This window comes from Spermophilus citellus (assembly GCF_964194105.1).
Source record: "Spermophilus citellus genome assembly, chromosome: 1".
Taxonomy (NCBI): Eukaryota; Metazoa; Chordata; class Mammalia; order Rodentia; family Sciuridae; genus Spermophilus; species Spermophilus citellus.
Genome location: NC_138182.1, coordinates 180,922,699 through 180,992,855, shown reverse-complemented (window position 1 = coordinate 180,992,855; position 70,157 = coordinate 180,922,699). Strand labels below are relative to the sequence as shown.

Sequence of the window (70,157 nt, the reverse complement as noted above, 5' to 3'; positions counted from 1 at the left end):
GGCGGGTTCTCATCCAGACTGCCCAGCAAAAGCAGCTACTTCATTGGTTGGCCCTGTGCAAAAGGAAAATGTGGGGTTCCTTTTCATGTATTATTGAGAATTTTAAGCCAGGTATGGTGGTGCACACCTATAATCCCAGCTACTCAGGAGGCCAAGACAGGAGGATCCCAAGTCTGAGTTTAGCCTGGGCAATTTAGCAAGGCCCTGTCTCAAAATAAAAGATAAAAAGACCTGGGAATGTAGTAGCTCAGTGGTAGAGCACTTGCCTAGCATGTGTGAGGCCCTGGGTTCAATCCCCCGTCACACACACACACACACACACACAAATTTTTTAAACCAAGCAAGGGACCCTTTACAACTGCTTAGGTCATACACACATGACACCAGTTCTGCTGCTGGACCTGAAAGTCCATCTGTTTCCTTTATATGTCACTGCTTTCCATTAGATGGTAGAGTTCAGCTGAATGAAGAGAGCAAACCCCAAAATTATCTATTCAGTAAAACCTACAATATACCCATTTAGTCTGGCATAATATACAATATAGCAAATTATTCATCAATGGCTCAGTTGGGTTGGGGGATGAGATCATAGGTGAATTATTCTCTACTTCTCTGTATGACGAATTTTTAATATGAGCATGAATTTCTTTAAAATAGAAAAGGGGGCTGGGGCTAGGGCTCAGTGGTAGAGCACTTGCCTTGCATGTGTGAGGCCCTGGGTTCGAACTCCAGTGCCACATAAAAATAAATAAATTAAATAAAGGTATCATGTCCATCTACAACTCAAAAAATTATTAAAATAAGATAGAAAAGAAGTGGGCGTTTGTTGTGTTTCAGTGGTTTTACCTGTAGGATGGGGAAGAACTACCGGGTTTCCTGGCCATGCTCCTGGCTTCCCTTCCCAAGACCACTTGGTTCCTCTTTACCTATCATCTCTTCTGGCTCTGGATCCCGGCTACCCCGACTTCATGCCCTAGCCTAGCTCTGGCTTGTGACTAGTTGTTGGGACCAGAGTGTATTGTGATCACACAGAGTATGTGGACCAGTGGAAGACAGAAGCTTGAGAGAGAAGCTGGGCCTGGTCCCTGCTTTGCCATCAGTGCACAGGGTCCCCTTGGGCCAGTGCCTTTCCCTCCTGGACCCGATGTTACAATAGGGTCCTATCATGCCACAGCTCCAGAACTGCGAGAATCAGGAAGATCACTCTAGCCACTAAGATCCTTTCTTGTATTTCCTCCTTTTCCACAAAGAACACAGAGGGAGTGAAGCTGGATGACTGGGAGAAGCAATGTGGTCCAGTGGGAAGAGGGATTCCAAGTCAGAGCTGTTCTAGGGAGCCCGATCTGACCCCCTCAGAATCTCTGAACTCTGCTCCAAACTCTCTGTGGCTTCCCACTATCTCCAGAATGATCCCCAAACTCTTTTCCATGAACCTACATAATCCACCCTGCTGGCCTCATCTGCTTGCTGCATCTTACACTTGACCTGCCACCCTGGCCTCCCTGCTTGCCCTCCAAGCTTATCCCCCTCAGGACATTAGCACTGGCTGCTCCCTTTAAATTTGGAGCCCCAGCTGAAATGTCACTGTCAGAGCCGTCTTCTTATCACCCAGCTTCTATCCACAAGCCCCTGTCAGCATCTTCCCAGTGCCACCTTGCCATCTGAATACTTCTTTTCTCATTTCTACCTTCACTCTGGGTGCACTTCCCAGTTCAGCCCCAGGACAGTCAGCACTCTACCACAGGAACCTCCTGTCTGGCTCCCCACGGTGACCTCGGTGCTGAGACATTCAAGAAATATTTGATGAATGAGTGGTTGAATAAATGAATGGGCCTCCATTTGTGTATCAACACAAGGAGGGAGTAAGTACAACTTAGTAATGCTGATCACAAATACCTTTTTAAAATATAGTGCAATTTAGAATCCAGGTGTGGTTGGTGGCACATGCCTGTATTCCCAGCAACCCCGGAGGCTGCGACAGGAGGATTACAAGTCAGAGGCCCCCCTTCAGCAACTTAGCAAGAACCTCTCTCAAAATAATTTTTCTTTTTTTAGTGTAATTTAGGGAACCTCTGCCCCAGAAGGCACACACTCACACACACTTTGGGTCCAGTTTGGGCCCTGTGAAGCTCACAGCAGAATCCTTCATCTTGCTCTGAGGTTGTCAGCCTTGGGAAGAAAAACACTTCAGATCAAATGGTTGTTTATATGATTGTAAAGGGGACCCAAGATTTGCTGCTTCCCCTTCATGGAGTGTGTATTTCCTCACTTGGGGCCAAAAGTGTTCCTTGGTGTCCCCCCCACCCCCCCCCACCCCGACCTCACTCCCATCCCCAACTCAGCAGATCCCTGGTGGGGGCCAGTCAGGCCACATTCCTCCTACTCCTTGCTGGGCCTCCAAGTCTTCCTTCAGGCCTTCTCTTCTCTTCCTGCTGCTGGGATCTTAAGACAGAGGACTGGGGCCCTGGAGAAATGGGCTCCCTATACCAACCAGCGCAGTCCCCGTCCATAAAACCTTTCAACTTCAGAAACTCGTAACTGCAGAAATCTGTCCAAACATTCCGGGGCGGTTGTAACTATTGGTGTTGGCTTGCAGGCCTGTGCGAGCAGCCAAGGCTTTAATGAGGAAATACTTAACAGTCCCAGCCCAGGGCAACGCCAGGGAGGGCCGGCGGGGAGCCTGAGGACGGTGCCAAGGAGTGAGAGCGGGGCACAGGGCACAAGACAGGCTGTGGACGGTTTTCTCAGAAGAGTGACATGGACCCAGTCCTGTTACCTTTTGGGGTTGTGGGTGGAAGAGAACCCAGTGGGCCAGAGTCGGTGGGACGGCTGTCAAGGTCAGCCAGGGCTGAGCTTTTGTGTCAAGACCCATGCAGACAGACAGATGAAAAGGCAGCTTTCTCCCTCCCCGGCTGGGGCGCGCTGTCTTTTCCATGATTAATGTGGAGAGAATGGCTTAGCCGCTTTTTAGGCCCGGCAAGGAGAAGTGGTCCTTTCTTTCCTCATCCCCAGGCGCCTGTCTGGAGGATGGTGGGCAGAGAAGAGTCAGCCATGTTGGTGGGGCTGCTGTGGGGCCACCTGGAATGCACACAGGAATCTACATCCCTGACACCCAGGGCCCCTGGCTCCCGGGAGGTGGGCTGCGGGTGGTGACCTCAGGAAGAAGGGCCTGTAGCAGGCCCAGCCAGGCAACTACAGAGAAGCAGCTACCCATGGTACTTCCCTTCCCAGCAGCCACATGAAACAGTTCTTGGGGGAGAGGGAGGGCAAAGCACACTTTAAAAGTGAGAGTGAAAATTTGGTCCTGGCAGACGGGATGCCATCCATGAGAAACGGGCAACCCGAGGGCCTTGGGCATCCTGGAGTCTTCAACTAAAGGAGCAACCTTCAGTCTGGCATTAGGAGAAAGGGCCCATCGGCTATGGGGTTAGAAGAAGTGCTGGCCCACCCTGTCCCCACCTCCCTATCATGTGACAGAGGGCTGGGCCCTAGATAGAGCCACATGTTGTGCCTGCAGTGAGGCAGGCAATTCTAAAAGCTGAATACCAGAAGCCCTAAGTCAGAACAGCGATTCTGACCTCATCACACGGTCCAGCCTGGTGGCCACAACTTGAACCCCAAATATCCAAGGGAGGTACCCCTGGCCAAGGAGAGCTGATAAATTCCAGGTACATGGAGAAACACATTCGCTTTTTTTTTTTTTTTTTTTTGTGGGGCGGGAGGGTTGGGGGGGGGGACTCAACTACTGAGCCATATCCCCAGCTCTTTTTTATATTTTTTTATTTAGAGACAGGTTCTTGTTGAGTTGCTTAGGGCCTCTTTAAATTGCTGAGGCTGGCTTTGAACTCTCAAACCTCCTGCCTCAGCCTCCCAAACCCCTGGGATTACAGGCGTGCCCCACCACACCAGGCACAAATTCACTCTTGTAGAAGTAAGGACACGGGGACCTTTCCTAAAAAAGGCCATTCCCTATATCAGCAGCTCTCAAGGCCCTGCCTTGATTAATGTTGGTCCCCACTGAGACTCTCCAAACCCAAGTGGAATGGAGCTCTACTCTCTTTATAAATAAGACCCTGGAATCAGCCTGCAGCCCTGAGAGGTGCTTAGGTGCCTGACTAATGGACAGAGGAGAATCTGAGACCCCAGAGAAAAGCTGAGTTCAAATCACAGAACAGAAATGTAGCAACTCATTAGTTTTGCAAGTGGAAATGCTACAGCTCAGTAAGAGGAAAAGATGAAAAGTGCCCCCCAGCACCCTCCATGTAGCTCTGAACATGGCCTCCATCCTGGATCTCTGGCCATAGCCTCCCATTGACCCTCCCTAGACTTACCTCAGCCCCAGAAGAGGCCAGCCTGGGCCACAAGAGCCTCAAGAGCTGTGGAGACCTGAGAGAGTCACAGATGCTAGGACAGGGACCAAGAAAGCTGCTTTCAGTCCTGTCCTGTGTCTTTGTGGAGGCCTTTTGATTTGGGGAGTCCCTTTGCAAATACCCCTCGTATTTGAAGGCTCTATGTTTGACAAGGCTTTTTCACATGTAATATTTCATCCTAGCCTTAGTTTCTTGGATCCTCAGTTTCTCAAGATCAAAATGAGGAGACTGAACTGACAGATGGTTTTAAGTCTTTCTCTCCCCCAGATGCTAATATTTTGTGAGAGACCAAGTTTTATAGTGTCTCATGTTTTACATGGTTCATTTTAGGATCGATGGTGTTAAGATTCTGTGTTCTCTGGGCTTCTAAACTTCAATGGTCTTTGATTCTCAGAATATATGACTTTTTTTTTCCATGATTGCGTGTGTCAGTGTTGCCCAATTTCACTTGTTCCCATACCCCCCTCACCCCATAGGCTCTGTCTGGACAGCACCTGTATTATTATTCATTTCTTTAAATAGACTCTTTTTAACTTAAATAAATGTCTTTAAAATGGAAACTTTATATCATTATTGCAAATGGAAAACTAGTCTCACCTGCCATAAATAGGAGCTAAAAGTAAAAATAAATACAATAAAAACAATGCTATTAAATTCTAACTAGATACTGTTGCTTGCCAAAGGCTCCAAGCCCAAGGCTTGCTCTTTAAAAAAAAATTTTTAAATACATACACATTAGGAAAACTTAGAAAGGTTTGGGATTTTCATGGTTTTTGATTGACTGAAACTTTTTTTCTTTTCTTCTCTTTATTTTTTACCCCCTTCCCCATCCTCCACCCCAGTAAAGGAATTGAACCCAGGACCTCACCTGCTCTAGGCAAGTGCTCTGCACTAAGCTACATCCTCAGCCCTTTCATTGTTGTTGTTCTAATTATGCATGGCAGTAGAATGCATTTTAATGCATTGTATGCAAATGGAGCATAACTTCTCATTCCCCTGGCTGTATGCGGTGCTGAGTCCCACCAACGGTGTGTGTATCTTCAGCCCTTTCTTATTTTTTATTTTGAGTCAGGATCTCATTAAGTTGCCCAGACTGGCCTTGAACTTTCGATCCTCCTGCCTCAGCCTCCCGAGTAGCTGGGGATACAGGCCTGTGACACCAGGACCAGCTTAAAAATATATTTAAAAGACATGTTAGCATAAAATTAAAATAGTATGGGGAAGGAAAATATCACTTAACTTCTGATTTCTTTCTCATCAGTGACTGGAAGTTGTTCAGAGCTGCACTGGCCATCGCCCACCTCCATTGCAGGGGTGTATCCCTTCCTTAGGTGAAATGCCTCTGCAGTGTAGGCGAAGCCACCTGATTCATGTCTGCCAGGCCACACACACATTGTTCAGAGAGTCCAGTCTGTTTCCTCTCTTCTGGGTTTTGAAGAGCTTTGCATTATTACAAACCCTCAAGGCCTAATACCTGAAGATGGTTGGAGACATCTGTGGACCTGGGGCCACCTACAGGATTTAGTCAGGGAGAAGTACACTCACATTAGCACAGGTCAGGTGACTACTGGGCGATGCCTTTGCCTGTGGTGCAGAGAGAGCAGGCACAGCCCCAGGGGTGCTGGTCCCCCAGAGTCAGGGAGGGCAGAGGCACTGTGGAAAGAAACTGATGGGTCTCAGCACACCCCTAGAAATTAAAAGCCACGCTCACTCTCTTTGGGGCTGGCTGCAGAGCCAGGAAGGATCAGTACAGGCCTTGATCTGATGGCAGGAGGACCCTAGTTCTAATCCTGTGACTGTGGGCAAGGCGATTCTCCATAGCCCAGCCTCGTCACCTATAATCAAGATGTACACACTGCTCCGTCTCCAGGAGGAGCAAATATATCTGACAGCTTGCCAGCCAGCAACTTCTCTCTTACTTGCAGTTTTCCACTCAGATAAACTGCTGCTGCTATTATTGTTGTAACAATAACATATTGCTTATATATTGTATAAGTGTATATTATTATTTGGTCTTCAGCTTTCTTTGAGGACAATTTTCTCATGGACAGGGAAAATAGATATCAACATACAATATACACAAGTACTCCATAAATTTAACAATAAATCTCTTTTTTCTTTTCTGACAGGACACCCCCCCCCCCCCCCCGCCAAGGGTAGCATCCATCTCTGATCTGGGCTCAGTTTCTCGAGCTGGCCTTGTGACAATTTCTGTGTGATAATAAACTCAGTCTCACATCCAGGGTGGCCTTTCTCTGACTCCTCAGCCCTATATGGAAAACCAGGACTGCCTTCCTCCCTGCCGTCCCCACCCAGGCACGGTCCCCCTGTAGGCTTTGATTTTCACTCTTGCCTTCCCCAACAATGCTCTCCTCTCTCCCCTTTGTCTGATCCAGCTCTCAGGACTAATCTGTGACACCTAGCATTGGTCCTGGCTGGATCCCTGATTCTCTGATTATTTGGAGTAAGTCCCCTGGCTACTCTTGGCCTCCATTTCCCCATACAAAATAAAGGAATTAAAAAACATGACCTCACTGGGTGTGGTGGCACATTCCTGTAATCCCAGTGGCTCCAGAGGCTGGATCAAGAGTTCAAAGCCAGCCTCAGCAACTTAGTGAGGCTCTAAGCCACTTATGGAGACCCTGTCTCTAAAAACAAATGACCTCTAAGTTCCTTTCAACCCTGGCATTGGGAATGGCAGATGCAATCTTGTCTATCACAAAAAGAAAGTGATGCCCACTGCTTAGATTCCTTTGGCTCAGTGAAGACCTGGCCAGGCTTGCAATCAGAAGAATGAGGACAATGGTTTGACCCATGGCCTGTGAGGAAGTCTTCATGTCACATTTAATCACTGAACAAATGAACCATCAATAGTGATTGCACCATTTGAATGTCCTGATCCAACATCAAAGTCCTAAACCACTCTAGACAGCCAGAGGACAGGGACCACACCTGAATGTACTGACCCTCATTTCTCAGCCCAGCATAGTACTCATCACATTAAAATTGCTCAATAAATAATTACCAAATGAATGCATGTATGCTGAAAGGCTGGGATGATAAGTATTATTAGAAAACTCAGATTGAAGCCAAATGCAGTCGAGTTAATGCTCTCAAACTTAAGCTCTAAGGAGAGAAGCCCCCATCTGTCTTTTTAGGCTCCAACTGTAGGATCCACCTAGTCTAAGGATAGGTAGGTATGTGTGTGTGTGCGTGTGTGTGTGTATGAGAGAGACAGAGAGTGTTACACTTTATTAACTTACTTTAGCTAACTAAAGAAAACTGTGGGCATCTTTGGGCTTTATATCAGCTGCTTACCCTGCTCAGTATTCACTCAGTGGTTTTGCAAACACTTCAAATGTCTGCAAATAGCTGGGGCTACAGAAAGGATGGAGGACAGGCATGAAATTTGGGGAATCAGAACATTTGGTTTTTAGCCCCAGCTCCTATAGGACCTTTTTGTGCAACCTTGAGCAAGTTGTTTCTCTTCTCTAGTCTCTAGAATCTTCATCTGTAAAATGGGGTGTTGGACTTGATGCCTAAAGCTGTTTCCTTTCTTATTATCTGGTCTTATGACCTTATTATCTATGATACTGTGAGCTACAGATTCCTAGAGCAGGGAAGACTGGGGCATTTGAAGGGGTCTGGGAAATAGTCCATGCATCAAACATTATCTGCAAAAAGTATATGACATTCCAATGCCTCTCAGTGTGTTGAAATGAGGAGGCTAATGCACTTTGCAAAAGGATCTCACCAGGGGTAGGGATATAGCTCAGTCGGTAGAGTGGTTGCCTCACATGCACAAGGCCCTAGGTTTAATCCCCAGCACCACCAAAAAAAAAAAAAGTGTAGAACTCTGACGTAAAGGGCATTGGTTATCATCCTCACTTTTTTTTTTTTTAAAGAGAGAGTGAGAGAGGAGAGAGAGAGAATTTTTAATATTTATTTATTTATTTTTTTAGTTCTCGGCGGACACAACATCTTTGTTGGTATGTGGTGCTGAGGATCGAACCCGGGCCGCACGCATGCCAGGCGAGCGCGCTACCGCTTGAGCCACATCCCCAGCCCTCATCCTCACTTTCACAGAGCTCACAATCTAGCCAAGAAGATAAAACCCAAGCAACCCAAATACAGTGAGTGAGAGAAACAGACAGGGACCCTGAAAGCTCAGAGGCAGAGAGATCAGTGATCTTTGGGGGTCACAGACCTCACTTAGAATCTGAAAAAATTAATGACCCTCCCTCCCCCATACAAAATGTGCCACAATCTTCATGCAATTTCTGGATGATCCGGGTTAACAACTATAGATTTAGATAAACCCATAAGTAAAAGTCGGGTAGATCTGAAGCAAATCCTTAACCTGAATTCTTGAACAATGTTAATTGTTAATTAATGTTCTAATAACCACTCAAGTTATTAGGACAGGCTAGAGACACAAAGGCCACAATGACACAATAGAGTCAATGGCCTAAGGGGCCTTGATGGGACAGGAGGAAGCTTGGGTAAAATAAACTATGAGCCATGTTCCCTGTTCCTTTTGTTAGACAAGCAATTTTTTAAGCTGTTTTGACCAAACCCATAATCTTCAAAACATAAGCAAGCAGAACCTCTTAAAACCATTGGGGAATTGTTTATAAATATAATTGTTGGATTAAGTCATCTGCTTATAAAGACATCCAGGCTGAGAAGCCACAGTCCCCATGATTGAATGTTGAAGAGGGAAAAATGAAGAAGGGCCCCTGTGGGGGTAAGACCCCATCTGAGATGGTCCTATTCAGAGACAACACCACTATCGACAGAACCCTGCTGCATTCGCATGTTCCTAGGGACAGCAGAAACCTCATGGACATGCTTGATTAAAAAGTGAAAATATGCTTTTGATCCTTGAGTGGTAATAATGTTAGAGGTCGTACCCAAAGTGCCTGCCCTGCAATTACACTCAGCAGTCTCATGGCAAAGGACAAAGGACCCAATGGCCAAGTGCAGTTTGATTAAGGCTGCTTGGCAGCCAGAGATGTAGACCCCTGAGTGACTGTGGGGGTGGCGTGGCTGGGGAGCCAACGCTTGAATGTGTATCTGAATCACCAGGGCATCTCGTTACCATGTGGATTCTGATTCAGTGGATCTGGGATGCAGCTGAGATTCTGCTTTTCCAACAAGCTCCAACAAGCTGCCAATGATGATGGTTCACAGGCCACACAGATAGCGAGGTCCAAGATAATGGCAGTGACAGCAGAATAGTTAAGCCCACAAACTTCAGAGTTAGGCCTGAGTCTAAATCCTGGTCTCCCCTTCCCACTGGCTGAATAACCTCTGTTACTTAGCCTGTTTGAAACTCGGTTCCTTATCTATAAAACAGGGAAAATAGGCAGGATTATTTGTTTATGCAATAAATACATATCAAGCATCTACTATGTGTCAGGTTTGCATTAGGCCCTGGGGATGCACTGGTGAGACAAAACAGACCCAGTTCCTGCTCTTGTGGATCTGACAGTCTTGGAGATGATGGATGTGAAGTATTTAGTAAAGTGCCTGATACAGGGTAAGAGCTCAACAATTGTTATTTATTTTTGTTAGTAGTAGTATAGTATTATCAATTTCAGGCACCCAGGGGACAGAACCCTGCTGTTCAGTGTCGACGGCTGAAAGGATCTGGGATTCACTCAACAATACAGGGGATAAAGATGTGAGAAGCACACGGTCATCCCCCATAAGGAGCTCCCTGGTTAGAAAGGAGATGTATATTTAGCCTCTAGGCCCTCCCTGAGAGCAGTTTGCTGCAGAGGTCACTCTGTTCCCAGAAGCCATAATGTGCTGGCTCAGCTCCCTTCTGAGCTGGCTGGATGGACTTCTCTCTAAATTACTCGGTCCCCAATGTTAGTTTTCTTACTCCACCTCCCATTTCTATCCTTCCCTCAACAATTTGACTTGAAAAGTGCTATGACCTAACTCCGGCTGGCCAGAAGGCCTGCGGGCCACACACTGGAAGCTGTGCTCTGCCCCAGGCCTCCCTACCTTCCTGCCCACCAGAGCCTGTGAATCCATCATTCTAACCACCCAGGAGATGCTCCACATCCTGGGAAGCTGGAAAAAAAAATCACAGACTTAGAAAGCAAATCTGCACCATGGTAAAGTTGCCCAAGTTGGGATAGGCTCCGCATCAAGAACTGGTGGTGTTTTGATGAAGAAATGACAAGGTGCTTCAGGGGGATGTGGCTTAGGTGCCTGGGCTGGTCCTCCCTCTGCCCTGTGCCTGGCACAGACTTCAGGACAGCAGTTTTCATCGTTGCTGTTGTTTTGGTTCTAGGGATAAAACTCAAGGGCATGTTACCTCTGAGTGAGCTACCTCACTGCAGCAGGGTTCATCAGGGTTCAGGGGGTTTTTGTTTTTGTTTTTGAGACAGGGTCTCTCTCTATGATGCCCAGGCTGGACTTGAACTTTCGATCCTCCTGTCTCAGCTTCCCAAGTTGCTACCAACTCTCTGGGCTCACAGCAGGGTTCTGAGTCAAGGCTTGTGGGAAGGTGAGAAGCCACAGGGAGTAATTTCAAGGAAAGGTCAGAGGCGGCTCAGGCAGTCTTAACCCGGAAGTCACCACAGAGCTTAGAAAGAAACTGTGCTGAGCAGCTAATGGATCCCAGGGCCTGGAGATACAGCAAGCAGCAGCACAGTCCCTGCCCTCTTGGGATTTAGTCTAGCACAGAAAGACAACAGGTTGGCAGAGAATTACAGTGCATGTGGTGGGCAACAGACCAGAACTGGCATGGTACATCAGCAGGGACTCCCAGGAAGGGACACTTCAGTGATACCCGAAAGGGAAGGAAGAAGAAGCAGGAAAAGACCGCCGGAAGGAGCATTCCAAGATGAATAAACAGTTCACGTGAAGTCGGTCAAGGTTGCTGGTCCAGCCAGGCCCAGTGGTGCACACTGATGATCCCAGCGACAACTGAAACAGGCTGATACAGGAGGATCACAAATTTGAGAGCAGTCTGGGCAATTTAGCAAGCCCCTGTCTTGAAATAAAAACAAAAAGGACTGGGAATGTAGCTTAATGGTGAACACCCCTGGGTCCAATCCCCAGTACCAAAAACCAAAAAACAACAACAAAATTACCCAGAAAAAAAAAAAAAAAGCGCTGGTCCACGTGGTCCCAGAGACAAGTGTGAGATAGGGGAATGGTGGGCAGGCCACAGGAGTCTAAGTCCCAAGGAACTTGGAGACCTTCCTGGGATCAATGGGGAATCGTGGAAGGATTCTACAGTGTAATTCCACCCAGTTCCTAAGCTGTTATTTCAGGTGGGGAAACAGAGGCACCGAGGCGTGGTTAGGTAACTGGTCTAAGGTCTCACCACCAGAAAGTGCTGGGGCCAGCAGCACTCCTGCCAGCCTGAACCAGAACCTGCCCTCTCCAGCGCTCAGCTACGTACAAACACACATACATTAAAAAACACTGCAGCCAGGGCGCAGGGCTCAGCCAGAGGCCTTGCAGGCAAACTCTATGTAAACCCATTTAACAAGGAGTCTCTTAATGATCTCATTAGCCTGGACAGGGCCCTTAGGAAACTTGAGGCGAGGCACTGCTTTAAATGGGGTTTCTTTGAAGTGGCCACCACCTGAAGCCACCACCTGAGAGGGTGGGGAACAACACCAGCCTGTGAGTCCCACGCCCACTTGGGCAGGAGCCACAGGCCCTCCAGCACGCAGGACAGGACGAGGCTCCAGTGTGGCCTGGGGTGCCCTCAGGTTTCCATTAGTTTGCTCCCAGCCGCCCTCTCCACGGGTTCCCTCAGGTAGGCCTCTGTCTGGCCACAGTGAGGTCACACATCATGATGGCGGCAACTGTGGCCTTCCCTAGGCCTCCCACTCAGGTATGGACTCCCAGGCTCCCCTCAGCCCTGGACTGGCTCATGACCAGTGAGGTTCATGGCTCTCCCTGCTCCCTACCCCCAGTTACTTTTATCAGTCCTCCTGTTGCTAGAATGACACCCCTTCCTTTCCCAGTCACCCAATTCTGATCTCCTTCAAGGGTGCATGACCTTTCTGTAGCTGTGATGAAGACCCTGCCCGGACATTCTCCACATCTGTCAGGGACGCTACTTCTCAGGACAGCTTTGGGTCCTCTGGACTCTGTCTCTCTGGCTAGAGAGGCATTGGGACTTAGACCCCTGTGGCCTGCCCACCATTCCTTTATCTCACGCTTGTCTTTGTGGCCACATGAACCAGCACTTTTTTTGGTTTCTGTGGGTAATATTTTGCTATTGTTTTTTGGTGGAGATTGAACCCAGGGGTGTTCACCACTGAGCTACATGCTGGCTATGTCCAGCATGAAGAGGAAGAGCCAGCACCCCAGCAGGCCCAGGTTACACCTCCCAAGGTGCCCCAGCAAAACGCTTAGAGGTGATCGACCTTCTGAGAAATAAGCAACCAGCCAATTGTCCCACCACAGGGTGCAAAGCTCAGACAGGCAGAAGGAAGCGATTCACCTTTGCAAAGCTGCAAGCGAGGCCCTCCCAGCAGGCTGTGGCGGAGGCCCCTGCCTATTAATAGTCAAGCAGCTGTTTGCTTCCCTGAATGAGACTCTTTATTGCAAGCTGCGTTGACAAAACAGATCCCGCTCCTTCCTGCCCAGAATATTTGAGGGTGGAGGGGCTGCAGCAAGATGTTCCTTCCTTCCAGGGAAGCTGAGCAGGTCAGCACTAGGAGAAGCCTTAGCAGTGACCTCAAAATCAAGGAGACCAAAAACAAGTTCATTGCTACCATCTCCGCAGCCCCTTGCCTGCTCCTACTCCCACATACCCAGCTTTAGCCCGCAGCCTCACGGTTCCCTGGGTGCTTTCTTGACAGTCTCGTCCCTTGTTTGTCCCTCCCCATCTAGGAGCCTCAAAGTCAAGACCTGAAGTGCTTGCTCCTAGTGACACCAGCCTCATCTCCCAAGCCTCACCTCCTCCATCAACTGTGGTGGTGGCTTTGAATGCTTTTTGTCACCTACTGGCCTTTGCACATGCTATTTTCCCTGCCTGGTGTTCCCTGTTCCCACTCTTCATGTGGCCAATGGTCCCTTAAGCCTTGGTTTGAAAGAGACAAAGAAGTGAGGCGCGTTGGCACATGCCTATAATCTCAGCAGCTCAGGAAGCTGAGACAGGAGGAATATAAGTTCAAATCCAGTCTCAGCAACTTAGTGAGGCCCTATGTAACTCAGTGAGACTCTATCTATCTCTAAATAAAAAACAAAAAAGGGCTGGGGTTGTGGCTCAGTGGTTAAGTGTCCCTGGGTTCAATCCCTGGTACCAGAAAAAAAAAAAGAAAAAGAAAGAAAAAGAAGAAAGCAACTAAGGAGCCTGGTCTCCCCTAAACACCCCTCAGTGTGCCTCACTCTCTGCTGAACTTACCTTCCATCTCCTTGTTTCTGGAAGGGGAGGAATAAGGCCTTTTGGGGCATTCTTCTCTTCTACTGGCCTCCAGGACACAGTCTGACAGCTGAGTTGAGGGTAGGATGTGAATGCTTTCTTCTCTTCCCCCAGATCCCACAATTGCATCAGTCACCAAGGCCTGTCCATTCATCTGGTGAAGATCACAAGCTCTGGTAACAGCCTACATGGGTTTGAATATGAATCTGTCACCAGTTGAGGGGTCCTTAACCTTACAAAACTTTAGTTTCCTTGCCTGTCAAATGGAGCCAATCATAGCATCTGTCCCTCAGGGCTATTGTAAAAAATCAATGGATGGGCTGGGATGTAGCGCATGATAGGGTACTTGTCTAGCAAGCAATACGTGGTACAAAAAGAACAGGGAAAGAATCTCAGGGCTATCATTTCTGTCATTCTCTAGTGGTTACAAGATGGTGGCAGCAGTTTCTGTGATTCCCAAGTCAATGGATAATGCTTGTAAAATGCCTAGCCCAGTGCCTGACGTATGCAGCAAAAATTAGTGGCATAAAATTTAATTAAATGCTTTGATGTGACCATAGAACCTCCCCTCCATTTCCCCATTTAACCACCACCCACAGTGGTTAGCGTCCCTCAGCCATACTTTTGAGGGCTGCCTGTGTAGGCTACCCTCTGCAGGAACAGGGGCAGGATGTGAGGCCAGAGGAACAAAGGAAACAGCTGAGAACTTAAGTGTCAGGCACTATGGTTTGGTGGCATTCCCGCATCTTGGCCTGAGCAGCCAGGCCCATAGCTGCTGGCTGGCCCGGTAGCCTGCAGTGGCAGCTTCCCAGGGAGATCCAGCACCAGGATGCCCACCATCTTTGTCTTAGAGCTGCCTGGGCTCAGGTTTTTGTCCCCAGTAACCCTCAGAATGGACTAAGGAATACTTAAGCCAGGAATAAATGGGGCTTGGTCCTCCTCTGCCGTTAGGGCTGCCTGGAGACAGGGGCAGGTGAGGAAGGACGTTCATTCAAGCCTAAGAACTGATGCTCTCTGCTTCTAGGAGTTAGGCCAGCTGCTCTTGCTTGCAGGGGTTCTGAGGACTTTCTAAATTGTCTTTAAAGAGGGAACACTAATCCTTCTCCCCACCACCACACTCACACTGGACTTTTCAGTCCCGGAAGCACTTGGCTTGCATGATTTCATTCACCTGCTTTTGAGGGCTGCCTGTGTAGGCTTCCCTATGAGCAGACTAGGCTGTCCCCAACTTGTTAGGGCTGTCCCCAACCTCAGCTTAAATTGAGGTTCAGAAAAGGCAAACACCTCACCTAAGGCCCCAAAGTAAAGTTGTGAACACTTCGAGGCTGAAACCAGATCCCATAGTTCTTGGTCTGTGCTCTAATTCACTGGCCAAGGCATGTGATCGAATATTCCCTGTGGTGTGAGGGACTCACTTTTATTTAATATTCAATTCAATATTACTGAGTATCTACTAAATGTTAGCAACTTTATTAGGGATAAAATTATAGATTGTATCTTTGTGTGTGTTTGTATATGTGTGTGTTTAACAGCTTAACAGAGATAAAATTTATAAGCAAGAAACTGCACGTATTTAATGTACATAGGGCTTACATCTTTTAAACAAACAGCTCTAGACCCATAAGTATATGAAAAGATATTCAGCCATACTAGGATTCAGGGAAATGAAGATTAGACCATTATGAGACTTCACTTTACACCCACTTGATTGGCAAGAAATTATGCATCCTGATAATACCAAGTGTTGGCAAGGGTGTGGATCAACCACAGGCTTATAAGCTGCTGGAGGGAATGTCTATGGGAATCTGTGACAATTCAGTATTATCCTGTAAAGTTGATTATTCACTTTCCCTGCACCCTAGTAACTCCACCCATAGGTAATGTATAGTCCCAGGCATGTACACACCAGTACTTACCTTTTAACCACATCAGTGATTAGAATTTTGAAGTATTTCCATGCTATTTGGTAAAGAACCACTCTTCCAGTCAGGCACACCTCTAATCCCAGTGACTCAGAAGGTTGAGGCAGAAGGATCACAAAGTTCAAGGCCAGCTAAGCAACTTAGGAAGACCTTGTCTCCAAAATAAAAATAAAGGGTCCTGGGGATGCAGCTCGGTGGTAGAGCACTTGTCTAGCATGGCAAGGCCCCGGGTTTGATCCCCACCACCAAAACAAAATAAAAACTACTACTCCCAACTCTTCCCCCTCCCCTTTGCCGTGTGACCCACTGTGCTCTGCCTGCCTCAACCCCTTTCCCAGGCAAACTCCCCAGTTTCCAGCAACTAAAAGGTGAACACCAGGCCTCACAGAATAGCTCCAGGACCAGGTTCCAGCTCCATAGCATTCATCTGACTGCCCAGTGGCCTTTCTTTTCAGTTTGTTGTTGTTCTGTACACTCTGCAGGAACCCTTGCTCAAACACGCCAAGAGAAACACACAGGATTATTCATAGCATCACTATTCTTAATAGAAACAACAACCGTAACAACCACAAAAAACAAACAGCTATGAATAACCAGATGTTGGGGGACTGGAGGTGCCCATCACAGCTGCTTTCTTGGGTCAGCGCAGACAAGCTCCTCTGAGGTTCAGGATAGATGGAAGAGATGGGGTCCAGGCCCAGTTAGACTGTCATGCTGGAGAACAGGTAGTGGGCATTCTCTCTGGACCAGGGGCTATGGGTCTTATTTACCAGCCCAGGTAACAGCTACTGTTCCTCATTTCATTTTATAGGTCAGGAAATGCAAACGGAGAAGGGACACACCCACAGTCACACATTGTGAATCTGGGCTTGAGTTCATGTCTGTGTGATTCCAAAGCCCAAACGTATCGTCACTACTGTGGGCACATTATCACTATCTGGGACTTCTTGGGGTACAGGATTTTGTTTGGCTTGGGATCCCCAGCAGATAGCACAGAGCCCCGCATATAGAAGATGCTCAGTCAACAGAGATCTGACGCCACTGATCAGTCAATCACTCTGTTGAAAATGACCTCAGCCTCTGGACTAGGCTTCACCACCTGCCTGTCTCCCAGTTCCCTGAAGTCCAGACCAGAAGACCACTTCAGCCCTGAGTTCCCTTGTTCCCTGACCTCCTGACTTTGAACCTGGACTCAGTAGACATATCTTCTCTGAGACCCCTTCAAATGTTTAAACACAAAAAGGTGATTCCAGTCATTCATTCCTTCAGTCTTTAAATACTGACTGTGCCCCCTTATTTTCTTGATATTGGAGAAATTAAAACAGCAAAGACAGAAGAGGTAAACTCAACGAAAAGAGGTAGAGGCAGAGCAAAATCCAGGCTACCTGTCCTGGCCCAGCCCTCTCATCCTTGTGCAAAGCACTGGGCTGAACCTGGGAGAAACAACAGTGATCAGACATGGTCCCTTCTTTCTGGAGCCTGCTTGACCCCAACCCTGAATCCATATTTCCAAATTCCAGGTACTGAAATGAAGTGGCCCTGCAACCCAGCAAAATAGCCAGTCTAAGTGTGGGCACCAAGCTACCTGGATAGAGTGTTGACATTTGCCTCTTGTCTGACCTTTCACCTGAGAAAGAATGTTTTTGCTCTGGGCAGAGAGATATAGCTGTGGGAAATTTGATGTGTTCATTTATTTGTTTGGTTTTCCAAACTGAATCTCTTTAAAAAATAAAAATAAAGAGTATGTTAACCCAAATAGTGACAGACCCATCTGAGGTGTTATTATTATACTTTCCAGAATTAGAAAATCTAACCTATTGCTAGTGGTCTACGTGCCCCCGGCAGCAGAGGGCAAGATAGTCGGGCTCCCAGCCCAGCTCTTCCACTCTGACAGAGTGATGAAGGGACGGTCCTTTCATCTTTCTCACAAGGCTCCTTTTCCTTTCTGATGAAATGAAAACATTCATACAATTGTGTTGGAGTCTGTAAACAAGTCGGGATGGTGCCTGGCATTTTGCAGAGGGAGTGGTTTGTGAAGTAACACCAGTGAGCCATTAAGTGTGGAGATTCCTTATTGGTTGACTGCTGTATCTAGTTTATGTTAATTAAGATAAGCTGTGTGGAATGTATATATACCCCTCCTGTCCTACAATAAACGGCTCCCACTCCTGCTGTATCAATGTACACAAGTTGCTCGTCACCCCCCACCCCCGTTAGTTTGCTGCAGCTGGACTGCGGCACAATTGTGCAGACAGAACTTTCACATTCACTATCTCACCTCACACTCAATCTCTTGTGAGGAGGGCATTTTCACCCTTATTTTTGTGTTTTTTTTTTTTTTTTTTTTTTGGTGGCGCTGGGGATTGAACCCAGGGCCTTGTGCATGCAAGGCAAGCACTCTACCAACTGAGCTATAACCCCAGCCCCTTTGTTGGAGAAATTAAGACAGAAGAGGTAAACTCAACAAAAAGAGGTAGAGGCAGAGTAGAATCCAGGCTCCCTGTCCTGGCTCAGCCCTCTCATCCTTGCCAGGGTTTCTCATGCTTGAGTAACATACAGATGTCAGAGGAAAATTCTCTGACCCTAAAAATGTATTCAGGGATTTTAAGGGTCTAGGGACCCAAATTTAAAAACCTGCTCAATATAATATGGTACCCCCTTTAATAAGTACAACTTTGTGTATGTGTCTGTAAGGTACTAGGGATCAAACCAGGGCCTCAGGCATGTTAGGCAAGTGCTTTAGTACAATCTTTGTTTTCATGGATCAGTTTAAAAAAAAAAAAAAAACTGCTCAGGCCTGGCACGGTGGTGCACACCTGTAATCCCAGCAGCTTGAATCGTCAGTTCAAAGGCAGCCTCAGCAACTTAGGGAGCCCTTAAACAACTTAGCGAGACCCTGTCTCTAAATAAAAATGCAAAAATGGCTGGGGATGTGGCTTAGTGGTTAAGTGCCCCTGATTTCAATTGCTGGTACAAAAAAAAAAAAAAACCCTCCCAAGTCTGATAAATACCAAAATCTCAGTTTATTCAGGGGGCTGCAAGATCATTGATGATCCCTGGGTCATTGTGATCGTTAAAGCAAACAACAACGTGCATGAAGTCACATGGCCATCTGCTGTTATAAGGCACGAATCAAATACAATTTTTAATTGTTCTGGATCATCACTGAAGGAATATTAAAAATTCAAGTCTTAAGGAACTTGTGGGAACTTCCCCCTCCCCAGTCCGAGAGTCTCTCTCTTTGCTCTGCACTGCCTGCTAACCCCTCCCCGTTCTAACAGTCCTCGAGTTTCCCTGGTAACCATCTGCTGGTGGAAATGACAATTAAGCTGCTCAGCTGCCTGGTTCACTTAGTTCCCCCACTGTGGCTCTGTGCCAGGGTCAGGAAGGCCTGACTTCACCCACCTACGGCGACAGGCCAAAGGAAAGGGAGCCTCCCAAGGTCAGGGATGAGTCTTGAAATACACAGGACAAAAGCCCAGACCTGGGTGGCCGTCGTGCATCCATCCACCCACCACCCCGACCATTCAACCATCATCCTTCAGACATTCACTCCTGCCTGTCATGTTCTAGTTCCTAAACTCGGGGGAGAAAAGATGGCATGGAAAAAATAAGCAAGCTTTACCATAGTATGCATAACGTGCTACTGTCAATATTTCATATATACATATAAAATCTCTGGTAACATTGCTTCCTCCTGGGAAGCTCGGGGACGGAGGGTGGGAGTCTGGGAAATTTACTTTTCTCTGTATCCTCTTTGTACCTTTACTTTTTTTTTTTTTTTTGCATAATTCATATATATCACCTACTCCAGAAATATGTTTCCTTTCTTTTTTTTTTTTTTTTTTGTTCCCATACTGGGGATTGAACTCAAGGACACCCCATTACTGAGTCACATCCCCAGCCCTATTTTGTATTTTATTTAGAGACAGGGTTTCGCTGAGTTGCTTAGCATCTCGCTTTTGCTGAGTATGGCTTTGAACTCGTCATCTTCCTGCCTCAGCCTCCAGAGCCACTGGGATTATAGGTATGCACCACTGTGCCCGGCTGCATTTTAAATAATGTTCCTTGCTCCTGTACAGTGCTCTGACCACTTGAGTAGGATGACCCCTGGGGCGGGGGTGTGACTTGGGGTCAGTCAACGACCTATTGACCTATGATTCTATGACCTTTTCCAAGAGACTGCAGACCCCAGAAGCCTCTGTCCTCCCTTTCCTCCTGGCTTGTTCCTGCCCCAACCTGGTGTGTACTGTGCCCAGGATGAACAGCTCAGTCATAGGAATAGCCGCCCACTGCCAATGGCCTCAAGAGGCCTCTTTGTGTGGGCTGTCATGTGGTCACATATGAGTGAAAGTGACTGGGCACGTGTGTCCTTTTCTTTTCCTAAACCAATATTGTCCTTGGAACCACCAGATGCTTTCCCAGGCCGGTGGCCATGGGCAACTGGGCAGCTCTGAGCAGCATGATGTAAAGAGGGTGAGGGCACATCCTGGCTTTCATGAGACGTCGGCAATGCTTGTCCACAGAGGTCACTTCCTCTGGAGTCACAGAGCATATGCTCAGGAGGGACTGTGCTGACCCCTCAGGGCCAGACAAGATCAGGACATCACATTCCATGGCTCTCAGGTAGTGGCTTCTCCAGAGACTTTTTGTGACCCCAGCTTTGCTCCAGGGCTTCAGTGCTTCCTGTTTCACGTTGGCCTCCTCCTTCCATCCTCCTAGCATCCCTGAGAGCTGGGGGCTCTTCTTATCCCTATGTACAGAAAAGAAGCTGCAGCCCAGAGGCAAAATAATTGACCCCAAGTTCACCCAGCCTGTAAGTCACTCAGCCTGAATCTCACCCAAGAATGCCCAGCATGGGATCCCACACTCTCGCCTGCACCACCTCCTGGGAGGGTGCCAGACTGCAGAGCCCCCAAACACAGCAGAAGACATGAGAGCTGTGCATCAAAACTGCACAGGAGGGGCTGGGGTTGTGGCTCAGCGGCACAGTGCTCACCTGGCACACGTGAGGCACTGGGTTCGATCCTCAGCACCGCATAAAAGTGAAATAAAGATATTGTGGCCAAAAAAAAAAAAAAAAAAAAGATATTGTGGCCACCCACAACTAAAAAAAATATATTTAAAAAAACTGCACAGGTGAAGGGAAAAGAGGAGACATGGGCTGGCAGAAGACCCCAGCAACAGACCATAATAGATTAGAGCTCCTGAAAGTCAGTAAGAAAGACATGGACAACCCATAGAACCCCAGCAGAGGACACAAAAGGCAACTCCTAAAAGGAGAAGTCCAAACAGCCAGTCACATCACAAAAACATTTAAACCCACTGAGCAGAGCAATACAAATTCAGAACAAGAATGAGAGACATTTGGCCCATCAGAGTGGCAAGCATTCCGAGGTCTGACAACTGCTGGCAGAAACACCCCTTCCACTGCAGCTGGGCTATGACTGACCAACAACATGATGTGCATACATTCAGAGACTCCCCACCAAGCACATGCAAGACTTATACAAGGGCCGGTGAGGTGGTGCACACCTGTAATCCCAGCAGCTCAGGAGGCTGACGCAGGAGGATCTCAGGTTCAAAGCCAACCTCTGCAACTTACTGAGACACTTAGCAACTCAGCGAGACCCTACCTCTAAATAAAATATTAAAATGGACTGGGGACGTGGCTCAGTGGTTAAGCATCCCTGAGTTCAATCCTAAGTACAAAAAAAAAAAATTGGGCTGAGGATGTAGCTTAGTGGTTGAGTGCCCCAAGTTCAATTCCCATACTCATGCATGTTTGGTCATGGCTGTGTGGTTTATTGTAGAAAACTGAAAATCATTCAAATATCCATCCACCCAATGGGTTCATAAGTCATAGGACCTATAATGATGTAGATTGGATGGTGGACATGTAGTGCTAGAGCTCTGTACTTCAACCCAGAGAAACATAAAAAGCATAATGTTAATGGGAACATGCAACTTGCAAAAGACTGTACACAATATTATGCCATTTACAAAAAGTTTTAAAACTACCAAACAATACATTCTGTTTTATGAGTGTGTGCACAGGGAGCATAAATAAAAGATCATGTACAGGAATGTCTGGAGCCAACCCCAGGAAACGGGCTGCTGAGCATCATGGGCAGGAGGGAAGGAAATTAACTGAGAAGCTCCTATTTATCCATAATGTCTTATTTCATAGTCTAAGTCACAGGAACATAGAAACTGCCCTTGTATTTGTCATATGTTTGATGTTTTCTAATTTATAATTTGAAAAAGCATGCAAGCACAGTGGCGTATGCTTGTAACCCCAGCTACTCAGGAGGTTGAGGCAGGAGGATCTCAAATTTGAGGCCAGAAAGTTTGAGACCATGTCTCAAAATAAAAATAAAGAGGGCTGGGGGTGTAGTTCAGAAAAAAAAAATCTGGGAGCTGGGCAGTTGCCCTAAGGCCAATTGTCTTCTAGGTCATTGATCACCATTAGAAAGTTTTATCTAGAATTTTCCTCCCAGTCATTGGCCCTAATTTTGTTCTTTAAGGATCCCATGTGAAAGCCTAACCATTGGTGGCATACATCCCATTTGGCTCCTGCCCTCAGCAGGCTGGCAACCGCAGAGAGGAGGCCCATCTCCTGGCCGCCCCCTCCATTGGCACCCCCTGCACCCTTTTCCACCACCATCCTTTACCACCCCTTCTGGCCTCCTCAGCAGATGGCAGCTCATACAGCATGTTCTCTTCAGAGAAAGTCCTTGACAAGCCCAAAGGAAAAGGAACTCAGAGAAACTCTACCGCATTTGTCAGTGGAACTTCTTTGCTAATAATGGACCAGGCTCTGCAAGAAATGCTCTGCAAGAACTGAGTTGGGAGTCCGGATGTTAGTCATTGACCTGCTGGGTGACTTGAATAAGTGATGGAACCTCTCTGAGCCTCCACAAGTACACTGAGGGATGTGTGCTGTCGAACAGTGGTTCCAAACCTAGATGCGTCAGAATCCACTGCAAAGCTTTCTAAACCACAGATGCAGGGGCCCCAAGACTGCACTTGCCTAAGGTGGGGTCTTGGAATTGTATTTCCGTGGAACAGTGAGGCACGGGTCAAGTTGGGAATCACTAGACGGTCCCTCCATGTTGGGCATTCACATATGCAGGAAAACTCTGTTTACCTCTTTCTCCCCACCCCCAGTTCCTTTCTGCATTTTGGTTAATCATCACCCTGAATTCTTTATGCCAAGCAGGGTGCTGGGTGAGAATGAGGGAGCAGATGAGCTTCCAGAATGCGGCCCCTCTCAGCCTCCCACTCCCTAGTAACTGCAGGGAAGCTGGGGAAGGAGGCAGGAAGGGGGAGCCAGCACTCGTAGCCCCCACACACAGGCTGCGGTGGGTCTGGGGTGTGTGGAATGCCTTCCCCTCCACCCAAGGATCAGCACCCCAATTCCTGGAGGCAGCTCCTTCTCCTTGCCTCCACCCCTACCAAAGGCAGGCATTCCTGCAAATCACAGCCTTCTAGAACATTAAAGGCAGACCAATGTTTTCTCAACCGCCGCCATTCACCGCCGTCTTACCACCAGTACTATTATTTAATTGGTACTTTCTTTTACATTGACTCACTGGTTTTTTTTTATTTAAATGCCTATTTAGCCACATCCTAAGCAATAATATCTGCGAAATAACAGGTTTGATGTGCTAGTTATTTTTTGTCTGATACACATTTATTTTAATACATAATGATTTCCATTTTAAAGTGTCCATCTATTTATCTCACAAAGCCACTTCTTGCATCACCAGGTTTTCAGAAAACACTGAACTAGCCCAATGCTATTTTCACAGAGATGCAGACTGAGACCCAGGGATGGGCAGAACTTGCTTAAGGTCACACCACTGGGGTTGAAGTTGCTATTCCCAAAGGCATCCTCAGTAGAGGGCAGGCCCCAGGTCCCCTGGTGACCTTGACCTTTTGGAAGACCTTCCTTTGGTTGTGCACTGCCCCCTCCTGGCTGGTCATCTGCAACAGCTGTCCTTCTAGAAGGAACAGCCAGAAGGGAGAACCTTGTTGCAGGGCAGAGATGACTCTCCCTTAGGTGGGAAGCCTGCACAGTCAGGGAAAACACCATGGAAGAGGTGGCATTTGCACTTGGCTTTGAAGGTACATAGGAAACAGTTAAAACTTCAAAGAGGAAAAAGGCAGTCTGTTCAAATGGTGTGAAGAAGTGAGATGTCCCCAGGACAATGCGTTCTCCAGACTTGATTGCTGGTTTGGGTGAGAGGAGATGCACCAGGGATCAGATTGGGATGGGCTTCGAAGGCCTGTTATGAAGCTCTGCCTGGAGCCTGTGGTCGGTGGATCACCAGGGGAGGTTTGGCAAACAGGAAGTGATGTGATGCCAAATAGCACAGAGCAGAGACCCGGCAGGAGAAGAGGAGTCTGCAGGCGAGAGGATAAGGCAGACTCCAGGCAGCAGTGACAAGAGCCTACCTCTGCTTCTAACCCTCTGGGGACATTGCCCAGACACTTCCTGTCACTGGGCTGTTTCCTTAACAGTAAGAGGAAAGAGCTGAGCTAGATGCTCTCCCAGGACCCTCCCAGCTCTGAGAAAGAAAACCACAAAACTAAAAAATTATGCTGATGAGACTATGAATTGCTACAGCCCTTTTGGCAGTTAGTCTGGCTTTATCTATTAAAATAAAACACACGCATCCCCTCTGGCCTCCTCTTGATTCCATCCTGCAGAAATTAAAACTCTAGTCTATAAGGATATATTTACTGGGATGTGTTCTGTTGTTTTAGCCAAAAAACTAAAAGTGAATAACCTGTATCATACTATCTCCCATCCCTGTCTCTCAGTGGTGCCACTCAGGAACTGCTTAAGAGCTCCCTAGGGGCTGGGAATATAGGTCACTTAGTAGAGTCCTTGCCTTGCATGCACAAAGCCTGGGTTCAATCCCCAGCCCCCCCCCCCAAAAAAAAAGGAGCTCCTGGGCAGTTGGAGAGGGTCCAAATCCTGCCATCCAGCATATAGCCCAGGCCTTAACCTCTCTGAGCCTATTTCCTCTTGTATAAACAGGATGGGTCATGCTTCCCAGGGTATGGTGGGGGTTAAACTGGTTAAGCCCCAGTTCTGGCCCATTGCATGCACTCTGCAAAATGAGCTGTTACTATCACTCAAAAGGCTGTGGTGCCAGACACAGTGGAGCATGCCAGTAATCCCATCTACTCAGGAAGCAGAAGCAGGAGGATATCAAGTTTGACCCAACTGGGCAATTTAGTGAGACCCTGTCTCAAATTAAAAATGAATAGGCTGGAGATGTAGCTCAAAGGTAGAGCACCCTAGGTTCAACCCCCAGTACTACCAAAAAAACAAAAACAAAAAAAAAAAAAAAAACATGGGGAGGCAAATCAGAATATTTGGAGGAAATAGCTCTGATGTGTTTTTCTTAAGTAAAAAAAAAAAGTTGCCAAGTTTTATGTTAAAGATGATCCCTTTTGTAGGAAAGAAACAAAAGAGTTTGTTTTGGGGCAGAGTCCTAGGGATTGAACTCAGGGGCACTCAACCCCTAAGCCACATCCCCAGCCTCATTTTGTATTTTATTTAGAGACAGGGTCTTGTTGAGTTGCTTAGCAACTCACTTTTGCAGAGGCTGGGGATCCTCCTGCCTCAGCTTCCTGAGCCTTTGGGATTACCGGTGTGCGCAACTGCGCCCAGCAAAAAGAAAGAATAGAGAAATGAGAAGGGGCAGGAGAAGCCTGGAGTCCTACTAAAGATGTGCAGGATCTGATGCCAGGCTCTGATTTGCTGGAGGGGCAGGGGCTGGGGGCTGCAGCTGGGGAAGTGGCCTGGGAGAGCCTAAGAAGAGGGCAAAGACAGCCACTGTCTTCATACCACTCCAAATTGTTTAACATGTTACTTCAGTTACAATTTGGAAAACTTTAAAAATTTTTCTGTAGGATCAAGGGAAAGAAAAAAAGAGAAATTGTCATCCTACGCGAGGGAAAGAAGCTGTGGGAAATCTACTGGCCAAAGTGACTCGGAGCTGGGAACACTTGCTGTAATAGTGGGTGAAGAGGGCTGTCTTTGAGCCCTGGGGGTGAGGGCAGCCTTCCCAGGGGGGGCCCTTCTGTTAAGAATACAGTACTAGAAGGTCTTTGTCTGATAGTTTCATTAAGCAGGTGTGTTAGTGAGCTTTTCATCACGGTAACCAAAATACCCAACAAGAACAACTTAGACAAGGGAAAGTTTCTTTTAGCTCACAGATCCACAGGTTTAGTCCACCGTGGGCTGACTCCTTGGCTGTGGCCCAGGGGAGGCAGAACATCATGGCAAAAGGGCGTGATGGGAGAGTGCTACTCGGTTCACAGTGGCCAGGAAGCAGGGAGGGAAAGGGGAAGGGGCCACAGGGAAGAAGAAGCCTTCCAAGGCACACCCCTGCTGCCTTCAGTCACTACTCGGTTCATTTAAACTAGGATAAAATGATTAAGTCACAACTCTCACAATCCAATCATTCCACCTCCAAAACTTTCTGCATTCACACAAGAACCTTGGGGAGATACCTCCTATCCAAATATAACAGAAGGGAATTCTGAGGACCAGAGGAAGCAAGAGACTGGCCCAAGGTCACAGAGCAGAGCCAGACCAAAAAGGTAGTTGATTGTCTCCTTGCCTAGGAGCTTCTCTCCTGTATCATGCCACCTCCCACTCTGTGCTGGAGTCATTCCTGCTGGGGAGGAAGGAGCGCGGTGCCCTATCCATGTAGCTTTCTTCCCTGTTGTTCATCCTTCCTTCCTTCATTTCCTGAGTGCCCTCACTGTGCCCTGCATGGGAATCCAAAGTGACTAAGGCATACTGCTTGCCCCAGAGGCACTCACAGTTGAGTGGTCTGGAAGCTTCTGTCTTCTCCAGCTAACAAAGACATCTTTTTTTCTAACTGGTAGAGAAACGCTCTGAGGCGAATGTTTTTTAATGCACTGTTTTGTTTGCTGCTGCCTTAATTGTTGCCATGTTATATTTTATCAGTTTAATGTTTTAATTTTGTGCTTGGGCCCTGAGGCAATTCAGTGAAGGGTATGATTTGGAAAATCAAGGAAATAAAGAAATTGTCCACAGAAGAGGCAGCCTCCCAGGAGCCGAGGACAAAGCGTAAGTGCTGACAATTAATTTTATTAGGCACCAAACAAAAACAAACAACCTGTTGCCAGCAGAAGATATTGGACTGTCCTGGTTTGGTTTGGTTTTTTTGTTTTTTAATTTAATACCAGTTCTCCATTTCTTCCAAGGTCAGTCAAGGATGCACATCCAGTTCCTCCTCCGTGGTCTCAGATCCCCTCTGCATTCCTGCCTTCAGACCCATATAGTGAGCACCTACCTGCTGGTTTGCCCTGCTGCCCTCTCTCTAGCAGCCTTCTGTGCACCTCACCTGGGGCCACGTCCTCAAGGAGCTCAACTGATTCTGGAGGGTAAGGGTAGTGAACGAAATCCCAGATGGGCTGGGTATGGTGGCACTTATCTGTAATTCCAGCAATTTGAGAGGCTAAGGCAGGATGATTGCAAGTTTGAGACCAGCCCAGGTAACTTAGAGAGACTCTGTCTCAAAATAAAATATGCAAAGGGCTGAGGTGTAACTCAGTGATAGATCACCCCTGGGTTCAATCCCTAGTACATTAAAAAAGAACTCAGCACATCACACATCATGTATGCTGATCACCCACTCAGTTAGCCGGTTAGCAAGCAGAAACCCAGGCTCCTCACTATCACCAGAGAAGAAATATTTCCAGAGAAATTCCAGAGAAGGGGGAAACTAGCCTGGGGACAAGTGGACATAAAAGGATTTCAGCGTGCGTCAGTAGAGGCAAGGAGATTTATTTAGGAAAGTAAGGAACGCACAATTCAAGGGAGAGCGCAAGCATCTCTGAGAGTTTAAAGGAAATTTGGGTATGGGAAGATATGTAGGGATGACATCAGTCTGGTTGTTCTTAGGTCCTGAAGCTACGGTAGTCTCCATTATCTGATCAACAGACAATGTCAGAAAGTCTCCCGAAGTACAGTTTTTCAAAAATTCATTCCTCTTCATTTGATCTATTTGTTGGTGGGTTATTTAACAGTGCACAAGGTATTGATCATAAGTGAGTGAATTTATGGTAACTCTAAGATTTATAGATTTCCCCCCAAATTTGGGAGCAATGGGCTTAGGAGAGAAACTGGCTTTGGGGATTGACAGGTCTAGAAAAACTATGTAGAACCTCAAATTAAAGTTGTATATGCTTGTGCCTTCTTCATCTCTCCTTTTTTACCTACTTTTTATTTCTTTTATCCAACTCCAATCACCAGCCCTCTCCGATGCAAGGCTTCTGGCTCCCAATCTCAAGAGAGCCCAGTCCACAAAGTTCCCGTTATCTGCCTGACAACTGGCCCCACCTGCCTTCATTTCCCTTCATTTGCCTAGATTCCAGGACCCAGTTAGGCATATCTTTTGATCCTGTGCCCTTTATTCCCTTCCATCTTGCAAAGTCCTGGACCTGGATAAACTCCAAGTACTTCCCTGCTGCGTGCACCTGGGCAGGTGAGCCCTAATGGTGGAAGCTACTCAGCAAGTCAAGACGGGACACACAGACGGTAATGACCACCAACCCTGGCTGGGTTGTCAGGCTGTCAGGCTTCAGGGGATTCGTGGACAAGTTGCTTCTTGACTCTTGATCATTCTCCTTCCTTCCAGCTCTTCACCACCTCGTTCTCGCTCCCAGCAGACCTTGCCTCCCACTTGACAGAAAAAATAGAAGCTCAAGATGAAATCTCCCTTAACATCCCACCACAAACCTACATCTACATCTGCACCCATTCTCTCTTTGTTCCCGCTTTTGGGTTCCAGAGAAGTCATCCCTCCTCCTCTCCAAGACCAACCCCTCCACCCACGAGCCTGATCCCCTCCCCTCACCCATACTCCCGAACATCACTCGCTGGTTATCTCCCCTCTTTCCTACAATCTTGATTAAAATCTCTCTCTGCTGGATTTACCATCAGTTTTTAAATGAATTAAGTCTCTTTCATCTTAAAACACGCCTCCCCGCATTACACACATGGATCCTGTCCCATCATCTCTCCCTTCCTGGTCACAAGAAACTTTTCAAAGGACCTGCCTCCTTCATTCCTCCTGCATTCAGACCACGGCCATGAGACCCCCTCCATCGCTCCAGTAAGCAGCACTTCCCAAAGCACTCCCATGAGCCCCTGGTTCCATCCTCACCTCTGACCTCAAAGAGCATCACCCATCACTGGACTCTTTGCTCTATCCTCCCTTGGCTTCTCCACATCTCTGTTGCTCCCTCTCTGGCTCCTAGTCTAAATGCGGCCCTACCCTGTGTGTGTGTCTCCAAGCTCCATCCTGGACCACCTTCTCTTCTCACTCCACATCCTCCTCCCTTGGAAAGCTTATCCTCATCCACAGCTCCAGTGATCATCTTTCCGTCAACAACTTCCCATCTCCATGTTCAGCCCAGACCTCGATGCTGAACCCAAACCAGATTTCCAGTAGCCACTGGAGATCTGCTCTTGATGTCCAAAGGCATTTCAATTTCAGGATGTCTAAAATAATACCTGCACTGTTCACATCCCCTCCACCACCCTTCCTCCCTCAACGCTCTCTATCAAGGCCTATTGCCAAAAGCTTGGTCCTTGTCCCTGATGCCAATTCAACAACGAGGACACGGTTTTGAGAAAAAGGTAAGACGGCTTATTACTTTGCTAGCAAAGGAGAAACACAGGGGAATCCTATCCCAAAGGCTGTGATTCTGCCCATCCACAGGAACAGAACTTTTATAGAAGTGATTCAGAGAAAGTGAGATTAGGGAGGAGAGATCAGGAAGGAGAAGATCAGGGAAAAGAAGAAGATCAGGGAGGAAAAGTTTAAGGAAAAGAAGATTGGGAAAAAGAAAAAAGAAAACTAAGTTTCAAAGCCACAAAGGATATAGTCAAAGCATCAAGTGAACCCCTGATACAGGCCCACTCTGGTTTTCCCATCTCAGAGAAAGGCTCTGTTCACACAGATACCCAAGAGTCTGTCCCAACACTGCCGCTCCTTTACCCTCTTGCTCCAACATGTCTTGATGGCAATTTGCCGTCTCACCAACTCTAGGAAGGCTCCACTGCCCTCCCCTGAATGCCTTAACTGCTCTTCCCATATCTACTCATACACCCCCTGGCACTCCCACTGGGCCTTCACACAGGCCACAGCAAAATCCTTTTTGCATCTTGTCCCTTTTGGGCTTACGCTGTCACTGGCATCCAGTCACTCAGGCTGAAAAGAAGGAGCCCAAATGTGGCTGATCGCTTAATATGGAATTTACCTTCTGCAGACTTCTACATTCCCCAATTTCTGGTTCAGGTTCACCCTCTTGTCCCTGCTAAGCCTTCCCTTGCCTCTTCTTTCAACTGTACCTTTTGTCTCAGTCGCTTTGAATCGGTCCCTCCCTAGGCCCAGGATTCTTGTCCTCCAGCCTTCCTTATACTATAATCCAGGCTTCCTCCCAATCATCACTTCCTCAGAGAACACTTTCCAGTCCTCTAAGAAAAGATAGATGGGGCTGGAGTTGTAGCTCAGCGGTAGAACCCTCGCCTCACATGTGTGAAGCACTGGGTTTGAATCTCAGCACCACATTAAAAATAAGTAAATAAAATAAAGGTCCAGGGGCTGGGGTTGTGGCTCAGTGGTACAGCGCTTGCCTAGCATGCATGAGGCACTGGGTTCGATCCTTGGCACCACATAAAAATAAAATAAAGACATTGTATCCACCTAAAACTAAAAAATAAACATTAAAAGAAATAATAAAAAAATAAAGGTCCATCAACAACTAAAACAATAAATAAATAAATAATAAAAAGAAAAGATAGATCCCTCCTTCCTGTTAAATGCTTCAATAATAATAGTGAACACACATATACACATGCATGTGTGCAGATCTTCTAAGTACTTCTACTTAGAACTCATTTATCCCTCCATGCCAGTATTTCCAGCTACTTTTGAGGTTGAGGCAAGTTCAAGCCCAGCTTGGGCAACTTAGTGAGACCTCATCACAAAAGAAAAATTAAAAAGATTAGGAGTGTAACTCAGTAGTAGAACATTTGCCTAACATGCCCAAGGCCCTGGGTTCAATCCCCAGGACCTCAAGAACAAAATGGTAAAAAAGAAAAGAGAGAGGGAGAAAAGAAAAAAAAATCTAATTTACTACCCACCCCATAATAACCCTAGGAGATGGAAATTATAATCATCTCCATTTCACAAATAAAGAAAGAGGCACAGAGTGGCTGGGATTGTGGCTCAGCGGTAGAGTGCTCACCTAGCACGTGTGAGGCCCTGGGTTTGATCTTCAGTACCACATAAAAATGAAATAAAGATATTGTGTCCAACTACAACTAAAAGATAATAAATATTTTTTTTAAAAAGAGACACAGAGAAGTTATGTAATTTTCCCAAGGTCATTTAGTTAATAAGAGGCAAAGCCAGAATTTGAACCCAGGCTGTGTGACTTCACTGTAGCTTTCAAACACTGTACTACTCCTTAAGAAAATGCCATCCTTTTCCTGTCTGTGTTTAGCAGCTGTTTGTAACAGTGAATTATGTGACTATTTGTTTAGCATGTCTTCTCCATTCAACTGTGAGTTCTGTAGGAGTAGAGACAATTTATCTCCAAAAGTAGGTACTCAGTAGATAGTCAGTCACTCCATGGTGAATGTAGATTATTCTCCCTCTTCTTGCCCACTACCTCTAATCAGGCACCTGGTCCTGTCTGTTTCTTCCTTCCCCTAGGCAGTGGTCCCTAACCCTTGGAAGTCTGGATGTCTGCTTATGTGGTTCCTGAACTTGGGTGGAAAGTGTTATATGTTGTATATATCCAACATTTCTAGAGCAAAGGCTGGGTAATTCAAGCTGTCATCAGATTCTCAAGGGGTCCATAAAGTTTAGAACCATTGTCTTAAGTATTCCCTAGCCCAGCTTATCCTCTTCTTGCCAACTCTCCTCAACAACTGCAACAGCCTGACATCTAGTTTTGCTCTCCAAAAATCCACCCTCCATGCATTGGTCATGGTGAGGGGGTGTTGTAAGTCTGTCTACTTCTGCATCCTTAGATGTCCTAACTGGGATTCCTCTCCTCCTTACTGTACAGCCCAGCAGCACAAGGTTGTTTGGGATTCTCAGACTATACCCAGGCTGTTTCTCATGTCCTGATTCAAGCTGTGTCCCCTGCCTGGTGTGTCAGTCTCTCCTCAGCACCTAAAAATTCCTGTCAGCAAGGTGCATGCCTGTAATCCCAGCGACTCCCAGGGAGAGGAGTTCCAGGCGAGCCTCAGCAATTAAACGAGGCCCTAAGCAATTTAGTGAGACCATGTATCAAAATAAAAAAAAAATAAACAAGGCTGGGGATGTAGCCCAGTGGTAAAGTGTCTCTGGCTTCATCCTCAGTACCAAAAAAATAAAAATAAAAAAGTAAACTCCCGCTGTCTTTGAGCCTTAGTTTAGATGTTTCTGTGGGATTAAGTGCCCCTCCTTCGTCCTCCCCTGGGGTGCGCCTGTCCCGACTGCACACACCAGGCATTGAACTGTATAGTTGCTTGGTAACTGTCTTTAGCCCCGTGAGCTGTGCGGGCAACCACCACATCTAACTCATCCTTTTATGCCCCCACCTAGCCAGATGCTAGCCCAAAGTATGGGGCTCAGCAAGGATTTGTTCAATCAGTGAATGATTGAAAGAATAAACCAATGACAACTCATGCCAGGTTCATGGGTCCTAAAAAAAAATGTGTGAAGTGAATGAGTAGATAACTGGAAGTTCGGGTGCAGCCAGAGATGTAGATTAGGGAATTCAGAGAGGAGTCAGCCCTGTCGCAGGCTCTAGAGAATTACCAGGGAGGGCAAATCTCTTCAAGGAGCAGCCTAAAGGATTAAGAGGGTCACTCCTACAAAGGCCGGCCCTGGGGGTATGTCCATGACCTGACACGCCCCCTCACCAATGGGAGGGCTTGTTGCCCGGGAAGTCTCCGCCCGCTCGCCTGCGGGAGCAGGACCCGTCACTGCAGGGAGTGAGACTACACTTCCCGGCGCGCCGCGCGGTGGGGACGAACGAGGAGCCGGAAGTGGGACGCGCGAGGTCTAAGGGCAAGAGGGAAGTGGCGGGCGGGGATCGTGGGGGCGGGGCGTGCAGGTGAGCCGGCTGGCCCGGGTCGCGGGCATGGCTGAAGCCAGGAAGCGGCAGGAGCTGCTTCCCCTGATCTACCAGCATCTGGTGCAGGCCGGATACGTGCGCGCGGCGCGGGCAGTGAAGGAGCAGAGCAGCCAGGTGAGATTTCGAGGCCGCGTGCAAGATCTAGAGCAGCAGTCCGCGCCTCCTCCCCGGGAGACCTGGTGGACGGCGGGTCCCTGTAGGGCTCGGGGTCGAGGGCCAGGGGTGGGAGAGAGGTAGCCTCTGTCTCCCCTCTGCGACTTCCAACCCACTTGGGCCTCAGTTTCCCCATCTGGGCAGTGGGCGGGCCAGGACGTGTGATCCCACGCTCAGGACTTTGTAATTCCCGCGCCCTTTCCCTCCACCCCCTTTCTGGTAGCGGCGGTTTTAAGTTTCCCGAGTCTTGGGCCACGTGGCTCGGCGCGGCCCCCCCTAGGGCGCGGTGGTTGGTGCTGGTCTCGGAAAGGATTGCGATCAGCCCCGTGTTAAGCACCAAGAGGAGGGAGTCCTTACCTCTTGTTCTAGAACTCAGACCCTTGGCCATCCTGGGTACTGATCACTGACGGACAACTTTGGATCACCAACTCCTGGTGCAGTCATTTCTCACTTCATTCATTGGGCAATTTAATCTTGTGCTCAGAAGATAGAGTGGTGAACACGTTTCCCCGACCTCCTGGAGCTTGCAGTCTGGCACAGGAGACCAATCAAAGAATCACAAAAGTAACTGCACTTAACACTAGGTAGTAAGAATGAGAGATACTGTGCTAAAACCGGGATTGCAGAGTGCCTTGTTAGGAATATCCAGGACTGCTTCCCTGAGGAAGTGGCAGTTAACTTGAGAGCTGAAGGAAGAGAGATGGGTATTCCAGGCAGAGGAGCAAATACCCTGGAGTATGTGTGTGTGGCAGGGAGGGTAGGAATTTGCAGATGCCTTGGCCTCTGGAAAATCAGCTGTGGCCTATGTATGAAATCCTGTCTCCAGGGGATGGAGGCATAGATTGGCTGGAGCTGTTCATAGATGCTTTGGTCTTCACCTGAAGAGTAAATTGTTGGAGAGTTTTAAACTGATGAGAGGGATATTGACCTGATGGGTCAACATCACTTTGGTTACAGTAAAATCTCTGGTCCTAATGCTTGCTTGCTGGACCTCCTGGAGGGACCAAAGGGTGATGGGCCTAAGACATTATTTGTGATTTTCCCAACCATCCCTGGACCTCATTTGCCCTTCTTACTCTGGTTATATTACTTACCAGATAAGAGAAGCAAGATACAGTACCATTTTCATTGGAGTGTGTGCCTAAGCAAAAGTATCCAGCCCTTATGAAACATATGTTCTAGCAGGAACAGATAGTGACAAAGACAAAACAGACGCTTATGGTGTAGGGTATCCAGCTGATGGTAGGTGCTGGCTATCACAATGAGGCAGCCAAGGGGCATAAGAAATGTCAGGGTTCCACTATAAGTAGCACAATCAGGAAAACCTCATTGAGAAGGTGGCACCTGGGGCAGACAACTAAAGAAAAGGAAGGAGTGAACAATGTAGTTAGCAGGGGAAAGAGAGCACTCTTCCAGAAGGCAAAGCTCTACTCGGGGCTGTTCACCTGACACTTGAGGGCAGTGAGGAAGCTACTGTGCCTAGAGCTAGGAGGCAGGGGGAGCAGAGTGAGGCTGATCCTTGAATATCAGGGTTACCAGCTCACTGTGCTGTGTCAGCACCTGTTGTCCCCTTCATACGTGATGCCTTCCTAGATGGTGAGTTTTATTATCCCCATGTTAAAGAAGGATTCTGAAGTTTGAAGAAATAGTGTATCCAGCTAACTGAAGAGTTCTGCCCGACTCAGGTGTGCCTCTTGGCCACTCTATTCAGATTGCCGATACTCTGTGTCCTTGTCTCATTGCTCGTTCACCCTCCTTAGAACACATGACAGTTTGGGTTCTTGACATTCACAGAGAAAGCAGACCCTCTGGCCTTTGTTCCAAGGGTTTAGGTTCTACCTGCTTCCCTCTTCTTCTTCCAGAACCCAATACCACATGGGCTCAGTCTCTTCCCAGCAGACCAGTGGGCTACACTCATGCCCTGTGGATGCCTGAGTTTCTGGGCTGTGGTTTGTGCTTTGGGAATTGACTGGCTAGGCCTTTGAAGGCCTTCTAAAAGGTCAGGGGCAGGAAAAACCCTGTCTTGTGGCATCTAAAAATGGCTAGTACCAGGGAGGCTGAATAAATGCTAGCTTGGAATAGTTTAGCTTTAGCCTCACAAAGGTGCCTCTTACCATCACATTGTATCAAAAAGGTTTCCCACTGGAATTACTTGCACTTCTCATCTTTGGAAGATTGGCAAGGCCAAGCAGACATTTGTCCTAGGGCAAAGGACAAATGTCTGAATCACCTGTCTATGTAAGCCCTAAGGTCAAGGAGAGGATATTTCAGCCCAAGGAGAATCCTTACTGTGTCAGGGGATAATTGTGGGTCTCTTTTTTCTTCTCTGTAGAAAAAATTCCCGGTTCAGCCTTTCACACTTCTGGACATCTATACACACTGGCAACTGTAAGTTTTGTGGAGCTAAAGGTTTAAATAGGGATACCTCCAAGCTATCATTTTGGAATAAACAAGGTTATTAATCTTGTCTAAGACAGCACACTGTGGACACTGTTAATTGCTCCCAGGAAACCAGATCATATCACATGTGTGGGTATCTGGCCACTAGTGGGGTGGGCATTAAGTAAGAGCTTTAATCTGTTAAGAACAAAATGTCTCACAAGTTTGTTATCCACTTGATCAACAAAGTTTTTTTGTTTATTTGTTGTTTTTTATTTTTTTGGTACTGGGGATTGAATCCATTGCCACTTAACCACTGAGCCACATCCCCAGCCTTTATTTTTTATTTATTTATTTATTTATTTAGAGACAGTGTCTCTCTAAGTTGATGAGGCTGGCCTGGAATTTACAATCCTTCTGCCTCAGCCTCCTAAGCTGCTGGGATTACAGGCATGCACCACTGTGTACAGGTCAACAGATATCTATTGCGCCAGGCACAATGGCTTGTACCTGTAAGTTCAACAACAGGAGTCTGAGGCCAGAGGATCGTAAGTTAGAGGCCAGCCTCAGCAACTTAGCAAGACCATGTCTCAAAATGAAATAAAAGGGGATGGGGATGTAGCTCAGTGGTAGAGCACCCCTGGCTTTAATCTCCAGTACTCAGCAGCTCAGGAGACTGAGGTAAGAGGATCATGAGTTCAAAGCAAGCCTCATCAACTTTGAGAGGACCTAAGAAACTCAGCAAGACTCTATCTCAGAACAAAATATGAAAAAGGGCTAGGGAAGAGGCCAGTGGTTAAGCACCCCTGGATTCAATCGCTGGTACCAAAAAAAAAAAAAAAAAAATTGGGTGGAGGAGGGGATGGTTGTGTTCTGTCCCTGCACTGGCCTGACCATGGCTGACTAGGGAGAGGGGTGCTATGACAGTCCCATGAGGAATGATAGGAGTATTAGGAGAGAACTGAGGAACCATTGTCTGCACATCTTTGAGGACAAAGGGAGTGGGTGTAGTGGTCCCACATGCATACCTGTGCAGGAAGAAGATAGGTTTCATTTCTGAAGACAAACACTTGAATATCCGGGAAGTCCAAAAATTAACTAAGTGATAGAGTAGTGAGCTTCCTATCCTCAGAGGTGTGTGAGCAAAGGCAGGAACAGTCTGGGAGAAATCCCAGCCTCCCAGGAAGAGCTAAGGTCATTGAAAACCCTGACTGCCCTCAGGTCTTGGTTCCCCTCTGCTGCTAAATTGAGCTCAGAGCTCAGATCACACCCCATACTTCCTCACCCTGTTTGTTTGAGCCAGGTGTGTGGGTGTTGCTGATAGGACTTCCTTCCCTAGAACACCACATCAGTGAGCAGCTGTAAGCCCTTCCCTGCCCTGGACCCCTCTGTGGGTGAGGAGTACTACTAAGACTCCTGCCCTTCAGGCAAACTAGCCCAATAATTCCCTGCAAATTTCAAACCCAGCCTCCAGCCATTTGGCCTTGTGCAAGTTTCTGTCCTCCCTGAGTCTGTCTTCATGTGTAAAATGAAAACATAATTATCTCATTGCAATTTGAGGATTAAATCCAATAGTCCTTAGTAAAGTGCTAAAGCTGACAATTGGAGGGGTCCCCGCCTACCTTGGTGCTTATTGGACACCCACTATAAGTCAGGCACTATTGATATAATAGGGAACAAACCAGAGAGACTCCTTAGTGTTTCAGAACTCACATTCTGTTGGGGGGAGAGAGGCAGAACAAGTGGATAAATGTAGTCAATGAAGCCTCTTAGCAGGAGATTCCTGACAAGTGCTCCCCCTGGGAAAAAAGGGATCTGTGCCACACATCTCGAACTGGCAGAGCAGTGTCCACCCCAGCTGGAAGACATGGGGAATAGGTAGACTCCCTGGAGGTGGGAAGGTGGGTCAAAAGAGGTGATAACCCGAAAGTTCAGGAGACTCAGGCATCTGGGTGCTTCTTCTATCAGTGCCCCAAACTTACTCCTCTACCTGGACAAGTCACTTAGTGTGCAAGGCACTGAGGGGACTATAGTGAGCTGCCAGTCTTCCCACACCCCCAGCCCTTTCTGTGTAGTTGGGGGGTCAGGCCAGAAGCAAATAAAATCATGGGAGATAGAGAAAGGTGCTCAGAAGGAAAGGAAATAGGATGACAGGGCAGAGAATGCCTCAAGGGAGGGGACATCAGTGCAGGCTGCTCTGAGGAGGCTGGATTAGAGCTCAGGTAGGAGGGACAAGGACCCTGGTTCAAGAAGAGGTAACAGCTCGTGCATTAAGGGCTTGCAGTGGAGGAGCGCTGTTAGTTCTGCAAAGTGCCTACATGGGACAGCACCTGTCACTGACAGTTAGCTGCTCCTGTTCTGAAACATTACTGATCATTCATGGTTATTTTCAAGACTGACTGAGAACTGGAAAGGCACTTTACAAAAGGAGTGAAAAGGCAGAATACAAATTGTACCTACGCTGTGTTCTCATCGCTATTTAAACCCGGTACACATTTCCTTTGAGGGCTAGGAGGATGTGGTAAGGACTCTCTTCCCAAACCTTATGGAGGTGTGCTGTCATCATGTTGGTATAGCCAATCATCCTTGTCCTGCAGGACTTCAGAGCTTGGCCGGAAGCAGAAGGCAGAGAAAGATGCAGCCCTGCAAGCCAAGAAGACCCGAGTGTCAGACCCTGTCAGTAGTTCAGAGAGCTCAGAAGAGGAGGAGGATGAGGCAGAAGCTGAAACTGTCAAAGCCAGTAAGAGCCCTGCATGTGGGGTGCTGCTAGGGGACTTGGGCCTCCCAGTCGGGTCCCCATCCCTGGTGCCAGTGAGAGTCCAGCTGGGGGCCTGTACCATAGGGAAGGGCCAGTGGGATAGCAGATTGCTCCAGGGTGGAGCCTTCCTCCAGTTTCTCCCCTAGTGTGAGCCCTGGGAAGACAGAACCTTTTAGTGGGGAGATTGGGAAGCCATCACAGATCTGTTTGAGCCTTTTAGCTGTGCCAAATGTTGTGTCCCCAATCTTGGGGATCCAAGGGTAAACCCAAAAACCCAAGTGGGTCCGTGCAGCACATAGTCCTTCAGAGGGGCCCAGGAAGCTGCATTTTTACAAGCTCCGAAGCGATTCTGATGGGGTGGAAAGAAGACCACATTTTCAGAAGCGCTGCTGGAAATGCTTTAGAAGGCTGCTAACAGAACCCTCTACTCTGTGTGTCCCTGGGCGCTGCTTCAGGAGTGCTTGTCCCCCACTCATTTTGGCAGTGTGCACATTGGTGCTAAGGGCTGTGCCAGGCACTGGTTTCCAAGCATTAGCAGAGTGATCTGTGCAGGTCGCTGTTGCCCCTTCTCACTTTAAGCCTCCCTGTGCTTTCTCAGCAGCAGCCATAACCCTCCGCTGTGTCTCCTAGGCATTATGTTACCTTTTTTTTTTGCTTACATAAAAGACAGTTCCTTAATTTTTTTCAGTTTCTTGACTTTTTAAATATAATTTTTGATTGTAAAAGAAATGCAAGATTCATTATAAAGTATTCATTATACTCTTCAGGAGGCTGAGGTAGGAGGATCACAAGTTCAAGGCTAGCCTGGGTAAGACCCTGTCTCAGAATTTACAAAAAAAAAAAAAAAAAAATGGACTGGGGATATATAGCTCAATTGTAGAGCACTTGCCTGGCAACCCTCAGTACAGAGGAGGAGGGGTATAATATTGAGAAGTTTCTTTGAAAAAGAAAAGGAAAAAAATCACTCATATTCTTGCTACCTATAATTCAGCAAATTATTCTTTCATTTATTTTTCCTGAGCCTACTTTGAGAGATGTTTGAGATCACACTGGATATATATTTTATGTCTTGCTTAATCTTCTTAAATTATAAATGCAAAACAAGTTCACTTTGAACTAGACAAACTATATAGAAGAAAACTGGAAGGTTTCCTGTTCTCCTCCCCTGCTTCCTTTCATTCCTTGCATGTGTCTATTGGTGGGTGGCCTGTAAAACTTCCTGCCTTGCATGCAAGGTAAAACAAATATCCACCCTTACATGCATATGTGCACACCTATACACCAAACAGAAATGGTCAAATTTCAAAGTGACTGGTTATGCAATTTTTTTGTGTGTGCTGGGGATTGAACCCTGGGGCGCTTAAAACCACTAAGCCACATCCCCAGCCCTTTTTTATATATTTTATTTAGAGACAAGAGTCTCTCTAAGTTGCTGAAGTTGACTTTGAACTTGCAACCTTCCTGCTTCAGCCTCCCGAGCTGCTGGGATTACAGGCATGTGCCACAGTGCCTGGCTTGGCTGTGCAATTTTTAAAGCTGTGATAATGGAATTGTAATTATACTTTTTAAAAGAGTCCTCATTGGGGCTGGGGATGTGGCTCAAGCGGTAGCTCGCTCGCCTGGCATGCGTGCGGCCTGGGTTCGATCCTCAGCATCACATACCAACAAAGATGTTGTGTCCGATGAGAACTAAAAAAATAAATAAATATTTTTAAAAAAAAAAGAGTCCTCATTGAGGAAAATAAGTTGAAGTATTTGTGGGCAACATGACAGAATGTCTGGCATTTTCTTCAAAACAAGGCATGATGGGGAAGAGTGGATGAGACAAAAGATTTGAAATAAGATTGGCTACAAGCTGATAATGGTCGGAGCTGGGTGGTTCAGTATCCTTCCCCTGTACTTATGAATATGTTTAAAATGTTCCATCATTACAGAAAGGAGAGAGATGGAACTAAGTGCCAGAAAAAGAATTAGATCATGCATTCATCTCAGTAACATTCTTTTTAATAACTTAGAAATCTTTTCCTGTCTGAGATCTGAGGAGGCTATACCTTTGTTCAAAGCACTAAGAATCTATAAATCTCAACATCTGATTGGGCCTATGTCTCATGGTTCAGCCACTTCTCCATTAAAAAGACATTTGAATTCCAAGTAGCTTTCCCTGTGGACCCAGGGCTGACCTTCTGTCTATTGTGCCTTTTTTCTTTTCCTGGATGTGTGGTGGGGGGCTGTAGGGAAGCTGGGGTGGAACCCCAGGGCCTCAAGAATGCTAGGTAAGTGCCCCCTGACAAAACTGCATTCCCAGCCCCCACTGCTGCTTCAGAGGCAACTTTCAAGCCTGTAGTATGGTGGCCTGTGTGAATGGTACGCACCACAGTTGTGCAGTGCTTGTGGTAGTGGGTGGCAGGGACATGAGCCAGTCCTTTCTTTCTGGGGCCTTGCTGTTTCGTGCCACAGGGGAGCTGGGAGAGCCTCAGGATGTGGATACAGAGCTTCCATGTTCCTTGATAGACATGGCTAATGGATCATAGCTCTTTCCCACTTTTGAAGTCCACGTCAGCTTCTCGCAGCAGCCCCAGGCAGTCAGTACCAACTGAGTTGTTAGTTGAGATGAAAACCCGCCTCCCATTCTTCGAGGGGAGGCCCATCTGGCTCATCCAGCGGTGTGGTGTTTGTGTCTTGCAGCACCTAGACTTGCATCTACCAATGTCTCTGCTGTGGGGGCTCATTTGCCATCAAGCATGAAAGAGAAGGCCAAGGTGAGTGGACCGCTTTCCACACTGTGCCTGTGGGAGTTGAAGTGTCCTATAGGGAACAGTCCCCTATTCCTAAAAGTTGGGGTTGAAATAGCCCAACCTGGATTCAAATTTTAACTTGTGTTAGCGGCTGTATGATCTTGGTGAGTCCCTTCACCTCTCTGGGCCTGTTTTCTTTCCTGTAATTGGGAGTGATGCCTACTGCAGAGAGGCATCACAGAGCTCGTGTACCTGCGATGGCCTTCATTCCTGTACTCACCTGTTCACTGAGGAGCTCTTTGCCAACACCTGGTGTGTCCCAAGTACTGAGCTGGGCAGGGGAGACGCCATAGTGAGCAAGATTGCAATGCTTCTGAAACTAATGGCATTTTTAAAATCAGAAACTGTTTAGAAAGTCGGATATCATTTTCTGATAACCCATAAAATGCGGTTATAGACCTATAAAGGGTTATGTTCCTGAAACTGGAACAGTAGCAACAATATGTAAAAGTAATTGTGAAATAAGCAGCAGTTTGGTACAAACGTTTGGTACACTTGACAAGGAACCCTTTTGGCCCCAGGATTGTACTGTAATTTTTTCAATGCCCCGGGGAAGGCAATTTCAGCCCCACTGTAGGAAAGAAGAAGTAAAGGCCATGAGTAGGGGACAGTTTGCTTAAACTTGCGTACTTCACAAGTGGCAGTGGTAGGTTCAGTAGTAGGCGGGCTACGCTCCTCACACATCCTGCCTCCCATACCAGGTGTTCCTGACCTTCTTATTCTCTGTAGGCAAAGACCAAGAAAGCGGGCAAGACTGTGAACTCTGTGCCACATCCTCCCTCGGCAAAGGCAGTGGTCCATCTCCTCTCTGGAAAGTCACCCAAGAAGTCAACAGAGCCCTCAGCAAATACCACCTTGGTCTCAGAAACAGAGGAGGAGAGCAGTGTCCCTGGTCACAGAGCTGCTGCCAAGCCTGGTGAGAATCCCCACCTCTAGTAGCCCAGCACCAGGTTTGGGCTGGGGAGACCAGCCTGGGCACTGCTTTGTTAAAGCTCTGGGACATTTGGAATTCAAAGGTTTGTCTCCATGATAGCAAGCGTAGATTAGCTGGGGGATGTCACTGTCGCTTTCTGTAAACATCTAAGCAACCTGGGTGGTGGTCGGAGCATTTTTTGTTTTATCACTCTGGTGGATTGGAGACTCAATAGAAAGGCCTGGGTTTGACTGTTTCTTAAGTAAAGTGGGTATTTGCCCTTCCTGCCTCCGAGGGCATTGTGGTGAAGGGAGATGCATGAACTCTCAGGTGCTGGTGCATGTTTGTGGGGTCCTGTTCTGGCCCTTACCATAGCTGTGCAGGAAAACAGTTAATGATGGTTCCCATTTCAGAAGAGGAGAGATTTTTGTGCAGATGAGGAACTAATCAGTGCTTAGCAGCCAGCATGGGGGCAGGCGAGTAGACAGATGATGTTCATCTCTACGTTCTTCCCTTAGGGACAGTGTCAGCCGGTCCAGCTGACAGCTCCAGTGAGGACACCTCCAGCTCCAGCGATGAGACAGATATGGAGGTAATTGCTACTCATCCACAGGAGTCACCCTCTCCAAGCCTCTGACCTTCCCAGGGGCCTGACTGGGACTTCAAATACCAATGGGCCCAGATCAGTTCAACAACTGGGCCAGGACCTGGCGAGGCTTTTTGGTGCATGGGGATTACAGGGATCCCAGTATTGATCATAGCTCAGGGGTCAGGTAACTAGGGTTAGGGAAGGAGATGGGGTGAGCTTCCTGGGAGATGTGGCCTTGGAGCACAGTGGAAAGGGGGGACATATTCCAAACAGGAAGAGAGGTAGGACCAAGGCCCCTGGGAAGGAGTGTCGCTGTCATGTGTGGCCATGGGTGAGGCTGCTGAGAGTATTCCAGACCACTGGTGAATGCCCACCTAGGGCAGGACTCTGTGGCCTTGTCTCTTCTCTGAACTTTGACCTGGGAGAAGTCCTCAGAGGTCATTCCCTATATACTAAGTGTCAGGCCTTGGGAACACCTGGTGAGCCTGCCTCCACCAGGAAAGAGAAGGTTCCCAGATGTTTAGGCATAATGGGATCCATCAGTTACTTGAAGGGGAAGTGGAGAGCCATGAGGGCAGAAGCAGGAACCTGACCCTGATGAATAAACATGGGCAGGAGGGCAGCACATGCAGAGATGGAGGCAGAGAAAGCTCATGCTTTAAAGAATGTTGACCTGCAGCTTTGTGACTGGGGGGCAGAATGTTACAAGATGCGGTCACTCACAGGTGGGCAGGCCAGATCCACTATGTGACCTGGAAGACCACCATGGGAGTTTGGGTTTTATTGCAGGGACTATGAGAGTCCATTACAGTGTTTTGGGAACAGAGGTTAAGGTGGCCTGAGATATGTCTGCTCTCACAGCAAGACAGCCAAGGGTTCCAGCTGGGGGCCTTTGTATAGACAAGCTGGGGGGCTGTTGGAATAACAGTAGCTGAGGATGCTAATGACTGGGATCATGGTGTCTAGTTTGAAAGCTGTTTTAGAAGGAGGACCAGCAGGAGTTAGGGGTGTTTTTTTTTTTGTTGTTGTTGTTGTTGTCCAGGGTGCCATCCTCCATGAAGATTGAGGCCACTCCCATCAGCCCCAGGCCTGACCCCAACTTCCATCCTCACCAGGCCCTAGATGTAGTCAGCTATAAGGATGCTCCTGGTCCCATCATCCCAGGCTGGTCAAGGGAAAGGGGACTGCTAATGCTGGAAAACCAGTGCTGAGACAGGCAGCCTAAGTGGTCCAGGACCAGTGCAGAACTCAGTGGCAGTGAGGCAGAGTTTGAGACTGAGGACATGAATGACCAGGGTCAGGTGAGGTCTTACAGAGCATAGTGGGGGCACTCCTGTAATCCCAGCAGCTTGGGAGGCAGACTGAGGATCATAAATTCAAGGTCAGCCTTGGCAACTTAGTGAGGTCCTAAACAACTCAGCAAGACCCTGTCTCTAAATAAAATATTTTAAAAAGGGCTGGGGATGTGGCTCAGTGGTTAAGGTTCCCTGGATTCAATCCCCAAAAAAATTTCTATCAGAATTTTAGAAATTAGAATTTTTAAGCTCACAGAAGGAATGTGCCCCAGCTGTAAGCCAGTGGCAAAACTGGCATTCAGATCCTGGCCCTCATCAAGACCATGTTATCAGCAACATTAGATTAAGGGGCTGACAAAGATCAGCTCTCCTGAGAGGCTGGCTGCCCCTGTCCAAGCTGGACCCTACGCATGCCATGTGCAGGACAAGCGTGGTGCTTGAGAGTTTGCCCTGCTTAGACACCAACCAGGAAAGACCCCTCCAGATGGGATTCCATCCAAGGCCTTTGTATTGACCTTGAGTGATTTGTATCTATCTGGAAAATAGGAGTAATGATAATATCTGCCTCAAGGTGCTGTTTGAAATTCAAATGAAGCACCTTCTGCACCTAAGGGAAAATGAAATGGTTATTATGTATTTCCTCAGCCTCTGGGCTTTGGCCTAAAGGCATCACCAGAGGATTCTGTGTGTTCCAGGTGGAAACCTCCGGAAAACCAGCCCAGGTCAAAGCAAAACCAGCCCAGGTCAAAGCCTCACCAGCTGCCCCCAAGGAGTCTCCAGCAAAAAGGGCAGCCCCAAGGCCTGGGAAGATGGGGGATGTGACACCCCAGGTCAGAGAAAGTGCCCTGACCCCAGCCCAGGGGGCCAAGAAGCCAAAAGAGGAGTTGGAGAGCAGCGAGGAGTCATCTGAGAGTGATGAAGAGGTCCCTGCAGGGACACCCAACCAGGTGAAGCCCTGATGCCCACGGCCCCCAGTTTCTGGCAGAGCCACTGGGTGATGAGCACCTCTGCCAGAGAAGACCCATGTGGAGCTGGGGAGAGGGAAGATAGCAGTGTGTTTGAGTTGACGATCAAGGACAGCTGGGTAGCAGGCTTCAGCACCTGTGGACATAGCCCTTCTGGCCCATGCAACACCCTAGAATAGCTAGTTCCTGGAGAGTGGGTCCTACATCCTAATTCTGCCAGTGACCACACCACTTGCCTCAGTTTCCCTGTCTGGAAATGGGCTGTTGTCCTCAATTTAGCTAGTCCTGCTAAGAACTTTTTTTTTTAATATTTATTTATAGACTAGTTGGACACAATATCTTTATTTTATTCATATATTTTTATGTGGTGCTGAGGATCGAACCCAGGGTCTCACATGTGCAAGGCTGTACCGCTGAGCCATAACCCCAGCCCAAGAACGGTCTTGAGACCTTTTCAATTACCTTGTCCTCTGGGTCAGGTCAGCCCAGACTCTGAGTAGACAAATACCATGTTGGCTAACGGAATCCAGGTACCTTCCTCTGCTGCTGGGAACTTTCCCCTAAGGAATGGCCAGATCTGCGGCCCCCAAGGCTCTGGACACATCCCAGGGGCAAGGTGGAGGGTTTGCAAAGCCCTTGGAATCAGAGCAAGAGGAAGACAGGAGAGCAAGTTATGTTAGATGCTAGGGAATGTGAAAGGAGGCTGAGGCTAAGAGACTGCCTTGCAGGCAAAACCCTGGATTCAGTCCCCAGCTCTGAAAAGGAAGGAAAGTAAGGCAGGGTACAATACATAGGAATGACAAAATCAAATTAAGTGGCTCCCAGGAGGAGAGATCTGAGTCAAGGCCTAGCTTGAAGAAGGACATCTTCAGGAAGGAAGGTCATTCTAGGCAGGAAGCAGAGCCTGTGCCCAGGCCTGGAGGTGGGATTAGGAGTAGGAAGAGACCGGTCTGAGAGTGCCTGCTGCTGCTCCCCAGCTCAGGGCCCTTCTCCTGTGCCCAAAGACTAGTGAGGACCACATGGCTGTCCACTTTTCAGAAGGAGCCCAGGTGTGTCTTTTTTACAGAAACTACATTCTCCTTGTTGGTTCAAAAAATTGAAAGGAAGTGATCCAAACAAAGGCCACCTGGAATAACTGGTTCTTAGAAGATCAGAGCCACCTATTTTCGGGGGTGGGGTGGGGAGACCCAGGGCTGCATGGCCTGGACATTTCAGGGGGAGACAGAAAAGCCACCAGGCAACACAGAGCCCAAGAGCAGAGAGAAGAGCAAAGGAAGAGGAGCCACTGGTGGGGAGGCAGGCTGGGGGGGTCTCAGCAACCACTGGGGTTTCTGGGCTTTGGCCTAAAGGCATTGCCAGAGGATCTTTAGAAGAGGGAGAGTCACCTGCCCCATCTCATTCACTAGGTAAAGGCCACTGAGAAAACCCTCCAGGCTAGAGCTGCCCCAGCCTCTGCCAAGGGGATCCCTGGGAAAGGGGCCACTACGGTACCCCCAGGGAAGGCAGGGCCTGTTGCTACCCAGACTAAGGTGGGGAAACTGAAGGAGGAGTCGGAGAGCAGCAGTGAGGAGGAGTCTGACAGCGAGGAGGACAACCCAGCCGCCACTGCCCTGCTTCAGGTACAGCCAAGGAGGGACACCTGGCAATCTGGGCTCTCCCGAAGGTCTCCAGGGACTTATTCTCCTACCCTGTGCTGGGCTCCAGCCACTTACCTTCTTGCCCTGTGGTGTCACTGGCCTGTCAGTTCTTCGGTGTACACACCCACACCCTGACTCTCCCCACCACTGTCTCACTGCAGGCAAAGCCCTCAGAGAAGAGTCCTCAGGTCAGGGCTGTCTCAACCCCTGCCAAGGAGTCTCCCAGGAAAGGGGCCCCTCCAGTGCCTCCTGGGAAAACAGGGCCTGCTGCCATCCAGGCTTCGGCAGGGAAGCCAGAGGAGGACTCGGACAGCAGCAGTGAGGACTCGGACAGTGAGAGGACACCAGTAGCCATGACCCTAACCGTGAACCCCACTCAGGTGAGGCTGAAGGACACCCTGCCTAGAAAGATCTCCTGTGGACTTGTGCATCCCCCTCAGAGCACCTTTCCCTGATCTTGTCCTTTGTCACTCCCAGGCAAAGTCCCTGGGGAAAAACCTCCAGATGAAACCTGCCTCGACTGTGGTTCAGGGACCTCTAGGGAAAGGCATAAGCCCGGTAGTCCCTGCAGCCCAGGTGAAGAAGGTGGAGAAGGCTTCGGAGAGCAGCAGTGAGGAGTCGGACGGTGAGGAGGAAGCCCCACCAGCGACCTTGGCCCAGGTGAGGTCCTTCTGCCAGGCCTTTCCATTCTCAGTGTGGGAGCCTGCATGGCCTGCCATCCCCTGTCCCCTCTGCTATGACTCTGCTTGCTGTCTCTGTCTTTGTCTTTGCACACATCACCCCTTGGGCTCCCTCTCCTGATCCCATGTGTCTCACTCAGGCCAAGCTCTCCGGGAAAACCACCCAGGTCAGACCTGCCTCGGGTTCTGCCAAGGGACACATGGGGAAAGTAGCTGCCCCAGCGCCCCCACAGAAGGCAGGGCCTGGGGTCAGCCAGGTCAAGGCTGAAAGGTCTAAGGAAGACTCCGAGAGCAGTGAGACATCTTCTGACAGTGAGGAAGAGGCATCGGCAGCTGTGACTCCAGCCCAGGTGAGGCTGGGCGCTGAGGCAGCTATTCATCCTGACTGGAGCGCCCTGACCTCCAGCCCTGCAAGTCGGCATATGGGTTCTGGCTGGTGCAGGGAACAGCAATGGGGCTGTACCTCAGAATCCAGGAACCTTCTCTAATTTATCTTCATTATCATTGTCCCCACAGGCAAAACCAGCTTTGAAAACTCCTCAGACCAAGGCTTCCCCCAAGAAAGGCACTCCCATTACCCCTGTATCTTCCAAGATCCCCCCAGTGCACGTGGGCACCCCAGCTCCCTGGAAAGCAGGAACCACGACTTCTTCCTCATCCCCAGCTGTGGCCTGGAGTACCCCGAAGCCAGAGGAGGATTCCTCTTCGAGCAGTGAAGAGGAGTCGGAGGAGGAGGGGGGGTCTGCTTGTGCAGCAGCCGTGGCACAGGTGAGACCCGTGTAGGCTTGCCAGCTCAGGGCTGGCCCCGTGGTGCTCTCTGGGCTCCTGCGAGACCCCTCTTCCTTCCTTCATTCCAGGTGAAGTCTGTGGGGAAAGGCCTCCAAGCAAGAGCTGCCTTGGTACCCACCAAAGGGCCCTCCGGGCAAGGAACTGCCCCAGCACCCCCTCGGAAGACAGGGCCTTCAGTTTCCCAGGTTAGAGCTCAGGATTCTGAAGACTCTGAGAGCAGTGAGGAAGAGTCCGACAGTGAGGAGGAGGCTGCCACTCCAGCACCGGTGAGGCCTAGGAGGAGCTAGTGGCACCACCCGCACTAGGCCCAGGCCAGGTCTGAGGGTGGGCTCGCCTGGGGCCACTCTTGCTCGTTTCTCGCAATAGCCCCAGGATGGCCTCCACCAGTTCTGCTCCCCACCAGGCTCTCCATAGCTTCTCTGCCCAGCAGAACTCCAGGGTCTCTGTGGCCCTGTGAGCTCCCTTAGGTTCCAATGCTTTCCACATGCTTTGTTGAGTACCCACCCTGCCAGGAGCACTCCTGGGCTGGGGTCGCTGAGGCCCTGGCCCTCAAAGAGGTCCCCCCCACCAGCAGGGTGTGAACATACATAGGCACGTGTCCTTCCAGCAGGGTGAGGCAAGGTTACAGTAGAGGATGTGTGCCTGGACTAGCAGAGTAGGAAAGTTACATCCGGGGGTTTTCAGAAATGGCATCTAAGCCAGGGGCTAGAAGTCGCCCTTGAAGTGTCAGGTAGAGGATTCCGGACAGAGAAAGCAGCCTGTTCAAAGATCAGATGGGGGGGTTAGGGGAGCACACCTGGCTTGGGTACTGCACATCTGTCTGGTGGCAGGGGTAGATGGCAAGGGTTTGGAGCCACACTGCCTGGTTCAAGTTCCAGCTCCTGTCCTAGCACGTGTTTTAGTCTGTGGGGCCTCTCATTGGACTACTGTGTGTTGCCACCAGCCCTCCCAGATGGGTGAGAGGGGGTGGATCTCACCTGCTGCACCCAGCAGAGCCCCTGCATCTGGCAAGTTCTCACCTGGGTTATGTGCAGGTGGCCAGGCTGATGTGCAGCAGAATTCAGTGTGTCCTCCCGCCCCGAAGAGTGGGGAGCAGTAAAGAGTCCCTACCCTCTCTGCACCCCCACTTTTATTATTTTTCATTGTCGCTCTTGGTGTTTTTCAGTAATCACTCAGATATTAGTCATTTCTTCTTTCTCTGTACTAGATACATTTATTTAATCTTTTGTCCCTTGCTTACTGTTGACTTGTGGCACCCAAGGTCCCGGGATTCCTCCACCATGGTTTCAGGCTCTGCAGGGGCCCCTTCCAGGGCCAGCAGGCTCCTCCCCTTCCTCCTAGCTGCAGACACGTTGCAGATCCAGTGCCTCCGGGTTTCATTGTGCAGATCACTTAAGTATTTGTCTTCCCATTTGAGCCTCCCACCTGTACCATGAGGTGGGCGTTTTATTTTTATTCTTTGAACCATGGGTTATTTAGAAGTGGGTTGTTGAATTTCCAAATATCTGGGATTACCCAGGTTTCTTTCTGTTGTTGATTTCTAATTTGATCGCACTGTGGTTGGAGAACAGATTTTGTATGATTTCAGTCCCTTTTTTTATGTGTTGAGACTTGTCGGGTCAGGGTGGCCCTTGCAGCTTCTGTCCTTTTTCTCATGTCTGTATAAAAGCCAAGACTCTCTTAGGTGACAGGAACTCTGTGCTGGTGAGCTCTCAGCCTGAGGAGCTGGCAAGCTCTCACCTGGGTTATGTGCAGGTAGCCTTCTCCTTTCTGAAGTCCTGACTCTTCATTCCACTTATTTTCATGCACATGAGGGACACTGGGGTAGGGTATCTTCTGACACTGACCAGATGACATCTCTGAATAAGCCAGGGCTTTGAGATGCTGACAACGCCAGGCCTACTGCTATACTTCTGGCAAGGATCTCTGGAAATTTCCTTTATCAAACTCTCTGTAAGATCTGCATTTGCCGGAGACCCAGACAGACATTTTGGAGATGGTTTCTGCCTTGTTCTATTATCCTCAGTACCTGGCTCCCTCCTCATAGATTAATATGGCTGCTCAAGCTCCGTTTATTACTTCAGCATTCCAGCCAACAGGGAGGCAGAGAAATGTTACCCTTTATGGCCCTCAACTTTTACCTAACTGAAAGGGAACCTAGAAGGCACCTTGGTTCTAGATAGGCTTATGCTTAGTTCCCACAAAGAAAAATGCTTACGGTAATGAATTTGAGTGTTTCGCATGTGCCAGGCACTGTGTCAAACAAACACAGAATTTCCTACTTAATCTCACAATAACCCTATAGGTGGGGTTATTTTCCTCATTTTACAGAAGAGGAAATTGGGGCCCAGTGAGATCAAATGCTTTCACATTCACACAGTTATTAAATGAAGGAACCCAAATCCGAGCTCAGGATCTGACTACAGAATCCACATTCTTGGCTAACTCCGCCTGCGCATGTTGCCTGCTCCTGTAACTTCCTCTCCTCCTTCCAGGTGAAGGCCTTGGGGAACACCGTTCAGGCCAAAGCCAGCCCAGCTCCCATTAGAGCGTCTTCAGCCAAAGGCACATCAGCCCCCGGAAAAGTGCTTACTGCAGTTGCTCCAGCCAAACAGGGGTCCCCGGCCAAGGCAAGTGGGGCCAGAAGCCACAAGAAGTGTCAGGAGTTAGGGCAGAAAGGACAACCAAGCAGTGGCCCCAGCCTGGACAAGGCCCTGCCTGGGTTGGGGTGACCTTGGGAGTCATACCATGGGGGACTGAAAGGAGCTGTGCTGTTCCCCTGTGTCTACAGTACCATAATCTCCTCCCAATTCAGGGGAAGCCATCAGTGAGAACCCCCCAGAACAGCACCGTCACAATGAAGGGCCAGGCATCTGTGGCCACCACGGGAAAAGCAGTGGCCGGAGCAGCCCAGACCCAGAAGGGGTCCGTTGGCAGGGCAGAGGAGGAGGACTCGGAGAGCAGCGAGGAGGAGTCAGACAGTGAGGAGGAGGAGGTGGCACCAGCACAGGTGGGCCAGGGTGCTGGGTGGGGAGCACCCCTGTGCTTCACTGTCTGTGCCAAGAGCCACAGGCATGCTCCAAGCCCAGCCGCTGCAAGGGCCACGGCCCCTCTTTGCCCATCCACCTCCTCGTCTTCACACATTCCCCGTCTCTCTGCCCTCGCTTGCTCTCTCACTACAGGCGAAGCCCTTGGAAAATAAACTCCAGGTCAGGAATGCCTCAGGCCCTGCCAAGGGTTCCCCCATGAAAGGGGCTCCTCCAGCTCCCCCTAAGTCTGCATCCGCCCAGGCCCCACTGGGGAAGCAGGAGGATGATTCAGACAGCAGCAGCGAGGAGTCCGATAGTGAGGGAGAGACACCAGCAGCCGTGACCCCGGCCCAGGTAAGACCTGCAGGCCTCCAAGGCACCGCCATCCACACTCCTCAGTTGGAACTCAAGTTCAGGGCCAGGTGGGGAAAGAAGAGCACAGTAAGGCTCTGGCTCTAGGGTCCCTTCCTTTACTGCTGTCCTCCATGTCCTTTAGATGTTATCTGCTGTAAATCCCTCAAACCAAGGTCTCCCCAATGAAGGGTGTCCGAGGCTCGAGCAGATATCTGTGCAAGTTCAGTTCAGCAGCTCCTTTTAAGGCACAGAGGTTTGGACTGTGGTGCAGGGATCATGAGGTCTGGCGGGGTAGAGGAAGTCATATCCTAGGCCTCAGAGGCAGGTGCGTCTCCCAAGGGAAGTCCCAGCTAGCTTAGTGTGGAGCCTTGGTCCTGGGGAGTTGGGAGAGAGGAAATGAGAAATGACCTTTTATCAGGACAATTTTCTCTGATTATAGAAGGCAGCAGGACTAGCTATGTCCTACAGAAACTTAGGGTGACAGATTCTAGTTAGGGCTCAGGCACATTATGGAAGTGGTTGACACTGGCCTGACAGAAGTGTAAACGATGGCAACTGACGCTGAGCCTTGGGAATAGGAGAGACCATAGGTATGTAGCAAAATTAGAGCCAACTGGAGGGACGGCCCTATTATAAAACTACCAATTGTGACCTTGTAGAAATGTACCCTCATTATGGCCAAATCTTCCTTTTCTTGAAGGAAGCCAGAAATCACTCCTGGCCAAGTTTCATCTCTTAGATTTCTATTTTCTTCATAAGTAAAACAAACATCAAGAACTGTGTTAGATGCTCCTAGGTTTGACCTCTGCCTTTGTGAATGGAAGGCATTGGCCCTCCCCTCAAGGAGCCTGTAGTATGTAGGGCGAGACAGGTGACTGGATCATGGAAGAATGTTCTGGTAGTGCTCTTATCTTCTGGAGTGAGGAAAACAGGTCTGTGAGAGGCCAGAGGCAAGTATGGTTGAACTGAGCTAAAAGGAAGACCAGACATGCCCAGGCACAGGTGGAGATGTGAACTTCACAAAGCAGTGTGTGCAGCCGATGGACCCAAGGGCAGGTGGTCAGTAAAGGCACTGTCTCACAGACAGCATCCTTCCTGTTGCTTGCCACTGGTAACATACATGGAGGGTCTAGATCCCAGGCGAAGACATGGATCCCAGTCATATACTGACCTGTGCAGCTTTTTGATTCATAAGTTTTTGGTGAGTTGCTGTGTCAGTCATATTGAAAACCCAGTTCAGAAGGGCTTTAGCACTAAGGGACTGGTTCTTCAGCTTCCCTGATGACCCACTAGCCTCTTGGTCATAGCAGGGCTGTAGCATCTCCTGAAGAGCTGCAAACATTCCTAGCAGACCCCTTCTCAGGTCTCCTTATCCAGATTTCAGGCTGGAGGTGCCCAAGCCCTCTCCCTGATCATTGATGAGGAGGGCCTGTAGTTCCCATGAGTGGCTAGGAGGAGGGCCACCCTCCCCAGAGCAAGTGATGAGCGCCACCAGAGCAGAGTCAGAATCCCTAAGGAAGATTGATAGGCACCGCTGCTGGGGAAGCAGTCAACTGTGTGTGTTGTAGTTGCCCCATTTAAAAATTGAGAAGCTGGAGCCAGAGCTGTAGGTGCATACCCATAATCCTAGCAGTTCCTGAGGCTGAGGCTGGAAGATAACAAATTCAAAGCCAGCCTCAGTATAGTGAGACCCTAGCGACTTAGAGAAACCCTGTCTCTAAATAAAATATTAAAAAGGAGTGGGGATATGGCACAGTGGTTAAGGACCCCTGGGTTCAATCCCAGGTACCAAAAAAAAAAAAAAATGGGAAGCTGGGTGCGGTGGCACATGCCTGTAATTCCAACAAAGGAGGCTGAGGCAGGAGGATGGCAAATTCTAGGCCAGACTTGGCAACTTAAATGGCAATTCAAAGATGAAAAGGCCTAAGGACAAGGCTCAGTGATAAAGCTCCCCTGGGTTCAATCCCTAGTACTGATAAAGACAAAAATAAGAAAAGTTAAAATTGGGAAATGCCTTATACAAATCAGGTTCTTTTAGCTCCTCCTGAGGAATCAAGGGCTCAGGCATACCCAATGCTTCTTGTGGCTGAACTGAGTAATGACAGAGTCTCTATCCTGGTAGGGAGCACGGAGCTGCCCTCTGGCCTGACTGCAGGGCCCCTTCAGCCAGCCCCTCATGCCTGGCCTGGCCGGGAGGGATGGCGGCCAGCAGGCCACTTTTAGCTGGGGGTGTTAGAACCACATATGAGCTGTGCCGAGACCACTGACCTACAACCTCGCCCCAGGCTACAGGCCACCAGCACCACAGCCCCCAGGTTTTAGCTGTGACTAAGTCATACACACCTTTCCAGTTCAGAGTCAGGTCTGGAAGAAGGTAAGTAGATGGAGATGTGTCCAGCGGCTGTGGGGCATGCCTGGCCAGCAGGTGTCCCCTTTGTGTGTGTATGCAGAATGGAGTTGTGCCATCTTCCCCAGAGAGCCAGAACACAAGAGGGGCATTGTCACTAGCTGTGTTCCCCCTCAGCTCATACCCCTTCCCCATCATGTTCTTGCCTCCTCAGAAGGATGGTACCTCCAAGACTGCCAGAGGCAAAGCCCTGACCTCAGGACCCGCTGAGAATGCAGAGGTGTCCTCAGACAGCAGTGGCGAAGAGCTGCCATCAAGCCAGGTAGGCAGCACCTGGTCCGAAGACACGCCAGGCCCAGCTCAGCAGGGGTGGTGAACTGGGGGTGGGGTGCAGATCTTGCCACAGGGAAAACTTGCCACTTTTAAACGGCACTTCACAGTTTCCAGAGCTCTCTCTGACACATTCATCTGGACAGTAACCCCATGAGGCAGTTGAACACACAGGCTTCCAAGCAGGGTAGCGGAGGGTAGAGTCCAGGTCCACACCTACCAGCCCTAGGCCCCAGCAAATGCTTTGACCTTCCTGAGGCTTGGCGTTTCAGTAGTAAAATGGATGGGGTCAGTAATGGTGCCTGTCTCCTCATCTATACTGATGCAAGTACCTCAAGTCCTTGGCACAGTCCTCTGCCTGTGCCAGAATGCCTGTGATTGTCAGGAGGGCAGGTGGCATTGCCCCATTTGACACTTCAGGAATGGAAGCCCTGAGAGTTGAAGCAATTTCCCCAGATTCTCAGGAAGACGGCTGAGAAGGGCACAAACACTGGCTCCTGGCCCCTGTGTGTTCTTGTCCTGGCTTGGGACCTGAGCTTCTCAGGGCTCATCAGAATTCCATGGCCTCGCCCAAGACCCCAACCTGAGCAACTGTGGCACCTTAGCATGCTCTGCTGCATCCCTGGTGTTCCTTAGACAACGTCCCCAAGGGAGGGACCAAGCCCATCTTCTCTCTGACTTCAGAGGCCAAGGGAGCTTGACTGTTGGGGCCTAAATTTTCACGTGAACCCAGGCCTTTCTAGCAGCCTCGCCAGAGCTGCTGGAATCCTGCAGCCCCCACACCAGTGGGCCTGCTTCACCACTGTCCTTCTGTATCAGGTGTCAGTCTGTCACTGAGGTTCTCCTGACGGCTGCTCGCACACCTTCACCAAAACCATGGTGAAAAATTAATGTTATTGGTCCCTCCCTGTGTGCCAGGGACTGTACTGAACCCTATTTTGAGTTATTCTGTTTAATCCCCACAAGAACTCTGAGGGAAGGTCCTTTTGTTATTTGTATTTTAAGGAGGGGAATGAGGCTCAGAGTTGAGCAACCTGCCCCATCCATTTGAACCCAGGCCATGCTCCCTGGCCCTGTCTGGACATTTCTCTGGGGCTTGGGCTGTGCCCCTGGCTCGCTGTGGAGCTTTGTGAAGTCTCCTTCTTGAGGGCTCAGAACAGCTGGGAGGGAGGGGCCCCTCTGCATTTCCCTGCGGGGGCTGGCTAACACAATTAAAATGAACATGCTTAAACTGAACCATTTAATTGGTACGTTAGTCCTGAAGATTCTGGAGCCCCTGTTTGAAAAGCAGAAGGGAAAATAGTCGGCAGTTTGTGCATTCCCCAGGGAAGATTGGGAAGGCAGGCACTTCCTGGGGAAGCTATGGCCTCCGCCTATCAGTCCTCAGTCCCTTAATTATGATTACTGTCATTATTAAGCATTTATCAAACATTTTGCTATTGGCAGTTTTTGCTGTTTTTCTTATTAGCCACCAACCTAGCAAGAGCTTGATACCAGGGTTGTGGGCTGAGCCCCAGGCTCCAATTCCAGTCCCCTGGCTGCCCCTCTGCCATGTTGTGTAGAGCAGGGGCCTCGGCTAGGGCCTGCGCTGCAGCCTGGCTTGGGTGCTGATTAGAAGGAAAGTGGTAGGTGTGTGAGGCAATGCATGCATTAAATAGCTCAAGGGAGCCATTCCACGACACGTGTGTCACGGCATGGATGTGCACCAAGAGCATATGTGGTTTTTACCTACCAGCTTAATTAATTTCTTTGAAAGTGTCACTTTCTCTATTATTGTGCCAAAACAACAAAAGACATAGGCCCTGCCCTCGGAGTTTCAGAGAGGAGAAACCTGTCAGAAACTAAGGGTGTTAAATTAAGGCCTGGCATGCTGGGTATTAGGAGGAGCTCCTGGTTGGTCCCTAGAGAACTAACTTCCAATTCTGCATTTTAGAGCATTTTGCTGGTCACCCTGAGCAAAGTCTTTGGACCTCAGCCTTTTCAACCTCTGGGGCAAGGCTCAAAACTCAAAATTCTCAGCCCCAAATAGTGGCATTTCTTAGTCCCCTAGGGTAGGACTGGCCCAGATTCTGCTACCCGATCCGTGGACAGGTTTTTGTGTTGTTTTTGAGGTGCTGGGGATGAGCCCAGGGACTCCTGTGCTCAGTACTCCTCTTACCAATGAGCTACACTTCCACTCCACAGGCAGTTTTGGCAGGGACTCTTGGAGCAATCATGCCTTTGTGACTGTGTCCCATGCTGGGGTCTGCTGCCTGAGCCACCAGCCCCACCTGGCCCCAGACTTGCTGAGTGAGGACACAAGCTGTGACCTCCACTTTAACAGGCCACAGGTGCTGCCCAGGAAGCCTCTGGCTTCTTCCCACGGGCACCAGAGCACGAGTGGGAAGGGAGCCCCTGGACTCCTTCTGGTCCTGGGCTCAAGCAGGACAATGACGCTCAAGGAGCTTCTCTAACCAGAACAGGAGCCCCTGCCTGAGCTGATGTGCAGTGCCCCCATCGCAGTGAGTGACCGACAGGGATTACTATTTATTCTTTCAACAGGTGAGAAACTAGGTCTCCGGGCTTCTGTGGCTTGACCACACAGGGTTGTCATGGCAAAGGCAGGCACAGAAGGGGGTGTCCCCTGCACCCTTGGTGATGCAGCCCTCCTCTTTGAACTCTCCAGGCCTGATTCTTGCTCTCCTGCTTAGAATAGTACCGGGCTGTGGGCCCCTTGTGGCCCAGCCGCCCTCTGCATCCGGGCCCCTGCACCACCTCCCTCCCACAGCCCAGCGGCCGGGCCGGGCCGGGGTGGCGTGGGCCGGTGGAGCTGGGAGGAGGCTCTGCTGCTGCGCTGCTTTTAACATCCCGAGACGCTATTGTTTGCCTCAGTGGGTTTGTTGCCTCTCTTGGTCCCCGACAATCTGTTCTTCTGTCTTCTCACATATATATAGATCCCCCTCCCTCCACTGCAAGCCTTCTCCCACTTTGCATCCTTCTCTTTTTCATCACGTGGGAAGGAAGGCTCTGGAAGTGGCAGATCAGAGCAGCCGTGGGGGAGGCTGTTTGGCAGGGGTAGGAAGGGCCTAAGCCCAGCAGAGCTTCCACCCTCGGGCAGGCACCTTTCTGCTTACTTTTTACTTTACATCTCTCAGCACAGCACCTTGAGGGATACTGAATGACAAGTCAGGCCCACGAGGTGGGCAGGGTAGTGTGTCGAACAGAGACCCAACCCAGCCCCAGGTCTAACTGCCCCTCACCCAGGCCTCAGGCACCTCCCCCTCCTGCCCTGAATTGCCCCACTAGCCAGAGCAGGAACAGACCTCAGGTTAGTGCTGACAGTTCCAAAGTGGAAAGTAGGTGCCCCCGTCCTTGGCTCATGGCTCTCCCTGCTCTCCTTAGTTGGAGGCTTTTAGGAGGAAGCAGACCTGGATTCCCCTGGTGTATGGGTGGCACATTCTAGGAGCTGCAGTTCCTAGCCAGACTGGCCTGCACAATACCAGTGAGCTGCTGTTGCCACCTGCTTTTCCTGTCACTCTCTAATTGGGACATTGAGAGCCCACCCAAAGGTGAGGCAGTGTAAAGAACTCCACAGCCAGCCCAGTCTCTGCAGTCACACGCACCGGTCAGGCTGGCTCTGAGCACATCCCCCCTCACCTCCCAGCACCCTGGCCACTTTGAAGCTGGTCTCAGGCCTGTCATTTCATCCACTAGGATTTCAGTGTGCCGGTCTGAATGAAGTCTCTTTCTTTTTTCTTCCTTTTAAGCACAACCACGATTGTATATCACAGCTAAAAAAACTGACCTATCCAGACAAGCGTTCTCATTTCCCCAATTATCTCATGAATGGTATTTTTTATATTTGATGTGTTCAGATAAGATTCCAAATAAGTCTCATTTCCCCAATTATCTCATGAATGGTATTTTTTATATTTGATGTGTTCAGATAAGATTCCAAATAAGGGCCACACGCTGCATTAGGTTATTAATCCCTTTAAATCTTAATCCCGTGGTTCTTTCCCACCCAACCACCCTTGTTGTCCTCAAGTATTTTATGTATTGAAACTAGGTCAGTGTAGCTGGGGCTGCAGCCTGGGCCACATCTCAAGGACGTGTCAGAGTTGCTGCAATGGGGAGAGCTAGACTCTAAGCACTTTCCTGGGGAACCTTACATTATGGCCGGGTCACTGTAGGAAAGACTTTAGGGCTCTCCCTCACCAGGTCTCTAAAGTCAGCCAGGGGAAAGAAGGCTCAGTTGAACACTGTGGCCCTGGCTTTGCTTCCAGCAGGCTATGATGGTGGGCACTCCTTCCCTTTCTGGACTTGTAGCTTGTAGACCTCCCACCTGTGAGTGTAACTGATACTGCTGCCCTCGGGGGTTCACTGTCAGGGTCAGGTGGGCTCCTGTGAACTGTGAAGTGTTGTGCTGGGTCTTGGAAGGTGCCCTGGGATGGGTGTGGGCTGGGAGTGCCCTAGGCAGCTAGAGTGGCCTCTGTGCCCAGCTGCACCTGCGCTTCTTGGACCCCTTTGCCTTACAAAGTTCCTGTCTTCCTCTTTCCCTGGTCAAGCCTTTAATCACCGGGGGGTATGTTCTGTTTTTGTTTTTCAAGGTGATTAAACCCCCTCTGATTTTTGTCGACCCTAATCGTAGTCCAGCTGGCCCACCTGCTACTCCTGCACAGGCCCAAGCTGCGAACACCCTGAGGAAGGCCCGGGTCTCAGATGGCACTGCCCGGCACTCCTCCTCCGAGAGCGAGGATGAAGACCTGATCCCTGCCACACAGTCCTCCACTCCTGGTGAGTGCCCCGCACCCAGTGCCGAGTGCCCTGCTTCACCTGCCAGGCTCAGCTGGGTGGAGCTGCTGGCAATGACCCCATTGAGGCGAGTTGCATGGCCAGGGATTGGTCAGGGACCAGGTGTCTAGGCCCTGCATTGTCACTCTGATGAAGGGCTAACTCACTATCAACAGAAGGTAGGACCAGATCTGGGGTGTCCTTGACTTAAAAGAATCTGTGATTCTATCAATAACAACAAAAAATGGCTGTTACTCTTATTGTTGTTATAACACTTTAATGAGGAAATCATACCTAATTCTGGCAAGGTAATTAAGAAATGATATTATGAGCTGGAGTTGTGGCTCAGTGGTAGAGTGCTTGCCTAGCATGTGTGAGGCCCTGAGATCGATTCTCAGCACCGCATATAAATAAAAATAAAGGTCCATTGGCAACTAAAAAATATATTTTTTTAAAAACCGTAATATATTTAGCACAAAAGAAAAACTACCAGCTGGGCACCTGGTACCCACCTATAATCCCCGCTATAGAGACAGAGGCAGGAGAATTGCAGTTCAAGGCCAGTTTGGGCAATTTAGTAAAACCCTGTCTCAAAATTTAGAAGTCTGGGGATGTAGCTCATTGGTAGAGCTCTTGTTTAGCATATGTGAGGCTCTGGGTTTAACTCAGTACCACAAAAAAAAAAAAAAGGAAGAAGAAAAAATATCACCTATAACCCCACTGCCTGCATCTCAAATATTATTACTTCTAACGTTTCTCTGCTGCTGACTTGACTGAAGCCTAAGACACACCTGTGTTTCTAAAGTAGACCATACTGTACATTGTGCTTGTCATCTTCAGTGCGTATGTTGTGACATTGAAGGTTTGTCAGTACATATTTATGGTGTGGTTCCTACTGGTTACAAGACAGTACCACATTCCACTCTACCAGCACCATGTCGGAGGAGACAGGGGTTTGTCTTGGGCTCTGACAAGCTGCTCTCCGGTGAACTCTAGAACAGCCTGTGCAAATATCTGGGTGACTCTCAGGAGAGACCATTTTACATGAGGAGTCTCTGGTACCAGTGTTCTAGCACATGGCTCAGGTGTAGCAGCCTGACTGGCCGAGAGGAGAGGACATGAGGAAAAAGTGGGGGGTCACTGCCATAGCAGCCATTGGATGTCCTTGAGCTGTGTCAGATGACAGGCCCCTGCCTGGAATGCTTGGGGTATGGAGTGAAACCTCTCTGTGGAAGGCCTACGCACAGCACTGGGTCCCCAGATGGGCTGGTGACTGGGTTGTGCCACCACTGAGGAGGCCATGGGGTTTCTGTATCCTGATATGCTCCTGTCCTCTATTTCAGCTATTAAGACCAATGTGATTGTGCCCACTGCCCATGCACGGACGACTCCCAGAGCCAACAGCAGGGAGGAGTCCAGTTGGACATCGGAAGGCAAGAAACAGGAGGCAGCAGCCACTCAGGTACCTGGTGGACAGGGAGGGAGGGCAGCTGGATTCCACTGCAGAGGCTGTCTCCCACCCCCAATAGCATTGGCCTCATAGCCAGAGGCCTTCCTGGCCTTTAGACCATAGACCTGATGCCAGATTCCCAAGTCATTTTTGTATTGTTAGGAATTGCTTTTATAGGGTATGGTGGCACACACTCTAATCCCAATGAATCAGAAGGCTGAGGCAGGAGGATCACAAATTTGAGGCCAACCTCAGCAACTTAGCAAGCCTCTAAGCAGCTTAGGGAGACTCTGTCTCTAAATAAAAATGAAAGGGGCTGGGGATGTAACTCAGTGGTAAAGCAGCCCTGGGTTCAATCACGAGTACCCCAGACAGAAAACAGAATCAGAAATGCTTTCAGGGAACCCACAGCTGAACAGGGCCAACTTCACTCTGGAGTCCTTCATCAGCTTTTTCAGCATGGTGAAGCTTCTGATTTATTTTCTTTCTCCCACTTTTGAAATGCCATGAACAAAAGTTGCCCTTCAGAATGTGTAGAACAATCCCTTTAGCATTCTTCCCAGCCTTCGCCATTTTTAGTGCATTGTTATTTGACCCTTGCCTGAATCTAAAAATGCAGTGACCCACTGTTCAGAAGATAAAACTGAGCACACATCCCCACCGGGGCTGTGGTTTGATCAGAATTAGGCAGGGCCAAAACCCAGGTCTCCTGATTCCCAAGTCCCTGCTCTTTCAGCCTTATTGGTTTGTTATCCCATTGAGAAGGAGCTGTTCACTGCACCCCACCCAGTTCTTCTTGAGAGGGTGATAGAAAGTTGCCATGCACCTAGGGGGCAGTGCCAACTTGGAGGGGCTGATGTGCCACCCACCCACTGGGTGCACACAAGCTATACCTCAAGAATGGCCTCTGGAAGGAGAGGGTGTGTGCTGGCTGGGTGGGTAACCAGCCCGTGATCACTACACCCCCAAAGCCCATACCTGTTTGGCCACTCAGCCAGTAGATGGTGCTGACCATCTGCCCTTGCCAGACACGGCGATAGCAGGAACAAGACAGGGAGGGCCCCTGTCCTCATGGAGTTCTCAAGCCAGTCAGGAAGCAACCATTAGACAAGGAAATCAAATAGAAACAAGTTCCCCACCAACTGTTTGATGCTATGAAGGAAACAGAACATAAACTAGGGAATAGTGAGTGATCTGCTTTAGGAAGGCTGGGCCGGGAAGCCCCCCTGAGGAGGTGAGCTGGGGGCACCCTGCAGATCGGGAAGTTGAAGTTCTTGCTCCCTGACTGTTGGTGGGTGCAGAAAGTAGGGGGACCCCCAGCTAGAGGTATATCCTGAAGAGGGTGCGAGTTAGAGTGGGCCTCAGGTAGGACCAAGCTACTTCCCTTTCTTGCTGGGAGCTCTCTCTCTACTCTAAGAACAAGGTGATTTTCTCATAACCTTAAACCTGCCACCCATCTTTCTGCCCAAATGGTGACGTTGCCCCTCTAATTGCTGCTCGTCCCCAACTCTAGCCCCATGATTCTTGGTACTTGGGTCCCTTCTTACCCCAGCCAGACAGGGTCTGACCAGGCATGACCTAGATGGCATCCCAGTTACCCATTGGTCTCAGAGCTGCCCCTCACTGTCCACAGGTGGCAAAGCGGAACTCAGCTTCCCTCCCGCTGACACAGGCCGCCCTGAAAGTCCTCGCCCACAAAGCAAATGAAGCCCAGCCTCCTGCCAGGACCCAGTCTTCAAGTGAGGTGAGCTGGGAAGCAGGGTTAACAGACCTACCACAGGGAGGGCCCAACCCTGAGTCCCAGGACTTACCTCCCTGGATCTCGGTGGGCTGGTGTGTAAGGAGGAACTACAGTGTTCACCCTGGAGAGCTGCGGGAAGGATCCAGGAGGCCACCTGTGTGGCCCTGATACAGTGCCCAGCCCGTTGTTGTGCTAAGCAGGCACCATACTGCTCTGCGTGACCTTCCACTCTTTCTTTCACCAAATTAGGTTGACAGTGCTGTGGGAGCACTCACTGTGACTCATCCCCAGAGCTCCCCTGTCCAGAACAGAGTGAACAACAAGCTCAAACAACCCAAGCCTCCTGCAGGCCAGCAGGCCACAGCCACACCCTCGGGCCACTCCAAAGCCAAAGCCCCTGGGGGCTCAGACGACAGCGAGGACAGCAGCGACAGCTCTTCAGGGAGCGAGGACACTAGGGGACCTCAGACAGCCAAGTCAATCCCCAGGCTAGGTGAGGGTGCTAGGAGGGCAGGTCCAGCGCAGGGGTGGGATGCAGCCTGGTAGAACCCTGGGCTTTGGCCTCAGCTCTGTGTCCCAGCTTGATCTGAGACCTTGGCCATGTTATCCCATGTTGGGCCTCAGTTTACCCATTTATCCAGCCCTCTGAGGAAGTCTGTCCAAATGATTTCAAAACCCTGACTCTTGTTGAACTGCTGGTAGCTTCTTGGTGTCAGACTCCTCTTGTTGACTCCCCTAACTCCCAAGACCAGGCTTCCCCACAAGGGAAAGCAGGGGATATAAGTGGGGCCTTGGGAGCTGGAGATGAAGGCCGTGAATAACATGATGTAGCAGGACCTTCCACAGGGAGGGCCCAACCCTGAGTCCTTGGGTGGAGGGATGGGGGGACTTAGACCTGGCATCTCAGGCCTCTGAAGGGTTCACTCTGCCTAACTGACAAGGGCCACCAGGGGCCCTCAACAGGATACCTTTGCTTCTCTAGTAGGTCCAACCCCTTCTAAGAAGGAGACTTTGGTGGAGGAGACTACAGAAGAGTCCAGCGAGGATGAAGTGGTGGCCCCTTCCCAGGTAACTGCCAGGAAGAGGGCTGGCTGCCCACAGGGTTGGGCTGGACTCTTAGACCAGTTAAACCAGGTGTCCTTCAGGTCAGACATCTGGCCCCCCTCCTCTTGCCCTGGGCAAATTCCTGCCTGCAAAGGAACCAGGCGACTGGGCATGATGGTGCACACCTGTATTCTCAGTGGTTTGGGAGGGTGAGGCAGGAGGATTGCAAGTTCAAAGCCAGCCTTAGCAACTTTGTGAAACCCTGTTTCTAAGTAAAATATTAAAAAGCACTGGGGATGTGGCTCAGTGGTTAAGTGCCCCTGGGTTCAATCCCCCCAAAAAAGAAAGAGCCAGGCAAGCTCCTACCCCAATCCCTAGGAGCCCAAGTAGTTAACCTCTGGTCTGTGATTCTCGGTGATTCCCAGACAAAAACATTTCTTAACCAGGTTTCTTCAAGGTTCCTCTCTCTGTACATGGCAAGTGCTAATGACTTTTGTGTTTGCATTCATAATAAGAAATTTCCTTTTTGGATGTACTTGTCTAACATGTGTATTGATCAAGGAGTTCACAAGGTGCACTGAAGCACCCCGGGGCTCAGTGCCCACTCAGTCTGCCTCAGCAGGGTAGGCCTGAGCGCCCTGGGCTGGTGTCCTCACAGCAGGTCATGCTTCTGGGCGGGGTGGGTGGGCTTGCAGCCTCTTTCACACTGGGCTTCTTCAGTCTCTCCTCTCAGGTTATGTGACCCCGGGGCTGACCCTGGCCAATTCCCAGGCTTCAAAGGTGACTCCAAAGCCAGACTCCAGCCCCTTGGTTTCCTCTGCTCTGGCAAAAAAAGATGACCCAGATGGCAAACTGGAGTCTCAGCAGGCAGGCACTGTTTCCCTTAAAACAGGTAAGTCAAGGGACATTAGGACGTGGAAGGACAAGGCAGTGGGCCTCCTTTTGTCCTCCTGCAGCAACGGTGCCACTAACATGGTCCTGTCTGCCACCAGGGCTCTCCAAATGAGGGGTTTTGGTCTCCAGTGAGACCTTCTCATAGTGCAAGTGGGGCCCACCCTGAGGTATCTGGCTTCCATGGTCTGGGCAGCCCAGGAGCCAGGTGTGTCTAGCTGGAGGAAGCTGGTTGCAGCTGGAGGAGAATCTCTGCCTAGAAGAAGCAGCACCCTTTTTTTTTTTTTTTTTTGGAGTGCTGGGGATGGAACCTAGGACCTTATGTGTGTGAGGCAAGCACTCTACTGAGCTATGTCCCCAGCCTGGAAGCAGCTCCTTGACTTGTGAAATAGACCTTGCTCTTTCCAGCCATCCCCGTTGACTATTCTTCCCAACACAGGATCATGATGTGGGGTGTAGGCACTGAGGATGATTCAGACAGAAGACTGGAAGCCTGTTTGCAGGAATTGGCAATGGACCAGCCCAGAGCCACTCTGACGCACTCTAAAGCACTGACAATCCCCAGACCACCCTGGGTTTTGTTTCTTTTCTTTTTTTTGGTGCTGGTGATTGAACCCAGGGCCTCATGCTTTCCAGGCAAGCACTCTACCACTGAGCCACATCTCTAGCCCACCCTGGGTTTCTAAACATGTCTAAAACAGGCCCTGCAGAGGGTGGTGCTCCAGGGCATGTCAAGGTATGGCATGCAGAAAATAGTCACATGGACTTTGGAGGGCAGACTGGAGGGAATTATGGGCACAGTCAGGCCCACTGCATGCTGCAGGGAGTAGCCCCCAACCCAGTGTGACATGGATGTTTGCCTTTATCCCTCCTCAAAGCAGTCACCTCCAGAGCCAAACCACTGAGCCCTCTTCCAGAGCACAGCAGGTAAGAGCTTTATGCCTGCTTAGCCCAGAATGGAGTAGAGCCCTGTCCAGGCCAGAGGCAGTGGCAAGGCCCAGTCTTTGGGCTTTAAGTAGCAGTTTCGCGTGCTGGGTCAGAAGCGGAGTCGTTGCTCACTTTCCTCCCCAGTGTTCTCTTTGTGAGAGGCGGGTGTGACAAGGAGACATTTTAGAGGGGGCTGTGGAAGGTTTTTTTTACACGTGTAGTCAGCACACAATTATCAAAGGCAAGCAGAGGCGTGGAAATTCTAAACAAAGGCTGCACCAGAAGTCACTCTGGCAGGCAGTAAACCTACTTAGTCAGCCACCACTTGTGCACCCAGTGTCCCCACCAGCAGCCTAGAATCCTGGCCTAGAAGGGCCAAGGGCCCCCTGTGTCGATGGATTATGAATTGAGCGTCTACAAGCCCTTCACTTTTATTTTAAATCTATAGCTTATAATAGACTTCATTATTCATCCATTTCCTCATTTTACAAGCAGGGAAACAGCCCTTGAGAGGAGCTGGGTCCTGGCTAGAGTCACTGAGGTTGGTGGTAAAGTCAGACTCAGAGACCAGTTCTCCTGACCCAGCTCTGGACTCCTGGCTACACGATACCGTCTCCCTTCTGTTTGCTCTTTCATTTCGTTGGTAGATTTCAGGGCCTCACATCAACATCTGGGTTCATTGTCCATCCCTCACCCTAATTTGAGTTGAGTTTTGTATGAAAAGACAAAAGAGCTCTAAGTTGAATGCAAGGTCCAGGTGTGGGGAACGCAAGGACTCTGGAGACGAGATGGGACAGAGTGACCACTGGACCTTGCCTTCCCGTCTATACCCCTGCAAGAGGAGGAGCTGTCTTTCCTTGCATCCTCTCAGGGCTCACCATAGATATTTGTCCTCAGCTTCCCCAGATCCATGACTCCAACTCCTCTCTCCACAGGTAAAAAGGAAGCCACCTCAGGTGCCACCTCTGAGAAGCCCAGGAAGGAAGCCCCAAGCTCCACAGATTCCACACAGGGACTGCAGAGCAACATTGCCCAGCACTTCCAGGGGGCTCCCTGGCCCCTGAGTGAAGCCCAGGTGCAGGCCTCAGTGATGAAGGTCCTGAAGGAGCTACTGGAGCAGGAAAGGAAGAAGGCCACAGATGCCGCCAAGGACAGCAGCCGGAAAGGCCGGAAACGGAAGCTGTCAGGAGACCAGTCAGCCACCAGAGCCCCCAAGAGCAAAAAGAAGAAGCAGCTAGTGTCTGAGGAAGGCGGGGAGAGCGCTGTTTCTTCAGAAAAGGCCTCCAGGACTTCCAAAGGGAAAAAGAGAGACAGAGCAAGTGGCAACACAAAGGAGAAGAAGGGGAAGGGACCTTCCGGCTCCCATGGGGCCAGGGACCAGCCAGAAGGGGAGCTGGGGATGGTGAAGGTTGAGGGTGGAGATCAAAGTGACCCAAAAAGCAAAAAAGAGAAGAAGAAATCTGATAAAAGTAAGTAAGATCTTGCTTCCCTAGGCCCATGCTGAGGGCAGCCGGCGTCCTTAGCCAACCCCTGGTCTCTTCCCCATGCACAAGGAGATCCCTGGATGGGTTTTCCAGGGTCTTGGGGGCAGCCAGTGGCAAAGCCGGAAAAGATTCCAGAGCACCTGGGCCAGAGCTGCGAGCCAGCTCCCCAAAGCCCAGAATGTTCCCTTAGTATCTGACAGTCACATTCATTTTCAGCTTCAGGCTTCTAGAAGATCCAGGCTCAGGCTGCAGCCTGACAAGGGCAGAGAATGGTGTCCTGTGCCTCTTTGGCCCATGTCAGATTTTGGAAGAGCCTGTTTCTCCCACCAGCTCTGGGGTGCAAAATGGACCAGAACACCTGAGCCCTCATCATCTCTCTAGACCTCGGTTTCCTATTCATTGAGACCTGTGCTAGAGTCTGCGCTCAGTAGGTCCTCGTCAGTCCTTGTGCCAGCACAAGAGGTATTTCAATCCCATTTTGCAAATGGAGAACTGAGGCTCAGAGAAGGAAGATGCTCAGGGTCAAGGGGTTTCACCGGCTCCAAACAGGCAACCTTCTTGTGCTGCACCAGTGGTGGTAGAGGAATACAGAGACGGGTAGATGCCTAATGCCTCCAGGGCAAAGGCAGAGTGGCCCTCAGAGCAGGACGCTTGACCCTTTGGTGCTCAGTACTGTATTAGGTTCCCACTTTCCTGTCAAAATAACTGTGGGAGGTTTTGTTGTTTTTTCTTTCTTTTTTTTTTTTTTTTTTTTTTGTGTGTGTGTGTGTGTGTGTGTGGTGGGGGGTGGTTGGGGATGAAACCCAGGCAAGCATCCTACTACAGAACCACATCCCCAGCCCTGTGTGGGAATTTTTTAAATGAGTTAATTTAGGGCCAGGGATATAGCTCAGTGGTAGAGCACTTACCTAGCATGCGTGAGGCCTTGGGTTTCATCCCCAGCACTGCCCCCGCCCCCCCCCAAAAAAAAAAATAGTAATAATAATAATTGAGTTAATTTAAAGAAAATTAGTCATAGTCCAAGTGGTCCATGGATGAAGAAGGCATGAGGCTGGTTTTGAAGGACAGGTGTCCTGGCCCCACCCTGGCTGTGTTGATGGCTTGCTGGGCTGTGGGGAGAGCTGAGCACCAGCCAGGAGGAGCAGGCCCTGGAACCCTGGAGTTCTGCCGGGCCCTATACCTCCAGCATGGCCCAGCACTCAAGATTACAATCTGTTCAAGAAACTTCCTTTCTTCCCTCAGGTAAAAAAGAAAAGGACAAAAAGGAAAAAAAGAAGAAAGCAAAAAAGGCCTCAACCAAAGACCCTGACTCACTGCTTCAGAAGAAAAAGAAGAAAAAGGTAAAATGAGTTCCTGCAGCGTCTCAGACCAAAAAAGGGACCCAAACCCAGTTCCCAGGGTGAATGTTAGCCCTTCGCACACCCAGACCCGTCCCTGCCCTCTCCATTCTTGATTCTAAAGGGGGATCTTGTGAGAAAGAGCCGGAAGGGAGTATTCCTAGCCTCTGGAAGCCACAGAAGTGGCCCTGTCTCATCTATGAGGTGGAGAATGAGGGGGGTTAGGGATGAAGGAAAGGGATACCCCCAGAGGTCAGGGAGACCCACATGGGCTGTCACAGACTTTCAGGTGAGAAGAAACAGGACTTGGGCTACATGTACCCAGCTGGCAGGCTGTCCCTACTGAGGAAACTCTCATAGCCATCTGCTGTGCTTGTGGAGCAGCAGGGTTCGAGGGCTGATGGCCTGAGCAGGGTCTATGCTATGGCCAGAGCCTCAGCCCCTCAGGCAGGATGGCGTCCGCTCTGGGCTCCTTCCTGGAGGGCACATGAGGCACTGCCCCATCCCCAGGGATCCCTATAGACCTGGCATTTGTCTTGGGGGAATCGCCAGTCCCCAGCAGGTGTGGGGCAGCAGTGGGACACACCTCAGGGATAAGAGCCCTGACACTTTTCTCCTCACAGAAGACCGCAGAGCAGACTGTGTGAGAGGCCAGGCACAAGACAGGTATGCTTTCTGGCCCTTCCCAGCCATGGGAGGACCAAAGGAAGTGGGGCTGGGGAAGGCTCCAATCCTCAAGAGTTGGTGGGGCCATGTGACAACACCAGGGGCTGGAGGGAGCTGCAGTGTTGGAAGGGTCCAGAATAGAGCGACCAGCATCAGCATGTGGGGGATATAGTCAGTCCCCCTCTCCTGGAGCAAGAAGGCCAGGTTTTATCCTCCTTGATGGAGGGAAAGGTCAGGAGATTTTATGTGTGGATGTGTTTCCTTCCCCCAGGGAGTTCTTAACGGAGTGTTGACCATCTCCAGGCCTCTGACCTCTGCCTACCCTGGCTTGAGACTGGATTTTTAACTTCTCCCTCTGCAGAAGATGGCCAGTGCAGGGTCCCCATGCTGGCCAAGCCTGTGAGCCTGCTGGAAGCCTGGTCTGAGGAGGAGGGAGCCCAGCTCCTGGGACCTTGCCCAGCTCCTGGGACCTTGCCCCACTGATCCCAGCACAGAGCGCTTCACATAGATGTGTACAGTATATATATTTTTTTAAGTGACCTGTCTCCCCCCTTTAAATCTAACATGCCCAAGGGCTGGACTTTCCACTGCTTCACTCTGCAGACCCAGTGAGGCCAAGTGTGTGCTCATCCATGCACTTGGTCTCTGGCTGATCCCAAGCCTTTGTCCTCTTTTTGTCTATTCTTCTGGTTGTGGCTTCTGTGTTTTGTTTTTTCTCTTTTTTTTAAGAACTCAAAATAAAAGACTTAAAAGAAAGATGCAAATTCCTGGTGTACCTGGGACAAGGCTATGTAGTTGGCTACTTGGGAAAGACGGTCTGACACCTGGCAGTGAGCAAGCCAGCACTTGGGATTCCTTCTTGATGGAGTAGAGCTCTGGGATTCTGTGAGTGGGACAGTTTGCCAGAGAAATAGCCGGGGGCTGAGTCGATGGGGAAAGACTCAGCTGCAGCAAAGCTCATGTGGAACTGAAGGGTGGTTGTGGTTGGTTTCCTATAAACACCCAAAGAGGGGAAATGGGAAGGGGCCTTAGGAACTGACGTGAGTGCGGATAGGCTCTCGAGGTAGAACGGCTGTGGCCGGCGCAGTAGGAACCAGAACACCAGTTAGGAGTGGTAGCCCTCAGTCAAGGTAGCTGTGATTCTGTGGTGATGAAGGCAAGACACAATGAAGTCAAGGCTGCGTGGGGCAGTGTGTGTGGGACTCAGTGGTGGCGTGAGTGTGGACGGAGGGAGGGGGAGGTAGCCAAGTCACCTCCTGCTGCTCCATCCTAGACCTCCTGAGAAAGTCCACTTCCACCCCAAGCAGGTGGAGCACCAGAAGTCCAGAGGTTGTGGAGACTGCCGAGGCTCTCAGCCTCCTGCCAGAGGCAGACAGACAGTGGCAGTGCCCAGAAAACCTGGGACTGAAGGTCTTGGAGACTCAGGTTGGCATTTGCCTGCACTCGGGGCTTTAGACCACCTCCTCGCCCCAGTGACTTGTCTCTCTTCTAGATCCAGTGTGTTGGTCTAGATCAGACTGCAGGAAAGCTTTGTCCTTGGGCACATTGGCTCACAATTCTTTTTCTTTTGTTTTTTAGTGAGACAAAGGATAGCTTGCCTCACGTGTGCTACGCAAGCACTGGTACAGTGCTTAGTGGTACACTAAGCCATATTCCCGGCCCTTTTTATTTTTTATTTTTGAGACAGTCTTGCTAACTTGCTGAGGCTGGCCTCAAACTTGGGGTCCTCCTGTCTCAGCCTTCTGAGTAGCTAGTATTACAAGCAAATGTCACTCCCAGCTCCATGGAAATTTTTTTTTAAGTAGATTTATAGATTTTTATTATTATTATTTTTAGTTGTAGTTGGACATAATACCTTTATTTTATTTACTCATTTTTATGTGATGCTGAGAATCAAACCCAGCACCTTGCACATGCTAGATGAGCCCTCTACTGCTGAG

The 70,157-nt window shown here is 49.4% G+C and overlaps 1 protein-coding gene across 2 annotated transcripts; it reads left to right on the top strand.

Annotated features, from left to right (window-relative positions):
• The first annotated feature begins 32,823 nt into the window (after nt 1-32,823).
• Nucleotides 32,824-68,977, top strand: TCOF1 (treacle ribosome biogenesis factor 1). 2 transcript variants are annotated; one of them, XM_081307662.1, is made up of 27 exons: nt 32,824-33,005; nt 35,377-35,432; nt 38,021-38,163; nt 40,867-40,940; nt 41,706-41,892; nt 42,408-42,481; nt 44,469-44,720; nt 46,145-46,357; nt 46,537-46,755; nt 46,853-47,035; nt 47,196-47,405; nt 47,572-47,823; nt 47,913-48,110; nt 50,340-50,474; nt 50,660-50,854; nt 51,027-51,227; nt 53,789-53,896; nt 58,494-58,680; nt 60,021-60,139; nt 61,761-61,871; nt 62,118-62,361; nt 62,851-62,936; nt 63,633-63,804; nt 65,666-66,199; nt 67,457-67,554; nt 68,175-68,217; nt 68,489-68,977. In XM_081307662.1, the coding sequence occupies exons 1-26, from the start codon at nt 32,898-32,900 to the stop codon at nt 68,196-68,198; spliced, it is 4,383 nt and encodes a 1,460-aa protein (XP_081163788.1). In that variant the 5' UTR covers nt 32,824-32,897; the 3' UTR covers nt 68,199-68,217; nt 68,489-68,977. The 2 variants fall into 2 exon arrangements, with proteins under 2 accessions (XP_081163788.1, XP_081163789.1); XM_081307663.1 differs by lacking the exons at nt 32,824-33,005; nt 35,377-35,432; nt 38,021-38,163; ... (1 more) ...; nt 41,706-41,892; nt 42,408-42,481 and having other exon boundaries at nt 44,518-44,720; nt 62,854-62,936.
• The last annotated feature ends 1,180 nt before the right edge of the window (nt 68,978-70,157 follow it).

What these genes read in the sequence shown, in the direction of transcription:
- TCOF1 (XM_081307662.1), top strand. Translation starts at nt 32,898, where the DNA reads ATGGCTGAAGCCAGGAAGCGGCAGGAGCTGCTTCCCCTGATCTACCAG. An exon ending in AAGAGCTGCCATCAAGCCAG is followed by an intron (nt 53,897 to 58,493) that starts GTAGGCAGCACC and finishes TTGTTTTTCAAG; the next exon opens with GTGATTAAACCCCCTCTGAT. An exon ending in AGGAGGCAGCAGCCACTCAG is followed by an intron (nt 60,140 to 61,760) that starts GTACCTGGTGGA and finishes CACTGTCCACAG; the next exon opens with GTGGCAAAGCGGAACTCAGC.